Here is a 72,089-nt window from a genome sequence, read left to right as displayed (position 1 = left end):
ACTTTTCAATGACCTAGAATTTTACTTAATCTTGTAAGCATAACCATATTTACTAACTTTAGTAAACCATAACGAATAGTCTTATTGTTCTTTGTGGTGGACTTGAATAGTGCACAAGAATCTGTACTCGATCCCTTAGTCCTTCACTTGACTCACATTTACATGTGAACAAGGAATTAATCCTAATTTCCCAAAGATGAAGGTTCTCATACATCACACAATACAGGTTGCATGATTCCAAGTTTCTATCCAACTGAAACTTGGGTGATGAGAGTCTTTCCTTATACCCCCCTTATAGACCGGCTTCGTGAATGAGACCTAGTAACGGTAAGACTGACTTGTCTAACTTTTAATATTGTAAATTATAAGGGTTGAGTTTTAACTTTTAAAACTCTTGGATGTGGAATTAAAGTTTCATTGATGAGACTCTACAAATTCCAAAACTTGAGGGCAAGTTTTGAAACTTGTCAAAAAATTTCACATTCATAACGTATGAGTTTGATGTGTGTTTTATGAAAAGACTCTTGATAATCCATAACTTGAGGTCAAGTTATGGAGTTCATTAAAACATTTATGAAAAGACTTTTCATGTTCCATAACTTGAGGACAAATTATGGAACTCATTAAAGTATATTTAGATCAATTCTAGCAAGGAAAAATTATCATATAATATTCTATTGATCTATTCTAACTCATGTAGCAGGGCAATTCATATCAAATAATACAAATAATTAATCTTAATATTTGACAATTGTCCTTTCATTTTCATAACATATGAGTTTAATGCCATTTTAATGAAGAGATCTTTCATTTTCCATAACTTGAGGACAAGTTATGGAGGTCATTAAAATTCATTTAGATCATATTTCTAACAACTTAAATTATCACATAATTCATGATCTAACTAAACTTATAATCAAGACAATTCTAAATCAATAATTTTAAAAGCAACTTTGTTTATCATATAAAACAACAATTATTTTAAAAACTTGCACAATTATCTTGTGGTTGGATGAGTACAAGCACTACCATATCATAAAAAATATTTCCAATGATCTAAAAAGTTTGTGGTAGTGTTCCTAATCCAAACCAGGCCAAGAAACTTGAAATTCTGCAAACAGGTGCATCACCACGTCGTGGTAATAGCTGCCACGTCATGGTGGGCAGGCAGAAACGAAATTCGTAAATTTTCTCGCTTTGAAAAACAATAAAGCAACAAGTATAATAGGAAACAAGCATATGCTCTGATACCATTGTTGGGGTTTGAGCATTATACCACTTCCTAAGTGCAGATGCAACCCTAAATGCTTTGGATCTATGTTTTCTCTAATTATACATGCATTATCATTTTTCCAAAGCATTGTCCTGTCACACCCCAAAACCACGAACGGCGGAAACGTTCAGGGGTGGAGGACGTCATGTACAGTATCACAACAATGTAATATAATAAACAAGCAACAACATCATCCATTGCATTATAAGTAAAGTTTTAATACATGTGTGTTCTTTCATTGTAGTAAGACACGAAAAATATATAATCAAAATAAAAGACGAGACTTGTCTGCTCCGTCTTCTCAAAACCTGGTGATGCAGCGCAAAAAAACAACACAAAGATAACCAAGAATGAACCTGTTGATTCTAAAAGAATAGCCAGGACAATCTCTTCAAAACCACGTTGATTCTACGAATACCGTGGGATTGGCTTCAAAATCTGGGTTAACACACAGAATTTGGGAGAAAATCGAAAGTTCATAAAATTGATGATTGACCATCCAAATTACATCAAAAACAGTTAAATAAGAAGCAGAAATTAAAATGAAACCCTAAAAGTCCATGGGCCAAATACAAACCCAAAAACAAAACCCAAAAATTAAGGAAAAATAACAAAAATTGCTCATAACTCCATTTAGAAAGCGATTTATGGACTCAAAAATGGGTAAGTCCCCTTTGGGAACTTATCTAGACGTGCTCCTTGCTCCAAGCTTCGATTTGACTGGTCGTAGGCCCAAAACGGAGATTCGTAGCCAAAGTTATGGCCATTTTCGTGAAGCCCCTTTAGTCACACGATCGTGGGCCTCTAGGAACGCAAGGGCCCGATCCTCCACACTAGGGCCTGCATCACCTGGCCATCGTACCTGTCTACTGTTGACCTGAGAATACAAGTTATTTTGAAAGAGAGTATCAGCTTTAAAGCTGGTGAATTCATAAGTATTTAAGTGTCATTGTCTTGCTTACTAAAAGCTGTTTTAAAAGTCATGCAAACCTTTAAATGAAAATGTTGATGTAAGTATGAAAAGCCCTAGAAAATCCCTTATTTTCTATCAGTTTGAGATGTAGTCTTCTACTAAGACCCGAATGTTTTGTTATGACAATGTAGTCTTCTACCAAGACCTGAATGTTTTGTTATGATAATGTAGTCTTCTACCAAGACCCGAATGTTTTTTATGAAAATGTAGTCTTCTACCAAGACCCGAATGTTTTGTTATGATAATGTAGTCTTCTACCAAGACCCAAATGTTTTGTTAGTAAAATGATAGTTTTTCCTTCAATTGTTTAGTACTAAAGTACTTAGTCTAACTCATTGTTTATGTGAAAGTATCACAAAATAAAGTAAACAGGAAAATGTAATACTGTAAGTGTTGTCACTGGGTACTAGGACTAACACAACATCGCATTAAGCGAAATATGTAACCTAATGAACATCCGAAGATTGTCCAGAAAAGTATTAATGTAAGTGTCATCGCTGGGTACTAGGAGTAACACATCATCGCAATAAGCGAAAGGTATAACCTTATGAACAATCGAAGATTGTCCACTTGTCCTCTGCAACAGCAGCAAGTGGGTGGAGGGGTTAGCCCCGATTATCGATCTAACTAGTATAAGTAGTAACCTTAGACCTTCGTAGATGGTCATCGACCACTGGTGCTAATCAGTGGGGTTCGGAATGGTAAGTCCCGCCGAGATATCCCATTGAACCGGGATAGGAAAGATAATTTACACAGAAAGTACTAATAAATCATCCTCGTAGTTCTAAGTATAAGTATCCAGGTAAGTGAATACAGGATAATGCACCTATGTAAAAGTGTTTCTGTATGGTATTCATGTAAGTGTGTTCATGTAATAGGTATGTATATGTAAACATATTCATGTATTAGGTAAGCATATGTATATGTAGTCATGTATCAGGTAATGTACTAGTATAGACTCATGAATGAACTAACTCTTGTGTGATTCCTTGTAATAGGAGTAATGTTTGATATCTTCAAATTATCCCTATGATAATTTACTGAAATATAATTGGTTGATCATGTAGGTTTATACACTCTTACTACTCAAGGGTGTGGGAAACTAAATGAAAGGTGTAAACTATAACATCAATACATATATAAGAATATAAGTGTATATGCATAGTTTAGTTCAAGAATGAAAAATGGTTTTGTAAGACATCTTATGGGTTTTGAACAATAATTAACAATGACTTGATGTCATTTTAATAAACATTTCAAAAGTAAAACATTTGATAACAACGTATTTTTAAGATTTAGAACCATTTCATGCATCATATTTTGTAGTATGTGCAATCTGTTAAATGGCAAACATAGTTATAAAATACATATCAATGATTTAATAACATGTTTGTTTCTACTTGTATCCCCCCCCCCCTTTTAAAGCATTTTAAATCATTTAAAACATTGATTAGGGGTATGAACTCACCTGTAGTTGGTGATTGGGATGAACTGAACGGTATAGGATTGCTAGATGTCAAGCGAGGACTTGTACACACACTACGATCCTAATGAACATATAATCATACATATATGCACTCAATTAGTCTCAATTACTAATTGATAACGTTAAGACATCCTAGACATAATAAACACTTTATATAAGTGTTTTAAGCCCTAAGGATTGCATCTAAGTTATTGTGGGACAAGGCACTTGTGTTTAGGGTTCCAAAGGACCCCATATATGAGTTTACTCCTCATATACCAACACACATGGAGTTTACGGTTGTAAACTCTTGATTTTACGGCCGTAAACTCCCAACCATGGGTGTATTGTGTGTTTTGAAGTTCCAAATGATTCCTAGAATTATTCCAACTTGGTGGTTAAATTCTTGGAAGGGTTTAAGGCCTAGAAACACTCCCTAGAGGAGTTTACGGCCCCAAGGCCATTTCCCTTGGAGTTTACGGTTGTAAACTCCCTTGGAATGTTGTTTTTGTTGTTTTCAAGCCTCATGCACAAGTGGTATTTGTTCTAGACTTTTATTCCAAGCATATGAAGACCATTGACACACTTTGGTGCCCCTTAAATGAGTTTACGGCCCATGAACCATGTCATGGTCGTAAACTCACTTTGAAATGTGATTCTTATGTGTTTAAGGCTCTTGATTTATTGGGAACAAGTCTAGGTAAAAGTTCTAAGGCTTTAGGGAAATTTATAACTAAAGATGTTCCTTAGAGTTAGATTTGGGGGTTGGACATCAGGTCTTAAGGTAATAAGAGCTTAAATTTGAGTTTGAGCAGTAGTAGTGTATGTTGGGCATGCCCTCATGGTACGTTGCATGTTACGGGTTTCAGCCCGTTACCTTTTCTTAGAGAAAGCAGTACGTTGGGTGTAAGGATGTGGTACGTGGGGCGTACTCACCAGAAGTCTTTATGGGCCATTTTTGGGCCTTGATTAGTTGGTCAAGTATGGGAAGGGTAAAATAGTCTTGTACTCGTTAGCATGATAGAATATGGTTTATACCTTTGATTATGGATTATTAGACTAATTATTGATTAAGGATGATTTTTGGATATGTTTAGTGTTAGGAGCCCTGTAGCAGCAACGCGTGTATGATTCGGTTAACTCCAAATTGAGGCGAGTCTCCTCACTGTACTTGTGGGTCGAAGGCACTAATGTCGACCCATCAAATTATGTTTATAGGATGATAGATGTCTTTGTGACACTTGTTGATATACCTGTATGTGCTTGTTGTCTTTGTGAATCTTGGTGATATGACTGTATGCTCAGATGTAGGGGTGAAATAGACTCGTACCGGTTGAAAAATATCGAAGGGGACGGAAGGGACTCAACGAGTCGAAAGGGACTCAGCGAGTCGGAAGAGACTTAAATAGTCAAAAAGGACTCATGGGTGAAATAGGCTTGTTAAATGTTTTAGTATGATATGTATGTATAATATGTATGTTTGGTATGTGGTACTCTGGGGAATTCACTATGCTTTGTGCTTACAATTTATGTTTATGGTTTCAGATACTTCCGGTACGAAAGAGAAGGGCTCGTCATGATGGCACAACATCCCCTAGAGTTTTATTCCGTAGTAGTTGTTTATGACTTTTACTCCGATGTTTAAATATTATTTTTCACCATTAATGTTCTTTTGGAACAAATTGTTGTATGGATTAATGTTTTAAAAATGAAAATTTTTCCATAGATTTTTGGGACGTTACATCATCATGTCATCTCAGCACCACAGCACGGCATCATTAATGACTGATATGTCACCATACAACGTCAATTAACAACTATGTTAATCGGTTAAACGGTCAGCATTGAAACAAATTAGAAAATATAGCGTCAAAATTACTCTTTTGTAAAAACATATATATTGTATTAATTTGAAAATGAAAATAACATATTTTAAAATCGAAATTTTTAATAAATTTAGCGTTTTCTAAAAAATTCCTTAAGAACTCATGCTATATATCATTTACCATCGCATAGACAAAATTATTAACATCATGACATTTTCTTAAAAATTTATGTTATACACCGAGTCACACCCTGTGACTCACTGTTCACACTCGACACTACAAAAAGGGGACAAACTCGGAGACTCGCGAACAGACTCGCCGAGTCAGATAAACGACTCGCCGAGTTGTTGCCATGCAACCACTAAATACACAGATTTGCTCGGTTTCAGTCCATGCCATTCACAGATCTGGGTTCCTAGAGCATAAATATCACGTAAAGTTTCCAACTTTACGTGTAGATATTCACCAATAAGGGTTGTAGGGTTCAAAATGCACCCAAAAGGGTAGATCTAGGGACTTCATGCAATGAGGGTCCATAAAGGCTACAGATCTGAGCTCCTGGAGCTCAACCATGCCTAGATCTAAGGGCCAAACAGCTTATCATGAGATACTTTGCACATACAAGCTTGGGGATTGGATCAAGAATGTCTCAAATGAAGCAATAAGCATAGAAACAGGGAGAAAACGGGATATACCTTAATGGAACTGCTGGGAGAGCACAAGGATGCTTGGATTGCTTCCCTTCTTCTGGATCTACTTCCCTTCTTCTTCAAAACCTTCAAGAACACACAACAATTGCTTCAACTCTTCAAAGAACAAGCTTGAACGAGGGTTGGGAGCTCTGGGGGGGTGAATGGGGGATGGCCTGGGGCGGATGTGTTGCTTAAATAGGGTGCAAACCCCTAAAACTTAGGGACTCATCCAACAGCGGTGACTCGCCGAGTCCGGAATATGGACTCGCCGAGTCGCCAACTTAAACATGTCCCGGGTCCTGTCTCGACTCGGCGAGTCGGACCTATGACTCGCCGAGTCCAAGGCTAAAAATGGAAAATACTCAAATAAGATTTGCGTACCAGGAACCAGGTGCTACAAATCTCCCCCACTTATTTTAGACTCCGTCCTCAAAGTCTGCTGCTCGATCCTGAAACAGCTCGGGATAATGCTCCATCATCTCGTCCACCGGCTCCCAAGTCCATTCCGAACCCTTGCGGTGCTGCCATTGCACCTTCACTAGCTCCACCCTCTTATTCCTCAAATCCTTCGACTTCCTGTCGAGGATTGCGACTGGACGCTCAATGTAACTCAGGCTATCATCAACCTGAATATCCTCCATGGGTACTACTGCTGAATCGTCCACTTGGCACTTCCGCAGTTGAGAAACATGGAAAGTGTTGTGGATTTGGCTGAGCTCGACTGGCAGATCCAGCCTATACGCCACCTTGCCCACCCGGGCCACAACTCGGAATGGTCCGATGAACCTCGGACCTAACTTGCCTCACTTCCTGAATCGAATGACGCCCTTCCAAGGCGACACCTTCAGGAGAACCATATCCCCGACTTGGAATTCCAAGTCGGATCGACGCTTGTCGGCATAACTTTTTTGCCGACTCTGAGCAGTCTGAAGCCTGCTCCGAACCTGTTGGATCCTATCGGTCGTCTTGAGCACCACTTCGGTGCTCCCCATGACTCTCTGGCCAACCTCACCCCAGCATCTCGGGGTCCTGCACCTCCGACCGTACAACATCTCAAATGGGGAACGGTCAATACTCGTGTGGTAGCTGTTGTTGTATGAGAACTCGGCCAAGGGAAGATAGGTATCCCAGCTACCACCGAAATCCAACACGCATGCCCGCAGCATATCCTCCAGAGTCTGGATGGTCCGCTCGCTTTGACCATCCGTCTGCGGGTGGAAAGCGGTGCTAAAATGCAAACGAGTGCCCAACTCGTCATGAAATTTCTTCCAAAACCTGGAAGTAAAACGCACATCCCTATCCGAGACAACTGAAACTGGCACCCCGTGCCGCGCCACGATCTCCCTGATATAGATGTCGGCGAATTTCTCGGCCGATATACTCTCCTGAATCGGAATGAAGTGAGCACTCTTCATCAATCGATCCACGATGACCCAAATCGAATCCACTCCACGCGCGGTCTTGGGAAGTTTCGTGATAAAATCCATCGTGATATCTTCCCATTTCCACAACGGGATGTCCAACGGCTGCATCTTGCCATGCGGTCTCTGATGTTCGGCCTTGACCTTCCTGCAGGTCAAGAACTGCTCGACGTACCATGCCACATCCCGCTTCATGTAGGGCCACCAATAATCCGGACAAAGATCCCTATACATTTTTGGCGCCGCCTTGCGGCTAAGCGCATCGGCCACCACGTTGGCCTTCCCCGGGTGGTAAAGGATCTCGCAATCATAATCCTTCACCACATCCAACCACCGACGCTGCCTCATGTTCAGATTTGGCTGATCCATGAGGTACCTCAAACTCTACTGGTCCGTGTAGATGGTACATCGAACCCCGTAGAGGTAATGCCTCCAAATCTTGAGGGAAAAAACCACCGCCCCCAACTCCAAGTCATGCGTCGGGTAGTTCGCCTCGTAAGGCTTGAGCTGCCTCGAAGCGTAGGCAATGACATGCCCCCTCTGCATCAGCACCGCGCCCAAACCTGAAATGGACGCCTCACATAAGACCACAAAATCCTCTACGCCCTCTAGCAGGGCTAAGATTGGCGCCTCGCGCAATCTCTGTCTTAGCGTCTCAAACGCGACCTGTTGCTCAGGTCCCCACCGAAAGACTATGGCTTTCTTCGTCAGCTGCGTCAGGGGTACGGCTATCTTGGAGAAGTCCTGAATGAATCTCCGATAATAGCCTGCCAATCCTAGGAAACTCCGAATCTCAGATGGATACTTCGGAACCTCCCATCTCATCACCGCCTCGACCTTGGCATGGTCGACCAGAATCCCGTTCTGATTGACAAGGTGCCCGAGAAATTGAACCTCGTGCAACCAAAACTCACACTTGGAGAACTTGGCATACAAGCTCTCTCTCCTCAGGGTCTCCAATACCTCCCGCAGATGCTCCTCATGCTCTTCCTACGTCTTGGAGTAAACCAAGATGTCATCGATAAAGACTATCACAGACCGGTCCAGCATCGGTCTATATACGCGGTTTATGAGGTCCATGAACGCGGCTGGAGCATTGGTGAGCCCAAACGGCATCACCACGAACTCATAATGGCCATAGCGCGTCCGAAACGTGGTCTTCTGTGTATCCTCCTCCTTGACCCTCATCTGATGATAACCCGAACGCAAATCAATCTTTGAGAACCAAGATGCTCCCTGAAGCTGGTCAAAGAGGTCATCAATCCTCGGGAGTGGGTAACGGTTCTTCACCGTTAACTTGTTCAGCTCCCGGTAATCTATACACATCCGATGCGACCCATCCTTCTTTTTCACAAACAGGATCAGGGCTCCTCAGGGTGAACTGCTGGGACGAATAAATCCCATGTCTAGCAGCTCCTGTAGCTGCGTAGACAACTCCTGCATCTCGGGAGGAGCCAACCGATACGGTGCCTTGGCTATCGGAGCCGCACCAGGAACGAGGTCAATCCTGAACTCCACCTAACGTTCCGGAGGTATCCCAGGAAGCTCCTCCAGGAAAACATCTGCAAAATCTCGGACCACCGGAACCTCACTCACTGTCGCCTTACCCGCCTCCCGGGTATCCATCATATACACGACATATCCTGCGCATCCCTGCTGAAGATAGCGCCTAGCCCTCGCTGCTGAACATACAGTGGGTCCGCAAGGTGGCCTCTCGCCATGAATCACTAACTCTCCCCCACTTGGGGTCCTGACTCGCACTAGCTGCTGCACGCAATCTATCACTGCCCCATTAGGGCTCAGCCAATCCATGCCTATAATCACCTTGTTCCCACGCAGCGGAATGGGAACCAAATCTACCAAGTACAGCTCCTCAAACAAACGCAGCACGCAATCTCGAAATACCATCAATGCTCGCACCAATCGATCATCAGCAATCTCCACCTCCAAAGGGCAATCTAACTCGCCCGATGACTCATGAAACTTCTTGCTAAGCGCAAGGGAAACAAATGATCGGGATGCACCCGAGTCGAACAACACCTGAACTGGAATGTCGTTCACATGGAACGATCCTAATGCATACATATACATATAGAGCACATATCAATAACATAACATCATAAAAATAAAATAGAGGGAAAGAATCATACCCTTCACCACATCGGGTGCGGCGCGTGCCTCCTCGGTAGTCAGCTGAAATGCTCGGCTCCTCACCACTGGAGCCTCTGCCTTGCCCTGCCGGCCATCCGTGATCCGTAGGGTTGCTGGAGCTGGCGCCTTCATCGGCGCTGAAACTGTCAACTGGGGGCAATTGGCCTTCTTGTGGCCCCTCTGGTTGCAGTGGAAACACAGCAACTCAGATGTCTGAACAACTGCTGCTGGAGCAGTGCAATCCCTGCTGAAGTGCCCAGACTTGCCGCACTTGTAGCAGTCCGATGATCCCAACCTGCATGCCCCCTCGTGCGGCCTGCCGCATTTCCTGCAGCGGCTCGGTCCTGACTGGCCTTTCGGCCTCCCGTCTGATCCCTTAGGCTTCTTCCCCGAAGCCCCTCCTGTCTGACCCTCATCTGATTTCCGTTTCCGGATGTGCTCCAAATCTATCTCCCTCTCCCTCGCCCTGGCAATCATGGAGTCCAGGGTGGGGCAAGCTGAAAAACTGATGTGCTCCCGGATATCAGCCCGGAGCATGTCATGGTAGCGGGTCCTCGTCATGTCCTCATCGCCCGCATACTGGGGCACCAGCAATGCCCTCTCCCGGAACTTGGCGGTGATCTCCGCCACAGTCTCCGTCGTCTGCCTCATGTCTAGGAACTCCCTGGCCAGCTGCTGAAGCTCGACAGCTGGCACAAACTCTGCCCGGAATCTGGTTACAAAGTCCGACCAGGTCATAGCCTCGATAGTGGGGGCTCCCAATGAGTCACCCACTAACTCCCACCAATCACGAGCTCGGTCCCGCAAACACCCTGCTGCATACCTCACCTTCAACCCCTCGGGGCAGAAGCTCGTCAACTGTGCAGACTCAATGTCTGCAATCCATCGTCTGGCAGCAATGGGGTCTTTCGCCCCGTGAAAATCCGGCGCACCACTGCCCCTGAAGTCCTTGAAGGACAGTGTGCGAGGTCCTGACTGGCGGGATGCCATGTCACTCCTGAATGCCTGAAGGCGATCCTCCATCAACTCAATGATCCCCTCCTTGATCGACCCGAAGATGATGGGGGTCGACTCAAGGATGCCTCTGGTAATCTCTGACGCGATGAACTCGCGTAGTCCCTCATCCACTGGGCTCGGAACCTGATCCCGAACCCGACCCCTCTCCTGAACCACCATCTCTTGACCTTGAACGTAGTACCACCATTATGGAATACAGAAATAATAACCGTTAGTGATACTAATACCTCCTGAGGGATCACATATACCGCAAGTTCCCTGGTCTCATCTTGGCCTCCCTTGGTTCGGGTACGGATCCTCTGCTTTCAGTAGTACGAGCCCATACTACCTTCCACATCTATCCGTACCTTCCTCAAGGACTGCCTCGATTCCACCAGATCCCTTTCACTACCACTGATCACTGATATACTCATCCTAGGCTTGCCCTAGGGAATCTCTGATTCTACTCCATCCAGTCCTCAGCTGCTGCAGGCCTCCTTGTAATGCCAATTAGCCATTACCCGAATACCATCACATGTGATGAGGCTCAGATAATCCTTCGAGTAACAGACTCACCCCTATAACGGTTAGACTCAAACGAGAGCTGCGCTATAGAGTCAAATCCAACACTCTAAGATTATTCAACCCTGATCACATGTGATGTGACGTACTCGCCTAATGGCTAACTCCCATCACTTAGAGTCCCGCGAAGCACAGAGCAAGCAACATTCAGACAAAAGGAAACAACCTCAAGCAACTCCGCTCTCATAGCAAGAAACTGAACTAGCATACAGCGCTAAACTCGTACTATCAGTCATAACCTAAACAGGCTACCCTACTGTTGTCTATTCGGCACTAGCATGCAATTCTCATACAACTGAAGCACATAAAGCAGGCACATAAGGCATCACTCCTAGATCCTTAGTCCTATTCTAGCATGCTGTTTTACAGAAACTGATAAACATAACATAAACTTGTATGGGTACTTTGAGGAATACTTACTTGAGTTCGGCCGGTTGCGCACATCACACACTTCGTTCTTTTCTCAAACCCCTTTTTCTCGATTTTTGAAAACATTTTCTTTTAGAAAATCTTTTTATCCCTCGATTTGAGTTCAGACACCCCCGAAGGTGTGTCCGAATACCTCAAACCAGCGCTCTGATACCAACTTGAAACGACCCAATTTTCACGTCTAAAAATTTCGTTTTTAAAACATTACTTTAGAAATCATTAACAATTAAGACATTGATTAGTTAAACCATTTCACATTGACAACCAGGTTTAAAAATCCATAACAGATAACAATCAAAATATCAGAGTAGCAATCCCAGGTAAAACGCATAAATGCGGAAATTAAGGAGTGCGTGTGTGATGAGCCGCTACCGCGCCTGCTCCTTTCCCATAGCTGAGGAAGTACCTGAAACAACAACTGAAAAACGTAAGCACAAAGCTTAGTAAGTTTCCCCCAACCTACCACATACCATGCAAACACATAACACAAATACTGCCAGGCTATTCTGGGGTGCCTGACTACCCGGTACGGCCATTCTGGGGCGCCGACTACCCGTGCAGCCATTCTGGGGTGCCGTCCTACCCGTGTCAAGCCATTCTGGGGTGCTGACTACCCGTCGGTCCTGACAACCAATCCTTGGGGACTAGTCCCCTCCTACTACCTCTATCGCATATAACATATCAAGCCAGCATGCAAACATATCATCATATACTGTCAGACATTTCTGGGGTGTCTGCACTACCCTTCGGTCCTAACAACCGATCTCTATACTATCACACAAGACAGATCATGCTAGCACATAACATATCAGGTAGTAGCAAACCAAGATGATATCACAAAGACAATCATCTAACAACAACTCCTACTGGTGGGCCGGCATTGTGGTCGTAGACCCACCGCTACTGGAAGGTAACTCACCTCAAAGTAGCTGCTGATCTGATCGGGAACTGGCTGCCTACTGCTGCTGCTGCTGTTCCAGAAATCCTTCGGCTGCAATTTCCACAACATACTCAATCAATCACTGCTAACTGTCCTTTGGGTAAAATGACCATTTTACCCCTGCTCATGTCATAAAACAAGGTCAGAGTCAACTTTCAGTTGACTCGACTCGCCGAGTTGGCTTGCCAACTCGCCGAGTCCCTAGCAAATCGTCTTACCTGAATCCCGTCCCTACTCGTCGAGTTGGGCGCTAACTCGACGAGTTCTCCTTCTAAACTTGAGGTTCAAGTCCTTCATCCTACTCTCCGAGTTCATCTTCATCCGATGAACACTCATGCTTAGACTCGCCGAGTTGTATGAACAACTCGCCGAGTTCATCTTCATCTGATGAACACTCATGCTTAGACTCGCCGAGTTATATGAACAACTCGCCGAGTTCATCTTCATCTGATGAACAATCATGCTTAGACTCGCCGAGTTGTATGAACAACTCGCCGAGTCTGTTCTTGATCTATGAAGACTGCCTTAGACTCGCCGAGTCAGGCCATGACTCGCCGAGTCCTTCCATGGGTGAGTTCGGCTTCCAACTCACCGAGTCACACCCTATGACTCACTGTTCACACTCGACACTACAAAAAGGGGACAAACTCGGAGACGCGCGAACAGACTCGTCGAGTCAGATAAACGACTCGCCGAGTCGTTGCCATGCAACCACTAAATACACAGATTTGCTCGGTTCCAGTCCATGCCATTCACAGATCTGGGTTCCTAGAGCATAAATCACATGTAAAGTTTCCAACTTTACGTGTAGATATTCACCAATAAGGGTTTTAGGGTTCAAAATGCACCCAAAAGGGTAGATCTAGGGTCTTCATGCAATGAGGGTCCATAAAGGCTACAGATCTGAGCTCCTGGAGCTCAACCATGCCTAGATCTAAGGGCCAAACAGCTTATCACGAGATACTTTGCACATACAAGCTTGGGGATTGGCTCAATAATGTCTCAAATGAAGCAATAAGCATAGAAACAGGGGGAAAACAGGATATACCTCAATGGAACTGCTGAGAGAGCACAAGGATGCTTGGATTGCTTCCCTTCTTCTGGATCTACTTCCCTTCTTCTTCAAAACCTTCAAGAACACACAACAATTGCTTCAACTCTTCAAAGAACAAGCTTGAACGAGGGTTGGGAGCTCTGGGGGGTGATTGGGGGCTAGCCTGGGGCGGATGTGTTGCTTAAATAGGGTGCAAACCCCTGAAACTTAGGGTTTCATCCAACAGCAGTGACTCGCCGAGTTCGGAATATGGACTCGCCGAGTCGCCAACTTAAACATGTCCCGGGTCCCGTCTCGACTCGGCGAGTCGGACCTATGACTCGCCGAGTCCAAGGCTAAAAATGGAAAATACTCAAATAAGATTTACGTACCAGGAACCAGGTGCTACAACTCGGGCTTTGAGTCTTACTCAATCTGGCGTTACTCTAGATAGGTAACTCTCCTTTCTTGGAATCTTGCATGCTGAACCTCTTCAGCACCTTATCCAAGTAGGTACTCTGACTAAGTCCAATTAGTCTTTTACTCTGGTCTCTCAAGATCCTTATCCCTAGAATATAGGCAGCTTCTCCTAGGTCTTTCATAGCGAAACACTTCCCAAGCCAAGACTTCACTTCCTGCAAGATTGGGATGGCATTTCCTATGGGTAGTATGTTATCCACATACAGTACCAAAAAACTAACTATACTCCCACTAGCCTTGACATATACACAAGATTCATATTCACTCCTTGAAAAGCCAAACTCTTTGACTTTCTCATTGAAACAAAGATTCCATCTACGAGGTGCTTGTTTCAATCCATAGATTGATTTCTCAAGCTTACACACTCTACTAGGATATTTTGTACTGACAAAACCCTCTGGCTGACACATGTAAACATCTTCGGCCAAACTTCCATTAAGGAAGGCGGTTTTGACATCCATTTGCCATATTTCATAATCATGAAATGCAGCAATGGCTAACAGGACCCTAATAGACTTAATCTTTGCTACCTGTGAAAAGGTCTCATCATGATCAACTCTCGGAGTTTGAGAAAAGCCTTTTGCAGTCAGTCTAGCCTTATAAGTATGTACATTACCATCCATGCCCGTCTTCTTCTTGAAGATCCATTTGCACCCAACTATCTTACAACCTGGTACATTGTCAACCAAGTTCCAAACTTGATTGTCATACATGGACTGTATCTCATTGTCCATAGCCTCTTTCCATTTAGCAGACTCAGGGCCTGCCATGGCTTCTGCATAGTTGTTAGGTTCATCCGAACTTACCAATGTCTCATCACTGATAAGCGTCTCACCTTCCGCGGTAATATGGAAACCATAATAGTGATCAGGTGCATTCCTAACCCTTGTGGAACGCCTCGAAGGTACAGACTCGCCAATTGGATCAACAGGAGTTTCCTCCTCAGGTTGACTGCTAGGGTTTGAGGTTCCTTCACCACTTGACTCTTAAATTTCTTCAAGGTCAATTTGCCTCCCACTATTTCCTTGGCTTATGAAATCTCTTTCTTGAAAGACACCCCTTCTTACTACAATGACCACATTCTCACTGAGTCTATAGAAAAGGTAACCAAAGGATTTATGTGGGTAGCCGATGAAAATACACCTCTCACTTCGAGGTTTGATTTTATCGTGAGTTTCGCATCTCACGAATGCCTCGCAACCCTAAATCTTGATGTGGGCTAGATTAGGAACTTTTCCAGTCCACATCTCGTGAGGTGTTTTGGCAACCTTCTTTGTTGGGACTAGATTAAGGATATGGGCGGTAGTCTCTAAGGCATACCCCCAAAATGAGATTGGTAGCATAGCTCGACTCATCATGGAACGAACCATAACCAACAAGGTTGGATTACGGCTCTCAGCCACACCATTCAACTGTGGTGTCCTGGGAGGTGTCAATTGTGAGACAATCCCACAATCGTTAAGATAGTCGAGGAACTCTGTACTAAGATACTCACCACCACGATCGGATCGAAGCATCTTAATGTTCCTGCCCAATTGATTCTTGACTTCTTGTTTAAACACTTTAAACCTTTCAAAAGTCTCTGACTTATGCTTGATTAAGTAGACATATCCATATCTACTATAATCATCTGTAAAAGTCACATAATAATGATTAGCATCCCTTGTGGCAGTTTTGAAGGGTCCACACACATCAGTGTGCACTAGATCCAACAAACCTTCACCCCTTGCACAAGAACCAGTGAAGGGTGACTTTGTCATTTTTCCAAGTAAGCATGATTCACAACTATCATCTGACTTTAGGTCAAATGACTCCAAGACTCCATCCTTTTGGAGTTGGCCTATGCATTTCCTGCTTACATGTCCAAGACGACAATGTCATAATGATGCTTTGTCCAAGATATCATTAGAAGAATCAATACACAACACATTATTTCCCTAGGTTATCTACTACAGACACAACTTCATACACACCATCACAAGGTAATGCTTTAAAATAAAGAACATTATTAAATAAAGCATTTATTCCACTAATTTCATTATCAAAAGAAAGGGTAAAACCTTGTTTGTACAAAGCATGAAAGGAAATTATATTTCTTGCCATATCAGGCGAGTAACAACATTTATTCAAATCTAATGTAAACCCAATACTTAGCATCAAAGAATAAACTTCAACCTTGGTGACAGGTGAAGCTTTCCTATTCCCCATGATCAAGTTTATATTTCCATGCTCCACATTCTCACTTCTTCTTAGTCCCTGCAAATCAAAACATATGTGAATTCCAAAACCTATATCAAGGACCCAAGAGTTAGAATAGGGTGAGTTATTAGACAATATTTTGTAAATACCTGCATGGGTGGGTTTTGCTTTCCTATCCTTAATATATTGCTGGTACTTTGGGCAGTTCCGCTTCCAATGCGACTTTTCATGGCAATAGAAGCATTCAGTCTCTTTTGGGTCAGAAGAAGCAGTGACGAAACCTTTCTTGGTTCCACTTGACGAGGAGCCTTCAACGATCTTATCCTTGGTACCCTTCGAAGGGTTCTTCCTCTTTTTCCATCTTCCTTTCTTGATTGCCAAGACAGGGGCAGAGTTTGGAGTAGGAGTAGGAGTGGTAACAACCGACTTACCTTTAAGATCAGTTTTTGTGGTCTTAAGGAGTCCTTGAAGCTTGCTGAGGGTAACTTCCTCCTTGTTCACGTGGTATGTCATGCGGAATTGATCATAACACGAGGGTAAGGAGTGCAAAATGATATCTATTGCCAACTCCTCAGGGAAGTTCACATTAAGCTTCAGCAACCGGTCCACATACCTTTGCATTTCTGCAAGTGGGCGGTGATGGGTTCACCATCCTTCATTCGGGTTGTTATCATGGAGCAGATGATGTCATACCTCTCTTGTCAAGCACTCTGATGATAGCGGTCCATCAAGTCCTAGTGCATCTCAAAAGGGTAATAGTCCTCATAGGGCTTTTGGAGTCCAGCTGTCATGGTAACCATCATGATACATGCCACTTTGGTGGCATCTCTTTCATGAGTCCGAAAGTCAGCGATCTCCTGAGGGGTAGCAGTGGACTCATCAATCTCCTTCAGCTCCTTATCAAGGACATATTCCTTGTCCTCGTAGCGAGTGACCATCCTGATGTTCTGGATCCAATCCATAAAGTTTTAACCATCAAAGATGTCTCTCCCATAAAGGTTCATGAGAGAGAAGGACCCGGTAGGGTTTGAGCCAGAAACAGCATTGTTTGAAGAAATCTGAAAAGAAGAACAATTTTAGATTAGATATAAAGATAGTCCTTAATAAAAACACCCAAATGTAATATTAAGGCTAGGAACCAATCACAATATACTATAACTTAGAAGAGGGATGCTGTAATCTAAGCTATAACATATTTGAAAGGTAGGTGAATGACGATTCAACAATTTCCACCGTGAAAAAGAAAATATAAGTTATTAGGTTTTAATTGGTTTTAATAAACTCCTAGATTCTTTTGAGATTCATTGAACTTTTCAATGGCATGTTTCAATCTTGAGTGTGCCCTTCATGTTTTGTGACTGGGATACCGAGGATAACAAAACAAGGTGTGAAGTAACCATGCAAATCACTTGGTACCCTTAATGTTTTTCACTCAATCGATGTGCCGGTTAACCACACACGCTCCACCGACCTATGAAAAACCTTAAGTCACCCTTTGCCTACCTTCTTAAGTCTAAGTTAGTGTGTCGGTTAGCCACATACGCTCCACTAACGACTTAATCAAAGTGCAAAGTGTAATTTCATGGGTTAGCATTCACATTTTCCTAAAGTAACTAAGATTGGGAATTTATAAAAACATTAGTTACTTTATAATAATCATTATACTTTTAATGAGAACTTTTAAGTCATTGTCCTACCCGTTCGGCTAACGACCCTCCACCAATCAAGGAAGCGGTGGGTGAGAGTGGACACCCATTAAGCTGCCATTTCATAGGCAATAACCTTATACCCCCTTATAGACCGACTTCGTGAATGAGGCCTACTAACGGTAAAACGACTTAATCTTATACATACATATATATATATATATATATATATATATATATATATATATATATATATATATTAACTTATAATATTATAAAGTATAAGGGTTGAATTTTAACTTTTAAAATTCTAGGGGTTGGAACTAAAGTTTATTAGATGACTTTACATGTTCCAAAACTTGAGGACAAGTTTTGTAACTTTACAAAACCTTTCAATTCAAAACTTATGAGTTATTAAAATGAAGACTCTTCATTTTGTAACTTATGTGTTCCTTTAATGGATTTATACAAAGTGACTTTTGGTTATCCATAACTTGAGGACAAGCGATGGACTCCATTAAAATACATAAAGATCATGAATTAAGCAATAAACAAGTAATTCCTATGATCTATCAAGAACTCATAAGAGCATGAATATAGATATCAAAATTTCAAGAACATATCAACACATATAAACATGGAATTTTGATATTAGCCATTGTAAATGGATTAGAACAACCATTACACCATCTAAAACAAGTTTCAAAACACCAAAACAGTTTAGGGTAATGTTTCTAGTCCATTTCCAACAGCAAAAGTCGAAAATATGCACTCTGCGTGTTCAACTCGTCGAGTGCGTTAAACAACTCGCCGAGTTAGTTGAATATTGGCTTGGACTCGTCGAGTCCCCCCATGGACTCAGCGAGTCCCCTATGTAGATAGCAAGAAAATCGACTTTTTTCACTATTTTGCATCAATTATCAAACAAACAAACCAGACTCTGATACCACTGAAGGGTTTTGAGCATTCTAACACTCCTAAGGTGTACATGAAACCCTAGAAACCTTGGATTTATGTTTGTCTAAAATACATGCAAAATTGATTTCCAAGGTTCGTAATCCTATCTAGCATACATGGGGAACTTTTAAACATAAAAGTAAGCTAGGAAAACATACCTTGTAGTAGTTTGGATTCCTTGAAAACCTTGAGAGTCTAGCACCCCAAGTGTGATGCCTCAAATGTTTCACACAACACCAAGTACACTTAGAATAGACTTTGAGAAAAATGTCACACTACTCAAATCGGCTAGCCCTCTTCTTTTCTTACAAGTGCCGATTTTGGTGAATAACATGATGCTTATATAGTGTGTTACAATTAGTTACACCATGTAAACCCTTATTGTCATGACCTTTCATTTCCATGACCCATGGGTTATATAACCACCATGGAGCATCCTCTGGGTTTTAGCCCATTGATAATCCATGGAACATTAGCCCACTATACAAGTATGAGTGATTTACACAATCAACCCATGTATTCAATTAGTCTTCTTTTGATCACTTAATTCATTCCAAATTAACTCTTGATCAATACTAATTAAATAATACTATTAATGTATTAGAAATTATAATATATTAATAAACCTTAAGTGTTACTTCTCTCATTTTAGTCTATCCAAATGCATGATGCCATGCAACCCAAATGGACCATGCCAAACCGGGTCAAGTACATACCAGAAATAGTTGTGGACTTAAACACCTTATCAACACCTTCTTCATCGTGCTTATTCCCATCGGGGACTTCTTCCATCTCTTGTAAAGTACTTCACCATGCTTTTTCTCGGTTCATGAAATCGTTTTTTAAATTGATTCATGAAATCGATTTCTATCCATTCATCTCCTTCAATTGTTTTTTTATTTTGATTCATGCCTCTTTGCGATTAATGAAGTTGTTTTTCATTTAGATTCATGAAATTGTTTTTGAAATTGATTTCTTTCCTAGTTTGACTTTCCACCATGGATTTTAGAAATCGCAAGACTTGGATTTTGGTTTTGCAAAGTTAAAGATTCGAGCTCTTTTTATAGGTTTATGGAATAACTATCCCATTGATCAATTGTTCAGAATAACTATCCCCTGATCAATTGATCAATTTCTTTGCAATTTTACGACAATCATTCTAATAGTTCCTAAGGTTTAAATTTAATCTTTAAACCATTTGTTGTTATGCTTTTCCCTCTTGTTGATTCAAGAAGACAATTACAAAGATTTTTACAACTTATTTAGACAAGCAGGATTGGAAAGCTTGCTCTAGTTATTGAATGATTGGTAAATATCATTCTTTTTTAAAAGCTAACTATAATTTTCTTTAATTGTTGTTCTTGTTTTTGTTGTTGTTTTGTGTTGCTGTTCTTGTGATTTTCTTGTTGTTCCTGTGATTAGGCATGATCTTGAAATATAGTGTCCAACTATGACACTTGGTTCATTTTACATTGAGAAAAAGGTTGTAATTTTGGTTTGATTATAAAAATGGTGTTTGGATGTTGATTTTGTTTTTATATTTTCATGTGTTGTATAGAACTGGGTTCTTATCAAATGTCAAGAATTGGTGTATTTTCATTTTATTAGACTACAAGAAAAATGGAAGCATGATTCTTATGGTTGACAATGAAAATGGTTCTTATGAAAATGTTGGGTGAGGGTAATATTGTCATTTTGCATAGTCAGTCAGATGTTAATCAAACAACAAGTTTTAGTCAGAAGTTAATTCAGTCAGAACTTCTAACCTAGTCAGCTTCTAATCCAGTCGGTTCTAACCCAGATAGCAATTATCAAATGACCCCTAAGTATCGATTGTTTCATGCATGTTTGGTTGTATTATGTTTTGACTATTAAGTTCAAAAAAACAGGCACTATACTTACAAGATAAATGTGGTAATGATCAATGGCGATATCTCCATTATAACCATCAAATATATTACCTGCAAAAAAACGAATTCTACTAACATTAATAAAAAGGAGCAAAGAACCTAAGGCGGTGGGTTAGAAGTCATCGTTGCTAGAGACCAAGGGATAGGATGTCTTTAGTGTAGGTGGTGATTAGGTTCTGTGAAGAGTGATTAGGTTTTGTGAAGAAATAGGAGAAAGACATTGTGGAAGGGTAATATGGTTGTTGACTATGTCTTGGAAGATTTTATAGCCAGAAGAACAAGGGATTTTGTTGAGGCAGTGGATAAAAGAGAGCGAGTGGACCTTTTTGTAGGATTAAAAATCCATTGTTAAAAAGATTATATTTCCCTCCCCCAGGCTCAGACTTAATTTTACTTCGATTAAGTTCTGTATTATTTCACTCTACGGGGAAATAAAAGATTCTAAAATAATGGGAAGAAGTTTAGATTGTAGTGGGAATAAAAAGTAGACTTGTGAATATGACGAAGAGGGAAGAACCTAGAGTGAGTTTGATTAATTTGGATACAGAAACTCGCACGAGTTGGGTAATTCAAATTAGGGATTTTAAAATTAAAAAGGTGGATTACAATCATTTAAAACCACTTAGCCCCTATTAATCACCCATATAAACACACCCTTATTTATCCATCGCCGAGAAATCACCACCCATCATCACCTCAGAACCCCTTCACAACCTTCAAACCCCACCTCACAACCTCACCCACAATAACTAAATAAAAAAAATATAAGTCATAAGTAGGGAGAAGAATGGGTTTTGATCGAACTAGATAATGAAAAAAATATGTGTAGTTCTTGGAGGTGTGATGGATTGTAAGAAAGGAACAAGAAAAATTACAATTTAGGGTGACCGGGTTTGTCGATAGAAATGAGAAGATGAAGAATGACCTTCGATCGATTGAAGGGAGGAAATGAAAGATGGAAACCAAGGTAGAGGAGAAACAAGGCGTGATTTTCTAGTTTTTGAGATTTTCTTTTCCCGCTGTAGCTACCGAGGTGGTCGCGTGTTTCTTAAAAAAATAAAACAATGGCTAATTTTAGGACACACAAAAATGTGTGTCATTAACCCTTCAAATTTATAAGAGATGACATTTTTATGACACCCACTCTTGTGTGTCATGAATTCAGTGTGTGTCATTGTTCACCTTTCATTATAGGTTTGTTTTGTAGTAGTGAGTTTAGAAGAAGATCTTTGTGTAAGGAGCTACACAAGATACTAACTTCAAAACAAATCGACATAGTTATGAATTATAATTGGATTATAACTTCATTATGAATGAAGAATGAGTTTTGTTGGAATGAGGTCCAAGCAAAACATAATTGCACAGTCTACTGTAAAATAAGAATGTATATCTACTTCAGAAGATGCAATATAATATGATTAGATATGAATTTGTTCACTGAAAAACTAGGTTGAGTCCTTCCATTCATGATCAGCTAGAAATCTTTTGTAAATTTAAGAATTTACTTTATCAAGCTGAGAGACTCTAAATCACATCTGAACATCAATCATATTCTCCAAGATATTTAGCTATACTTAGAATAGATTTAAATATGAAGACGATCGTATTCACCAAATTCACACAAATTAAATTTACTCATATCCATTAATAAAATACTTCCTTTAACCTAAGCATGAAAGGTCAAGTTTGAGATATATGACTTTGTTATTCTAGAAATAGGATTTGATTTGAATTTAGTATTTGGATATTAGAACATTATGACACCAACTATTGTATTGCTTTTATATATTAGGATATGATTATCACATTAATACTTGTTGTGTATATTAACATGTTTTATCCATGAATAACCTATATATTCTAAAAGTTCATAACAGGTCATAATAATAGAACAATTATGAAGTAAGAATAATATGAATTGGATTGGTTGACTCTGATAAGATGAATAACATAAAACTAAAGAATAGATTATATTATATTAAAAATTATTGTTATTTGAAATAATAATAATAATAATAATAATATAGGAAATAATAAATATTCAAATAAATTATTTATAAATTAGTTAAAAATACATATAGTTAAAATAATTTTAAATCAAAAACTTAATTCAATTTGATTCAAACACTATTTTTTATATCTTTCTTATCGTATATTTAAAATTATTATAATATTAGTTACAACTTAGTATAAAAATTATTATTTCAATGATAAATACTTATAATATTGTTTTTATAACATATAATTGTTAATATTTATATTACATTATTGGGCACAAATCAAGAATTTGAAACTCTTAACCAACTGGTCTAGATCAGTTGGCCACTAGGGCTGCCTGGTTGATATATAAGTTAGTTTTGATTAAAAAATCATATGTTTGAAAAGATTTGTGTTTCAAAATAAAATAATTGAAAAAAAAAGTATTATCGCATCAATGGTTATTTCAACACAATTTTTTTATAACAATGTTTCTATATATCAAATGTATGTTGATTTCTAAATATTCATTTTGAATGATTTATAAGTATTTAATAAATTTTGTTTGAGTTAAATGTTATAATGTTGTAGTGTTTTTATTTTATTAAAAGCTATAGTGTTTTTCAAACTATTTGTTATTTGTTTTATATACAAATCGGCATATATTTTATATATAATATCTACAACTTAAAATGTTCTATAAAATTATCAAAAGTTGTAGTATTTATTTTTTCATACTACTTTGTTTTTTTATACATAGAAATCAATATATGTTTGATATATAATTTACACAATATAAAACGGTCTATAAAATCATGAATTAATAATAGAAATAATTAATGATATAAATTTATTACAATTAATAAAACTAATATGTTTACTATAAAGTTTGTTTTGTTATTGACATTAATTTTACATGTATAAATATTAAATCAAAATTTATTAAATATTATTATTTTAATTAAATAATTATATTCACAAACAACACTGCAAAATAAAAATAAAATACCAGACATATAATTTTGGCCGAGCTACAGACTCTTTCAGCAATTTACTCGTAATAGATGAGATTATGTCACTTCACTTAAAATATTATCAAATTAATAAATCAAAATCATATACGACTAAACGAGCATCAAAATTGATACCTGTTTGGGCCCATTCTTATCACCAATTCATATCCGGGATAATGACTTAGGAGGGTAATAACGTTTTTTGTTTGTCCATTTTAGGTCGCTAACGTATTTTTTGTGCGTATTACATCATTAAGGTTATTATAACCGTTTACAAATAGTCATTTTAACAAGAAGAAGCCGGTAAAAGGATTATTTATAAACGGTTATAACAACCTTAATGGTGTAATATACATAAAAAAAAATACGTTGGGGACCTAATATGGACAAACGGGAAACGTTATTACCCTCCTAAGTCATTATCCCATGAAACTATAAACCCATATAGTAAATTTTTACTTTTTAAATAAGAAACTTATAGGTCTTGGGGTTGGTAGTTTGGATGTTTTTAACCTCGGTCTTCTTTATAAATGGAAGTGGCGGTTTCTTAATGACAAGTGAGCTCTTCAGGTTAAAATTGTCAAATTTTGTCATGGGGAAGGTGGTGGTTTTTCGGAAGATTCGAGAATAGGAATTGGAGGGGGTGTTTGGGAAAAGATTATAGGATCCATTAATCACCTCCATGAGAATGGTTGTATTCCTTCTAATTACGTGTATAGAGTGGTGGGGGATGAGACTCAAACGAGGTTCTAGAAGGATGTTTGGTGTTTGGATATCCCTCTTAGGTAGCGGTTCGGGAGGCTCTTTGCTTTGGCCTTTAATCAAGATGCTTGAGTAAGTGAATAATGGGATCTGGGGGGGATGTAATTTTCATTGGCATCGCGGGATTAGAGGAAGGGCCAATGAAAATTACATCCCTTCGGATCCCATTATTTACTTACTCGAGCATCTTGATTAAAGGCTAAAGCAAAGAGCCTCCCGAACCATTCCCTAAGAGGAATATTTAAGCACCAAACATCCTTCTACAAGATAATCAAATTGGTTCGATTCAGCCCCTCCTCTAATCCCCCGACGCCAATGAAAATTAATCCCCCTGGATCCCCTTATTCACTTACTCGAGCATCTTGATTAAAGGCCAAAGCAAAGAGCCCCCTGAACCGCTCCCTAAGAGGAATATTCAAGCACCAAACATCCTTCTAGAACCTCGTTTGAGTCTCATGCCCCACCACACTATACATGTAATTAGAAGGAATACAACCATTTTCATGGAGGTGATTAATGGATCCTACAATATTTTGCCAAACACCCCTCCAATTCCTATTCTCGAATCGTCCGAAAAACCACCACCTTTCCCCATGACAAAATTTGATAATTTTAACCCGAAGAGCTCCATTGTCATTAAGAAACCGCCACTTCCATTTATAAAGAAGACCGAGGTTAAAACATCTAAACTACCAACCCCAAGACCTACAAGTTTTTTATTTGAAAAGTAAACATTTACTATAAGGGTTTATAGTTGTTGGATTAGTGTCTAAGTCCATAACTATTTTGGTATGTACTTGACCCAATGGTGCATGGTCCTTTTGGGTTGCCTTCACCAAAGCAACTTGATAGGATGAATTATGGAGAGAAAGGATTAAATATGATTTATTAATATATTATGAGAATGATATATTAAAGGAGAAATCATATTGTTTAATTAATATTAGTCAATAATTAATAAGAATTAAGTTTGTGACTAAAAGAGATTAATTAAACTTAAGGGACTGGAATTGTAATTATAAGATAATTGAAATTGGGCTATGGATTGCCTTATATTATAAGGTTAGACGAATTCTATGGGGAAACCCATTAGAAATCATCCAAGGCTTTTAAGGAAAGGAGTCCATGGGTTGCTTAGGGCTTAAGCATCCAAATTAGGGTTTCCTTGTTAGATAACCCTAATAGCCTCAATATATAAGAGCCCTTATGCCCCAAAAACGTGGCTAAGACTCCTCTAGGGTTTGTAGACGTTTTTAGGCAGCCTCCTTCTCTTATCCTCTTCATCCTCTTGCTCTTGGTGTTTGTGAACCATTAGAGGAGTGACATTTGTGACTCTAAGCTTTCTAAAGTCAATACAAGAAGGATTTGGGATTGTTATTGCTACATAACAATCAAGGTATGATCTAAACCCTAATTATATGTTATATTGATTATAATATGCTAGATCTAGGGTTTATAGTCTTGGATAACTTGCATGTACAATAGAGAAACCTAGATCCAAGCATTAGGGTTTGTATGAGCACATAGGATGCTCTTATGACCAAAACCCATCAATGGTATCAGAGCCTTGATTGGTTTCTATTGTATTGATGCTTTATGTTGCTGAAAAACATTTTCTGGCCATCTGTTCGACCTGACTCGGCGAGTCACTGCCTAGACTCGGCGAGTCAGCCCTACTCGGCGAGTTCCAAAGTGTGACTCGGCGAGTCGGTGCGTCAGACAGAGGAATTTTCGGGATTTCTTGCTGTTTTTCTCATGGATAATTGCCTTATCTGTTTTAGGTCATTAAAATCCGATTCTAATCATATTTATGAGTATATCCTTGACAAAACACAAGATAATTACCAATTGATTAGATAATTACTTCCTTATATGATAAAATTGAATTATTTGTATTAATTGGGTAACTTATTTTGCAAGAAATTGAAATTATGTCAAATATAGATAATGATGAAATTAATTGTTTAATTTATATTATTTGTTATTTAATCCGTGTGTTATGAAAAGTTTCAAATTTTCCCCTTTAGGTTTTATAGTTTAAATTTGAACTCAAAAGTTTAGTTTTGAAATTTTAATAGTTGAAACCCTAATGTTTTGAAAAGGTTTCAAAACTTGCCCTCAAGGTTTGGAATTTAAATTTTGATGTATATTTAAATTCTAAACCTAATGTTTTGAAATGTTTCAAAACTTGCCCTCAAGTTTTGGAATTTAAAAGTTGATTAAAGGTTTAATTTAGGAATGTTAAATTCAAAAACCCTAGTATTGTTTTGAAAAGTTCAAATCACACCCTTATGGTTTTATTAATTAATTAAGGTGTATAATTAAAAGAGGTTAATATATCCATAAAATTTTAGGTTTACAATTTAATTGAACTAAAAGTATAATTGTTAAATTTGACCACCTAGTATTTTAGAAGTGTAAAATACACCCTATACTATATATAACATTAAAAGTCTAACATTATATATATGTATGAGTAAAAGTCAGTCTTACCGTTAGTAGGCCTCATTCACGAAGCTGGTCTATAAGGGGTGTTTAAGGAAATTGCCTATAATATGGCGATTGAATGGGTATCCACTCTTACCCACCGTACTCTTGACTAGTGGAGGGTCGTTAGCCGAACGGGTAGGATATGACGAAACCTTCCATTATAAGTATAATGAAGTACAAAAGTAACTAAATGTTTTACAAATTCCCAATCTTAGTTACTTAGGCAAAGTGAATTGATGCAATTCCATGAAATTACGCTTTGTGCCCTTGCGAAGACGTTAGTGGAGCGTGTGTGGTTTACCGACACACTAAATGGTTCTAAGCAAAGGTAGCAAAGGGTGACTCAATGTTTGTCATAGTTCGGTGGAGCGTGTGTGGTTTACCGGCACATCGAATAGGTGACTGTAACATGTGAGGGCACTATGTAAGTTTGCATGGTTATTCACACCCGCTTTGTGATCCTCGGCATCCCAGTCACAAACTAGAGGGGCATATCGAGATTTAAACATGCCATTGAAATGTTCAATGAATCTCAAAGAATCTAGGAGTTTTCATAGATTTAAAACTTAAATTTCTTTTTCGTTTTTCATGGTGGAAATTAGTGAATGGTCATTCACTTACCTTCAAATATTCTGCAACTAGATTACGGCATCCCTTTTCTAGGTTGTAGCATATTGTGTTGGGTCCTAGCCTTAGTATCTCATTTGGGTGATTTACTAAGGACTCAATCAATCAACTAACTTGAATTCGTTTTCTCCCGTTTTGTAGATGTCAAAGTTCGACAACTATGGTCTTCCCAAATCCCGTGGAACAAGCATTCCACATGAAGATGATATTCCACGATTCGATCGAGGAACAAGAAATCATGCTTCACTTTCTCCACCTCCTCTAATTATTCTCCCTAACCCACAAGTTCGAAGGCTTGAAAATTTCAAGCTCACTCAAGCCCTTTTGGCAAGTAAACATAAAGAAGGAAAGTTGGTGTGTGCACACGTCCTAGGGATGAAGTCACACATTGATAGGTTAAGAATGTTGGGATCCGTTGTCTGTGAGGAGATGGATGTTGATTGGGTTCTTCAGTCACTTCCTAACTCGTATAGTGAGTTCGTAAGAGAGTACTATATGATGAACCGCGACGTGACCCTTATAGATCTCACCTATATGCTTATTGATGCTGAATCAACAATGGTTTGGCGCAATAGAAAAGCAAAGTTGATTGGTGAATCTGCCTTCAAGAACTCTATGGATATAGACAATGGCAACGAAAGACATGCTATGATCGAAAAGTTTGATCATAAGAGAAAGGCAATGTCTGAAGTAGTTCCATGTTCTATTCCAAAAGAGTCGATTTGCTTTTATTGCCAAGAGAAGGGGCATTGGAGACGAAACTGCCTTATTTACCTAAGAGATCTAAGAGATGGCAGAGTCAAAACGTATGGATCTGCTTTGGGTAAAATCCATTGACTAACTCTTTTAAGCTTCTATTCTAGATTCTTAATACATAATGTGATAAGATTACAATTAATGTTTTGTAGGATCGAAGAAAAGAGAGGAAGCTTAAGGGAAGAAGTGAGCAGAATCTAACCGTGAAGGAATTCATTTCGATCGCATTACTTGAAGATTAGATTCTTGAGCTACTACTTAGAGTTAGAATTAGATTTCTAAGAAAGATGTATTATCATAGTTTTTCAATGAATTGCAAGGACGAATTTTTCCGCAATAAAATAAATTTTGATTTTATATTATTTATTTATCCTTGCAATGACGTATATGAAAAATAGATGTTTGAATGTTTCTATTATTAGCAATAATGGATTTGGTTCTTATTATGTTATTTGTGGAAATGTAGAAGAATTTACCGAATAAGGAAAGTTTCTCATCGCCCAAGTTTCAATTGGACAGAAACTTGGAATCATGCAACTTGGTTGCACGATGAATGAGAAATTTCACATTTGGAAATTAGACTAATTCATTGACAAAGTGTCAAGTGAAGGACTAGGAGATCAAGTACACAAAGTTGTGTGTTGATCAAGTCCACCATAAGAGTAACAAAGATATTCGTCATGATTTACTAAAGGTTTAGTAAATATGATTATACTTATAAGATGAAATGTAATTTTGAATTGATTGAAAAGGTTTAAATCAATAGTAGAACGAATAAGAAGAATCAAGTAGGCAGAAAGATAAAAGTTTCTCCATTCTAAGAAGAAGGGAGAGTAGCTTTTATGCTTTATGATAGGTCTTAATGATTAAGAACCATATCTTAATTGATCCTCTAAGTAAGTCTTAGTACAATTGGATGTCTAAGAAAAGGAATCAAGAATTGAAGAAATGGTTAAATCAAGAAGTCAATCATACTTCGTTCCAAAACAAGTCTTAGAGTTAAGATTGTAACAATTGAGTGACAAGAATTAGGAAGGTTTATAACATTCATCAAATGTGGAAAGTTGTGATGTCTTGGATAAGACAAAGACCAACTAGGACCAATTTATGAAGTGTTTTGATAAAAACTACACTAACTATTAAATATTTGTTTGTCAAGAAATGTTTATTGACAAGAGAATCTAATATGTCAAGGAGTCAGTGGGAGTCTTAATGGTCTTGAAAAGTTTCGAGAACAAATCAAATAAACCTTATCGATCATCACTAGCACACGAGTTGAGGTTTACAACCTATCGTGTTGACATTATTTTGTTTCTGTGTTGTTCCAATTAAGTTAGTTATGCATGTGAGTTCTATGAGTTCTCATTTTGAACACATAAAAGGCAAGGCACCTTAATCAATGAAAGGTAGATTGATAGGAAAGGGTGAGTTGCTTAACTACTTGGAAGACATGGTTGGCAGTTGTGCTACCATAAGGCAAGAAATCAAGATTAAGAAAGTTCGGTCCATATGAGTTTGAATTTGTCGTAAACTTTGTTTTTTGACAAATTCACATGGATAGGAACACATACACCATTAAAATCTAAGTGTCATAAGATTCCCTCCTTCATGAAAATGACTGTAAGGAAATACTTTCACTAAGAAAGATTTTAAGAAGATAGTGATTCTGAAAATTGGATTCTCGAATTCGATTATGGTTACGGTATCCCTTTCCATGATTCGAATTGTGAGATTTGGCAATTAGTCTGAATTGTTTAGACACACATGTGAGCTATCTAAGGGAAAGGTGTATAAGCTTAGATAAAGGATTATCAAAGAATTAGGTATTAGAAACATGAACTTAAGAAATTCAATAGGTATTGTTTTTCTGGAAGTTAAGTTGTTTCCGAATACATGTAAAAGCTAGTGGGAGCATAAGTGTTATGTTTATAATAATCATCATGATAGTGGGAGCATAAAAGTTATGATTATATGATTATTATGGAAAGTATTGCAAGTTAGCAATATTAATTATAGAAAACAAGAGTCATACTTTGCAAAGTCGCAATAGTTGAAAAGTTGTTTTGCTATAATTAAGGGAGAGAATATTATGCTTCATTTCAAATCTAAAGGCTTAGGTTGTGGAATGTTAATAAATTTAGTCAAAGGTACATAGTGTGTTCTCAAAATTTCGATTATGATTACGGCATTCCTCCTCATAGTTCGAATTTTGAGAATGTAGCACATAAAATATTATGGCAGAAGATTGATAAAGTATCAAATCTTTATGTAAGACATTATGCATCGTGTCCCATACGATTCGGGTATAGGATCGATTGAAAATGCTATAATATTTGACCATTCTAAAAAAATTTCCAAATGTTTAGCGCATTTAGAGGGAAAAAGGACAAGAATCGGTTTTGACTAAGATAATTAAACAACTATCAAAGGACAATCCAAAGTTCGCCGAGGATTGGTCGCTTGTGAGTAGTTGGAAGTATAGTATTGGATGGACCATATCGACATTATTATGAATAGATAATATTCTATTAAGAATGAGTTGTCATGTGGAAAATATGGAAACGTGTCCATATTGGGAATTGAATATTGAAAATCTATGTCTAGATTAGAAACTTTTATGCAAAAGGATGTTCAAATGAATGTACTTTGAGTGAGAGACATCATATCTAAGGAATTGTCTTGTAACAATATCTGATAGAGGACTTTGTAATTTCATTGGCAATAGTCTTTGTGACTTTAGTGCAGTGACATTATAAAAAGGATCATTGCATAAAATGTTAGAATCTAACATATTCCATAAGTGGCAAGAATTTGATATTCTTTCACTTGTGAGAACCATAGGTAAACATTGTGTGAATGCTAAGAGCATGGGACAAGTGTTGTAATTCAAATAAAAGGTTGATTACCCGAAATAACAAATAATGAGTAATCGATATGGTGATAAATAAAAGGTGTTTTATTTATACTCAAAGGTTTGAGGCCATATGGGATTAGTATTATTCTTGTGTTTCACTTTGCATGTTTTGACTTCCTAAATAATTTAATTGGTTAAGAACAGTCAAATTATTCGAATGGGCCACAGTCGTTCATATGTTGGAAGTAGGTATGAATGAAGACTGTCGTGAATTGGTGTGTGGATTGTCTAAAAGGTATTAGACATAAGCAAATGTTTGCTGCAATGTTCATGAGTGCTTATAAGTATGATTTGAGCATTGGATTAAACCCACACTCACTTGGATCACTCCATGAATTGTATCACGAGTGATTGGTGAGACGATAACATCTTATATTCTTGAAACCGAGATGTGTAAGTTGTATCTTGCAAATTGGTTGCACATTGATAATATGTAAACGCACCAGTAACTTGGTATTATAAAACATATTGTTGTGTGTGATTCGGTGAGTAAGTGCAAGTGAGCATTGAATCAAAGTTTATCCGTTCCTTTTATCCAAAGAAGGATAAAAGCGATATCTTTGGGCCCCTCGATGATTTAGTGATGACAAACGTAAATGCTCGGCCGGGCTAGGGCTAATTTGATTTGTTCAATTAGTCATTCGTCATAAATCGGAAGTCGAGAAATAGTACAAAGAGAATGATTAGAAATCATGTCTTATACGATATCTAGAATGGAGGAATATATGATCCCTTATCTAAAGGACACGCGTATCTGATAGGATCAGAGTTGACAGTGGCTTTGGAAAGCTACAATTGCAGATCAGGATCTGAAGTCATACGCATAAAGTTATTAGACTTATCCAAGTGGGAGAATGTTGGATTAGTGTCTAAGTCCATAACTATTTTGGTATGTACTTGACCCGATGGTGCATGGTCCTTTTGGGTTACCTTCACCAAAGCAACTTGATAGGATGAATTATGGAGAGAAAGGATTAAATATGATTTATTAATATATTATGAGAATGATATATTAAAGGAGAAATCATATTGTTTAATTAATATTAGTCAATAATTAATAAGAATTAAGTTTGTGACTAAAATAGATTAATTAAACTTAAGGGACTGGAATTGTAATTATAAGATAATTGCAATTGGGCTATGGATTGCCTTATATTATAAGGTTGGACGAATTCTATGGGGAAACCCATTAGAAATCGTCCAAGGCTTTTAAGGAAAGGAGTCCATGGGTTGCTTAGGGCTTAAGCATCCAAATTAGGGTTTCCTTGTTAGATAACCCTAGTAGCCTCACTATATAAAGAGCCCTTATGCCCCAAAAACGTGGCTAAGACTCCTCTAGGGTTTGTAGACGTTTTTGGGCAGCCTCCTTCTCTTCTCCTCTTCATCCTCTTGCTCTTGGTGTTTGTGAACCATTAGAGGAGTGACATTTGTGACTCTAAGCTTTCTAAAGTCAATACAAGAAGGATTTGGGATTGTTATTGCTATATAACAATCAAGGTATGATCTAAACCCTAATTATATGTTATATTGATTATAATATGCTAGATTTAGGGTTTGTAGTCTTGGATAACTTGCATGTACAATAGAGAAACCTAGATCCAAGCATTAGGGTTTGTATGAGCACATAGGATGTTCTTATGACCAAAACCCATCAATAGTTTCATGGGATAATGACTTAGGAGGGTAATAACGTTTCCCGTTTGTCCATATTAGGTCCCCAATGTATTTTTTGTTTATATTACACCATTAAGGTTGTTATAACCGTTTATAAATAATCCTTTTACCGGCTTCTTCCTATTAAAATGACTATTTGTAAACGGTTATAATAACCTTAATAGTGTAATATGCACAAAAAATACGTTAGGGACCTAAAATGGACAAACAGGAAATGTTATTACCCTCCTAAAAAAATAAAACAATGGCTAATTTTAGGACACACAAAAATGTGTGTCATTAACCCTTCAAATTTAGAAGAGATGACATTTTTATGACACCCACTCTTGTGTGTCATGAATTCAAAGTGTGTCATTGTTCGCCTCTCATTATAGGTTTGTTTTGTAGTAGTGAGTTTAGAAGAAGATCTTTGTGTAAGGAGCTACACAAGATACTAACTTCAAAACAAATCGATATAGTTATGAATTATAATTGGATTATAACTTCATTATGAATGAAGAATGAGTTTTGTTGGAATGAGGTCCAAGCAAAACATAATTGCACAATCTACTGTAAAATAAGAATGTATATCTACTTCAGAAGATGCAATATAATATGATTAGATATGAATTTGTTCACTGAAAAACTAGGTTGAGTCCTTCCATTCATGATCAGCTAGAAATCTTTTGTAAATTTAAGAATTTACTTTATCAAGCTGAGAGACTCTAAATCACATCTGAACATCAATCATATTCTCCAAGATATTTAGCTATACTTAGAATAGATTTAAATATGAAGATGATCGTATTCACAAAATTCACACAAATTAAATTTACTCATATCCATTAATAAAATACTTCCTTTAACCTAAGCATGAAAGGTCAAGTTTGAGATATATGACTTTGTTATTCTAGAAATAGGATTTGATTTGAATTTAGTATTTGGATATTAGAACATTATGACACCAACTATTGTATTGCTTTTATATATTAGGATATGATCATCACATTAATACTTGTTGTGTATATTAACATGTTTTATCCATGAATAACCTATATATTCTAAAAGTTCATAGCAGGTCATAATTATAGAGCAATTATGAAGTAAGAATAATATGAATTGGATTGGTTGACTCTGATAAGATGAATAACATAAAACTAAAGAATGGATTATATTATATTAAAAATTATTGTTATTTGAAATAATAATAATAATAATAATAATAATAATAATAATATAGGAAATAATAAATATTCAAATAAATTAGTTAAAAATACATATAGTTAAAATAATTTTAAATCAAAAACTTAATTCAATTTGATTCAAACACTATTTTTTATATCTTTCTTATCGTATATTTAAAATTATTATAATATTAGTTACAACTTAGTATAAAAATTATTATTTCAATGATAAATACTTATAATATTGTTTTTATAACATATAATTGTTAATATTTATATTACATTATTGGGCACAAATCAAGAATTTGAAACTCTTAACCAACTGGTCTAGATCAGTTGGCCACTAGGGCTGCCTGGTTGATATATAAGTTAGTTTTGATTAAAAAATCATATGTTTGAAAAGATTTGTGTTTCAAAATAAAATAATTGAAAAAAAAAAGTATTATCGCATCAATGGTTATTTCAACACAATTTTTTTATAACAATGTTTCTATATATCAAATGTATGTTGATTTCTAAATATTCATTTTGAATGATTTATAAGTATTTAATAAATTTTGTTTGAGTTAAATGTTATAATGTTGTAGTGTTTTTATTTTATTAAAAGCTATAGTATTTTTCAAACTATTTGTTATTTGTTTTATATACAAATCGGCATATATTTTATATATAATATCTACAACTTAAAATGTTCTATAAAATAATCAAAAGTTGTAGTATTTATTTTTTCATACTACTTTGTTTTTTTATACATAGAAATCAATATATGTTTAATATATAATTTACACAATATAAAATGGTCTATAAAATCATGAATTAATAATAGAAATAACTAATGATATAAATTTATTACAATTATTAAAACTAATATGTTTACTATAAAGTTTGTTTTGTTATTGACATTGATTTTACATGTATAAATATTAAATCAAAATTTATTAAATATTATTATTTTAATTAAATAATTATATTCTCAAACAACACCTGCAAAATAGAAATAAAACACCAGACATATAATTTTGGCCGAGCCACGGACTCTTTCAACAATTTACTCGTAATAAGTGAGATTTACTCAAAATATTATCAAATTAATAAATCAAAATCATATACGACTAAACGAGCATCAAAATTGATACCTGTTTGGGCCCATTCTTATCACCGATTCATATCCATGACACCATGACTTTATAGAAAGGCTATCGAATTGCTTTAGGGCTATTTATCTCCACCTTATGGTCTAACTCACATCAAACTTGTCTCCAGTTCTCAACAGTAAAAATGGCTGAAGCGGCCGCCACATGTATTCTAACAGAGGTGGTGTTAGTAGCTGCCAACGATATCGCCCTTGCTTCCGGTTACAAAAAAAAGCTGGACACACTTCACCAAACTGTAGATCTAATTTGTGCCAAGTTGCGCGATGCTGAGAGACAAAAGGGAACAGAGGCTGTGATTGTATGGCTGAAACACCTAAAACAAGTAGTTGGTGAAGCTGATGATGTGTTGGATGAGGTTCATTTCGAAATGTTGAGAAGTGAGGTAAAGAAACCAGATCGGATCGCAAGAAAGGTACCTTCTCTCCCAAGTTTGAAAAACTTTTCATTTCGTAGAGAAATTGGGCGTAAAATTGAAAACATCACCAAGAAGTTGTTACCATTCAACAAGCAAGAAAACTTTTTAGGGCTACAAAACGAACAATTTGCTCGTTTTCCAGATTGTGTTTATCGGGAAACTAATCCATATATAGATGAATTCGAAGTTGTTGGGAGGGATGATGATGAACTATATATCATACAACTATTAACCCAACCAACTACAGAAGAAAAACTCACGATTGTTCCTATTGTTGGCATGGGTGGAATTGGAAAAATAAGTTTGGCTAAGTCAATCTATAATAATTCAAAAATCGAGCAATATTTTGATGTTAGAGCTTGGTTGTGTGTGTCAGTTAAGGTTGTTTTCTGCACACTTTTTGCAAAGATGCTTGAATCTTTACAAGGTCTATAGGATGATCATTGTCTCTTCATCTTTAAAGAAAGAGATTTTGTGGTAGGATAAACACCATTGCATGAATTAGAGGAGACAGGACGTGAGATTGTGTTAAAATGTTGTGGTTTCCCATTGCTATTAAATGAAATTACAATGTTAAAAAGAAATGGTTGTCCATAAAAAATAGCAAAGTTTGGGATCTAGAAGAAGCATGCTATAGTTCAAAATAAAGTGAAACTAAGCTTTGATAATTTGCCTAATTATACTGTGAAGCAATGTTTTGTATATTGTTCCATCTTTCAAAAGGACAAGGTCATAAAAAGGGAAGAACTGATCCAACTTTGGGTGACTTTAGGGTTGGTTCAAGCAGATGAAGCAAAAAAACATGGAGATGGAGAATGTGGGAAATGATATTTTCCAGATTTTGGTAAGTAATTCATTGTTCCAAGATGTTAAAAGGGATGAGTATGGTTACATCGCTAGGTGTAGTATGCATGATCTGATGCATGATCTTGCTTTATCACTATCCAAACATGAAAACTTATGTCTGGTCACAGTGGACCACTATAGCAAAGATAATCTTCGAATCAACATCTCTTTTAAAAAATTGATTTCCATGGTCAAAAAAGAGAATAAGACAGCTAGAACTTTGCATACATTATTCTTCAAGGGTGAAGTTGAAAGCATCATTTCGTTTCAATATTTGAAGTGCCTACGAATCCTAAAATTCAATGGATGTAAATTAACGAAGATAGACAATTCAATTGGAGAGTTGGTGCATCTCTGATATCTTGATTTGTCAAATACCTAAATCAACGTTCTCCTAAAATCTCTCTATAAACTTTACCATTTGCAAACTCTAAAGTTGTGTGGTTGCTATTGTCTCAAGGAGTTGCCATATGACATGAGAAATTTGATAAGCCTATGAGATTTCAAATTTCAAGAAAACATTCCCATTCATAATGTGGGACATTTGACTTCTCTTCGAACATTGTCTTCCTTTGATGTGCGTAAAAAGAATGGGCATCAAATTTAAGAGCTCGGGCGTTTGAAACACCTTAGTGGAAAGTTTGTATTTTCAATTTAGAAGAAATTAGCAACAAAAAAGATGCTCTCAAGTAGTTATACATTTCTGAATGCCCAAAGATAGTTCTCTTAGATGAATATCATCATCACCCTCTTATTTCCTTAGAGATGTGATAATTTCATGTCCGTTAACAACATACACGGCCTTACATCACTCGTGTGTTTAGTAATCAACCGATGCCATAATCTTTTAAAAGTACCCGATTTGCACAACCAAAGTCAGTCTTTAAGGAGGCTTGAAATTACGGATTGCTAGAAGTTGACTTCCTTGCCTCATGAATTTGACACTCTGTCCTTGTTAAGGTTGGAAAGAGGTTCGTTCTCTTTGGAGCTCCATTCTTTTCCGAGTATTGAAAGGGCTTCATACTTTAGAATTGAGAGTTTGGTCTTATTGGGATTCAATACTCAAAGAAGTAAAGCATTTCACTTCGCTGACTTTCTTTATCATATCTGGATTTGGAATCGGGGAATTACCTTTGTGGTTAAGAAATATGTCATTTATCCGAGTTATGATGTTCGATGAGTGCTCGTGGCTAGATGATGAAACAGTCAAAAGAGGAGCGCCTTGTGAAGCTGATGATGTCATATTAAATGGAGAAATAGTCTAAAAAGAGATGCTAGTTTGTTAGTTAGTTAGAGTCTGTTAATGTATAAAAATGTTGTATCATCTCTCATTTTGTTCAATAATAAACTCCCATTATGATTTGACCGGTTTTATTTATAAAAATGGCAAATAAGGGAATGGCTTATTTATGAAAGATCCAACTCATATCCTTATTCATTGCACTTGAATTTGCGTAATAAAGTATGTCTCTTATTTCTATTCATTCACATTTTGTGATTCTGCAGTCTGGAAACCACAAGGCATGTTTCTGTGATCAATATTACTCTTTCCTCCCTTTCTATCTATCTCTAAGGAGCTGATACATTATACATCATCTATCGTTTGAGTTTGTTATCTTCTTTTTCTACTGTTTTAGTTTTAGTTAGTATAAAATGAAAGAAATAGTTATATACTCCAAAAAAAAACTTCTACTGAAGAACTGTATTGTGAAAATTATGCACAGTTATAGCAGTGGCCAGTTTGTAACTGTTACCCCATTGTTATCAAGGATAGATTTTTTCAAAATACAAATGCCCTAATAAGAAATAATTTCAAAGTATGATGCTATAATGGGTAGATTCATCCATCCACCAACATTCATCTAGTTTGTTTCCTACTTTCCTCATATCCATTTTTGTTCCTTTATGCTTACCTAGAAATCGAGACCACCCATGGGTGTTATTACTATAGACTCATTTTGTTCATTAAGATCTCAAAAAACTTGCTAATTCAACTAAAGATCCACTTTTACTGATTATGGAACTCATAATCATGGGTTCAAATACCCATGTCCAAGAATTTTTGTAATTAAATTAAAGATTATACTAGATTTGTCGTTTAAAAAAAATTAAAGATTTAACTTTGTTGAGCATTGGATTTATTATGATGCGGTTTTACTCTAACGATCGCTCTCGAAATAAAATTGCTAATTTTGATTAAGGATTCGATTTTTGTGAATATGGAACTCATCAACCTACCATATAATAATATAATGTTGAACGGTCCAAACAAGTTCAATGATATTATGGTAATATATGGACAAAATATAACTTAAAGAACTAAATTAACAAAACCCAAACTATTTAACCCTTATAAGTCATTATCCCTTGTTTTTTCCACAAGAAACATTAGTTGTTTTAATATGCAATATCGATTATCGAACACCCCTATATGAATCAATGAGAAACTAATTACTCTACTTCAAGTCTTGTTAAACAAGTATTTTATAAACCTACAAATTATACAAATAAAAAATATTAGCTCAAGCTCACTATAAAAATGGCTGGCATGAAGGTTTAAAAAGCTACTAAAAATTAGTCTAAAACTATTACAAACTGATTTTGTCCTCCTGTCCTAATTAGCTTTAACAAAATCAACAAACAATACAAAACATCATCATCATCATCATCATAAGATAATAAACCACACCAAAGAAACCAAGCCTTTCATGTTTATGTTTATGCACCTCCAGCTGTCACTGTTGCTGCTGACTGGATCGGCCCATTTGTTCTAAACCCACGTCCCCTGCCACGTGGTCCCCTCCCACGTCCACGTCCTTCAATATTTATTATCAAAATGTATAAAACTTGATTTAAAAAAAAAAAAAAAAAAGCTAAAAAAATCTTATATTGTTTTTGTAAATAAATCCTAAGATGTGAGAAATTAGTAATACCTCTGCCTTGCATGGGTGGTGGCTCTTGATTAAATCCTCCATCATAATGATCATCCACATAACTAGCAGGGGCATTATTGTAATTTCCCCTTCCACGTCCTCTGAAACTTCGTCCTCTTCCTCTCCCCCCTCTGCCCCTTGGGAAATCATGGGGCCCATCCCACCCCCCATCATCATACTCCCCCCCTTGTGCATACCCATTCCCTATAATTAATTATATAACAATCTTTATTAATTAAAAAAAATTATAAATTTTAAAAAAAGTTAAGAAAAATTTAATCTCAATAAAAAGTAGTTAAGTGGCTAAATAGTTGAAAGTATGTTGTGTTTTTCTGTATTCAAACACTTGTTGTAAAACAATTATAAACCAAAAATAGCTTTTGAATTGATTTTTTTTTTGGAAATTAGATAATACCAGAAATGCCCCTGGACCTTCCCCTACCCCTTCCCCTTCCACTACGACCCCTCCCCCTTGTAGTTGGTGACCCCTCTGCATAACAAAAAAACTGTCAACATTTTGTTCAAATGATAAATGCAAGAAATACCAATATTGCCCTACTTTTATTTATTTGTGCATTATGTACTTTTAAATAAAATTTAACCTAATTATAACAATAAAAATTATTTTCTATTTGGATGATTTTTTTCATACCTCCTTCATACTCAAATTCGGGTCCCACTTTCACCTGATCAGCTGGCAATGGAGGCTGATACCTGACAATTGAATCCACCAATTATAGATAATTGTACATTTTCAAATAAGGAAATTATATTTTTCAAAGTAAAATGCCTTTATAAAAAAACAATTTTAAAAGATAAAACTCACCCGATAGATGATGTATTGAGCTCCTTCATAGAGAGAGTTACAGTTATCATTGAAACATGTCTTGTGGTTTCTAGACTGTATGAACACAAATTTTGTATAAAAATATAAATTAAAAAACATATTTTTAATTCATAAAATTTTCAAATATTGATTTTTTAAAAAAGATTAACTTACGGGAGTAAGCCTTCCTCTAAAGGTTCCCATGTATCGACTATATCTGTGGATCCAATGGATGTAATTTGATGAAGACCTACAATTCTTCTCTGAAACACAAACAAGACTTCAGTTTTTTGTATAGCAAAAAGACGATAATGCCCTTGTCAATATAATGTACCTTTATCAACTCCACAATTGTAACAGTTTTATTTATTGCTCTGCCCATTGCTTTAAACACAATTTCTGATGACCCTTTTTCCTACCAAAGAGTAAAAAGACTCAAAAATTATTTATGAAAAATGAATATTCATAGAAATAGTATAAAATATATAATATACCTGAAGCAAACCCATGGCATATGTGATATAGTTACGCATTCTTCCTTGGCTTGTAATTCGGATCTCATTCTCATCAATTGGTTGCTCTGCTCTTGGCTTTTCCACTTTATGATATCGATCCATCTTCAAAAATATATAATTTAAAAATAAAATTAAAGCAAATAAAGAAAAGATAGTTGATTATTGGGAGAATGTCACAAAAAAAAAAAAAAAAAAAAAAAAAAAAAAAAAAAAAAAAACTTGATAACTCAAACCAAAAAGGAGCAAAATGGTTCATTGTTTTTTGTATCATTAGAAACTCTTTATGCATGTAAGATTACATAATGTGTAATAAAAAATAGTCAAGACTCCAATTTTATCAAATTTATAAAACAATCACTCTAAAACAATTCAAAGTAAATAATCAGCAACTAAAGACATGAACCAATCAAAACCAACAATTCAACTATAAAAAATGGCATTTGGCGCAAAATACATTTGAATTGGAGTCAAATAACTTAGACATAAACGAAAAGGGGCTACCTTTATTGGAAATTAGGATAAGATCATAAGAAAGTGAGATAACAGATATAAATTCAAACCACAGAAACAGCAAGTAACTATTGGATATGGGGAAATGTCACCCAAAAGGGAGCCTGATGACTAAAACCAAAAAGAAGAAAAAATGGGGATTATGATTTCTTTCTTACAATCGATGGAAAACTTGTACAATTAAGAAACTTTTATGTATGTAAGATTGCATGCATGATGCATCCTCGATAAATAGTAAAAACTTCATCACTCAAGTTTATAAGAGTATCACTGAAACAATCACACGGAAACACATTAATGCAAAACAACAAACAGCAATATACATATGAATTGGAGTAAAATAACTTACGTAGAAACATAAAAGACCCTACCTTTATTGGAAGATTAGGATTAGTCAGTGTAATAACAAAAAGTACAAATTCGAACAACAAACACGAATGTCGCCGAAAAGGGAGTATAAGACTCGAACCAAAAAGGAAAACATAACCACTTATCATTCCTTCAAATCGATAGTAAATTAGTCTGATTATGAACTTTTTATGCATGTAGGATTACAGAGTACATCTTAGACAAAATGGTAAAAACGTCGTAAAATGGGCAAATTAACGCAAAATACTTACGAATTCGAGTGAATAACTTGCAAATAGACATAAAAAAATTTCAAAGGTTGTACCTTTATTGGATTGAATAAGATAAGACAGTGAAGGAATAGCCCTCTTCTATGGCTTCAATTTTGTCTGTTTAAGCCCTAAACCGTCTTTGTGTGCAGTTTGGAGTATTTATAGCAGCTGTTTCCAACGCTTGCCCTAAACTCTATCGAAACCGTTGAACCGGTTGCTTGTTTATTTGTAATTTTTTGTCTTTTTCAATAATGGGCCGGGCTATTCCGTATTAATGGGCCGGTTTGATCAAATCATTGACATGACTTTTTTTTATTAAGACAATTAATAGAAGACCAAATTAGTCCTGAACCGGAAATAACAAGCCGGAACAATTTTCTAATTCCACCGGACCGGAAGTAGTCTTTCATCTCACGGGTTGGTCCCTCAACGGTCAGATTTCAGTTAGAAAAAAGGTTATTCTTTTTCTTAAAACTCATCATATAAATACAGAATCGTGTATTTGACCTATAACATTAGACTATTTTTTGGTTTTATTTTTCTTTATTAATTCATTAATAATTAGTTTTATACTTTTATATTTGATATTTATTTTGAATAATTGGAGTCAGATATTTTTATTGAAATCTCCTTTCAGCTAGCGTGCATTTTTTATTCCAACATTTAAATTTTTAGAAAAATTTAGTTTTACACCCTTTTATATAAAGGGTAACATTTATATAAATAAAATGGGTTAAAATAAAAAATTTAAATTATAATTGATATTGAATCATATTTTGGATGATTGATATGCCCCTTACTCTCAAAAATTTGATATACTCATGTTAAAAAAGTTAAAATTTATTTATATTAATCGTCAGATAGTTGATTGCGTATTGACATTACTATACGGTACATTCGGTGGAATGTATGCATTCAGTCTAGCATTATACATGATTTGCAATCCAATAGAATGTTTTGATCATAGGGGCATTAAGGAATGGGCAAAGTGGACAGTTGGACAGGACCTAAATTTTTTTATTATATTATATTATATTATATTATATTATATTATATTATATATATATATATATATATATGTGTGTGTGTGTGTGTGTGTGTGTGTATTTAAAAATAAAAAACTTATATTTTTTTCTGGCTCGTCCATGGCATTTGAGGAACCCTCAGGACCCCTGGGTCTGGTATATGACTACACCAAAGCGAAAAAATGATAGACATTAGATACTCTCTATAGCACCTGGTTCTTGGTACGTATTCTTTCTATTAAATGATTGGCCTTGGACTCGGCGAGTTGAAGGAACAACTCGCCGAGTAGAAGCGGGATGGGACGCGGGACTTAAGTTGTGGACTCGACGAGTCGGGTACCGGACTCGACGAGTAGACACTGTCTAGACAAAAACCCTAATCTGAGGGTTTGCACCCTATTTAAGCAACCTTATACAGCCTCCATCGTCCCTTATGCTCCCAGAAACCCTCTATAGAAAACCCTGGCTGTTGTTGAATTAATCTAAGTCATTTTTGTGGATTTTGGTGTTGGTGATCTTAAGAAGGAAAGAGAAGAACTTGAGGAAACAAGAAGAGACCAGAGGGGTTCGAGTTGTGCTTCATCTTCAGTTCATTGAAGGTAAAAAGTTGCTAACTTGCTTGTTTAATTGCTAGATCCCATTTTGTGGAGATTTAAGGCTTTTATAAGCCATTTTAGGTAGCCAACCATGAATGCAAGCATGGTTGGGGACAAGGCTTCGGATCTAGGTCCTTTGAGGGGTCACAAGGCAGAAAGTGGGTGCTTTTCCACCCAAGGAAGACTCCATGCAACCCAAGAGCTTGTTTTAGGACCTTTTGAGCTCAAAGTCCCGTGCAAACATGTAAAGTTTGTAACTTTACGTGCTAGATCGATTGTAGAGGCTTGGATCTATCTTTTGATCAAGGGTTGTACATCAGAAATCGAAGATTTAGTGAATGGACGTGACCGACTCGACGGGTCCATTCTTGGGACTCGACGAGTCCAAGGCTTTGAGTCCCATATATGTTGAGGGTCAAAAGGACCCAGTTGAGTGTTGGAAGGGTTGCAACCGGTTAGAAAGAGGGACCCAACGCATCAGACGTAATTTTAGAACTGGAGTTCATGGGACTTGACGAGTACTAGAAAAGACTCGGCGAGTCCAAGGCAATCTTCTTAAGATTGAAGATGAATTCGACGAGTTTTTCATACAACTCGGCGAGTCGAGGACATGACGTGTTCATCAGATGAAGGTGGACGGGTTGGTCCCTCAACGGTCATATTTCAGTTAGAAAAAGGTTATTTTTTTCTTAAAACTCATCATATAAATACCTTATAATACAGAGAATTGTGTATTTGACCTATGACATTAGTCTATTTTTTGGTTTTATTTTTCTTTATTAATTCATTAATAATTAGTTTTATACTTTTATATTTGATATTTAGTTTGACTAATTGGAGTAAGATATTTTTATTGAAATCTCCTTTCAGCTAGCGTGCATTTTTTATTCCAACATTTAAATTTTTAGAAAAATTTAGTTTTACACCCTTTTATATAAAGGGTAACATTTATATAAATAAAATAGGTTAAAATGAAAATTTTAAATAATAATTGATATTGAATCATATTTTGGAGGATTGATATGCCCCTTACTCTCAAAAAATTGATATACTCATGTTAAAAAAGTTAAAATTTATTTATATTAATCGTCAGATAGTTGATTGCGTATTGACATTACTATACGGTGCATTCGGTGGAATGTATGCATTCAGTCTAGCATTATACATGATTTGCAATCCAATAGAATGTTTTGATCATGGGGGCGTTGAGGGAGGGGCAAAGTGGACAGTTGGACAGGACCTAAATTTTTATTATATATATATATATATATATATATATATATATATATATATATATATATATATGTGTGTGTGTGTGTGTGTGTGCGTGTGTGTGTGTGTGTATTTAAAAATAAAAAACTTATAATAGCGATAAAGACTCTTTTTTCTGGTTCGTCCATGGCATTTGAGGAACCCTCGGGACCCCTGGGTCTGGTATATGACTACACCAAAGTGGAAAAATGATAGACATTAGATACTCTCTGTAGCACCTGGTTCTTGGTACGTATTCTTTCTATTAATCATTTAAATATTTTACATTTTGGCCTTGGACTTGACGAGTTGAAGGACTAACTCGCTGAGTTGTCACACCCTGAAACCGTAGGCGGAAATGTTTCGGGGCGGAGGTGACTTCATGTTGAGTATAACAACCAATGTACATAGTAAGCAAATTCAACAACCATTACATTACATGTGAAGATTTACAATTGTTTGAAAACAAAATGTTACAAGTGTTATACATATGTATATATGAACAAAAGTAAAGACACGTCTTCCAAGAGCTCCGTCTTCTGCAAAAGAGATCGCGGGTACCTGTATAATGTGGACCTGAGAATACAAGCAGTTTGAAAATCAACATAAAGCTGGTGAGTTCATAAGTGGTTTTGTTTTCTGAAAAATGATCAAGTTTCCTTTCGGTTTCTAAAAAAGTTACGAATCCAAGAAAATCCCATATTTTCTTATATGTAAAGTTTAGTTATCCGTTCGATACACAAGATTAGTTGTCCATTCGTTATACAAGTTTGGTTATCCGTTCGTTACACAAGTTTAGTTATGAAGAGTTCGGTTATCCCAGGAAAAACCCTTATTTTCCTGAAAGTTTAGTTACTGCAAAAGTTACGTTCTGAAAACCTGATTATCCTTGTAAAGTGCATTAGTTTTAACACGTATATAAAACCAATAAGAAAGTAACAAAGTATTCATAAATCTAGATTGCGAGTTCTATAATCATACTAAAGACTAGATAGGGCTAGGAAAATGGGATAGTCAATCCCGTATAGATCTATACACTCAAGTCACGTTCTCCCTCCAGGAGATTCTGGTTACAGGGGTAATCCTACACTCTCGTATATCGTGGGGGAATGTTACCAAGGACGTGTCTCCAATCATAAGATTAATGAATTATAAAAGTAGTCCTTCACTCTCGTATCTAGGGGAGTGTTATCAAGGACGTGTCCTTCACTCTCGAAGCTAAAGGGGAGTGGTATCAAGGACATATCATGCTCTAAGGTTTATGCTTTTAACAGTATTAATGTGGAAAATCATTTGTGGAATATAAAACATAACATTTTATAAAGAGTTTCACAAATAATATGATAACAAGTTCTGCAAGTTAAACGGTTTGTTAGTACGATTTCCGGTGTTAAAAGCATACAAATTATGAAACATAACACATGAAATAATAAGTTTTGAGTACAAGAATTTCCTTTTATTTTTGCTTGTATTCCCCCCCGAAAACATTGAAAATATGGAAAAAGGTGTAGGGGTATGTGTTGGATAAGGTGTCTAAGTCCATAACTATTTCTGGTATGTACTTGACCCGACCCGGCATGGTCCATTTGGGTTGCATGGCACCATGCAATTGGATAGACTAAATGAGAGAAATAACATTTGGAGATTATTAATATATTATAAGTTCTAATATATTAATAATAATATTTGATTAGTTTGATCAATAATTAATTTAGAATTAATTAAGTGGTCAAAAGAGAACTAATTAAATATATGGGTTGATTATGTAAATCATCCATATCTTGTATAGTGGGCTAAGAGGCTCCATGGATTATCAAGTTGGGTTCTACCCATAGGATGCTCCATGGATGCTCCATGGGAGTTACAAACCCATGGGTCATGGAAATGAAGAGTCATGACACATTAGGGTTTACATGGTGAAACCCTAGATGTGTCAACACTATATAAGAATCATATTCTCCACCAAAATCGGCTTGACAAAGAAACTAGAGGGCTTGGCCGATTTTAAGAAGTGTGTATTCTCTCATAAGTTTTTCCAAGAGCATTTGGTGTTGTGTGAAGCATTTGAGGCATCACACTTGGGGTGCTAGGCTCACAAGGTTTCAAGGAACACAAGCAACAACAAGGTAAGTTATTCTATCTATTACTCAAGTTAAAATTGTTCCCCATGTATGCTAGATAGGAATAGTGATGCTAGCTTCCAGACTGATAGGGATAATTTCCGCTCTCAGTCGGGCTGGGTCTTTACCCTAAATGGAGGAGCAATTTCTTGGAAGAGTTCCAAGCAAGAGACAGTGGCAGATTCTACTTGTGAATCAGAGTATATTGCAGCTAGCGAGGCAGCAAAGGAGGCGATGTGGCTGAAGAACTTCATTGGAGATCTTGGAGTTGTACCAGCTATTAAAGAGCCAATGGAAATTTTCTGTGATAGTGAAAGTGCTGTTGCCTTAGCCAAGGAACCAAGGGATCACGGGAGATCCAGACACATCGACAGAAAATACCATTTCATTAGACATCGGATCGAAGAAGGACTCCTCGTGGCAAAGAGGGTATCATCAGATGAGAATCCGGCAGATCCCCTCACAAAGGGACTGACTCGGGTTAAGCATCTTCAGCATGCTCGGAGCATAGGGCTGAAGGATGATATTAGATTTAGTAGTTAGATAACCTCGAAATTTGTAAAGTGTAATTGACATTTGATGATGAATAAAAATTGTTTTATTTATGAGTAAGGTGTTGCTATCTCTTGTCGATCGTTTACTATATTTCTTTTGCATGTTTTGACTTCCAGAATAATTTTTGTTTGGTATAACATATTATTCAAACCTCTACAGTCAGTCATATGTCGGAAGTAGGTATGAATCAAGACTGTCATGTTTGGTTGTAGAGGTCTTGGACAAGGCTACAACAATCATGAGTGCTCATAAGTTCTGAGCATTGGACACAACCCACGCTCACTGGAATCACTTCATGGAATTCTATCTCGAGTGATCGTGAGACGGTAATATCGTATAAGTCTTCAAACCTAGAGATATGATTTGTTACTTACAAGTTGGTTATGCATTGATTGTACGAAAAAACGCATTGGTAACTCGATGTTATAAATCGTGCTCTTGTGTGTAATTCAATGAGTGGTAGAACAAACATATGAGTCGAAGTTTATCTGTTCCTTCTTGGATTAGAAGCTGATATCTGGGCCCCTCGATGATTTTGTTTTGACCCATGTACCGGGCCCGGTCAGAACTAAGTTGATGTGTTCAATTAAGTTCTATGTCAAACAAATCGGAAATCGGGAAACAAATGCTGGACAATAAGCAAGACAATGTTCCATGTATTTGTCCGGCTGATATCTAGAACAGAGGATTATATGATCACTTATCTTAAATGGCGTACCATCATCTTCTCAGTTCCGAGAAACCTTGAAAAGAGCTACGATTGCCGATCGGTTCCTGAAGTCATACTTGCAGTAATAGTTATTAGACTTATCCAAGTGGGAGACTGTTGGATAAGGTGTCTAAGTCCATAACTATTTCTGGTATGTACTTGACCCGACCCGGCATGGTCCATTTGGGTTGCATGGCACCATGCAATTGGATAGACTAAATGAGAGAAATAACATTTGGAGATTATTAATATATTATAAGTTCTAATATATTAATAATAATATTTGATTAGTTTGATCAATAATTAATTTAGAATTAATTAAGTGGTCAAAAGAGAACTAATTAAATATATGGGTTGATTATGTAAATCATCCATATCTTGTATAGTGGGCTAAGAGGCTCCATGGATTATCAAGTTGGGTTCTACCCATAGGATGCTCCATGGATGCTCCATGGGAGTTACAAACCCATGGGTCATGGAAATGAAGAGTCATGACACATTAGGGTTTACATGGTGAAACCCTATATGTGTCAACACTATATAAGAATCATATTCTCCACCAAAATCGGCTTGACAAAGAAACTAGAGGGCTTGGCCGATTTTAAGAAGTGTGTATTCTCTCATAAGTTTTTCCAAGAGCATTTGGTGTTGTGTGAAGCATTTGAGGCATCACACTTGGGGTGCTAGGCTCACAAGGTTTCAAGGAACACAAGCAACAACAAGGTAAGTTATTCTATCTATTACTCAAGTTAAAATTGTTCCCCATGTATGCTAGATAGGAATAGTGATGCTAGCTTCCAGACTGATAGGGATAATTTCCGCTCTCAGTCGGGCTGGGTCTTTACCCTAAATGGAGGAGCAATTTCTTGGAAGAGTTCCAAGCAAGAGACAGTGGCAGATTCTACTTGTGAATCAGAGTATATTGCAGCTAGCGAGGCAGCAAAGGAGGCGATGTGGCTGAAGAACTTCATTGGAGATCTTGGAGTTGTACCAGCTATTAAAGAGCCAATGGAAATTTTCTGTGATAGTGAAAGTGCTGTTGCCTTAGCCAAGGAACCAAGGGATCACGGGAGATCCAGACACATCGACAGAAAATACCATTTCATTAGACATCGGATCGAAGAAGGACTCCTCGTGGCAAAGAGGGTATCATCAGATGAGAATCCGGCAGATCCCCTCACAAAGGGACTGACTCGGGTTAAGCATCTTCAGCATGCTCGGAGCATAGGGCTGAAGGATGATATTAGATTTAGTAGTTAGATAACCTCGAAATTTGTAAAGTGTAATTGACATTTGATGATGAATAAAAATTGTTTTATTTATGAGTAAGGTGTTGCTATCTCTTGTCGATCGTTTACTATATTTCTTTTGCATGTTTTGACTTCCAGAATAATTTTTGTTTGGTATAACATATTATTCAAACCTCTACAGTCAGTCATATGTCGGAAGTAGGTATGAATCAAGACTGTCATGTTTGGTTGTAGAGGTCTTGGACAAGGCTACAACAATCATGAGTGCTCATAAGTTCTGAGCATTGGACACAACCCACGCTCACTGGAATCACTTCATGGAATTCTATCTCGAGTGATCGTGAGACGGTAATATCGTATAAGTCTTCAAACCTAGAGATATGATTTGTTACTTACAAGTTGGTTATGCATTGATTGTACGAAAAAACGCATTGGTAACTCGATGTTATAAATCGTGCTCTTGTGTGTAATTCAATGAGTGGTAGAACAAACATATGAGTCGAAGTTTATCTGTTCCTTCTTGGATTAGAAGCTGATATCTGGGCCCCTCGATGATTTTGTTTTGACCCATGTACCGGGCCCGGTCAGAACTAAGTTGATGTGTTCAATTAAGTTCTATGTCAAACAAATCGGAAATCGGGAAACAAATGCTGGACAATAAGCAAGACAATGTTCCATGTATTTGTCCGGCTGATATCTAGAACAGAGGATTATATGATCACTTATCTTAAATGGCGTACCATCATCTTCTCAGTTCCGAGAAACCTTGAAAAGAGCTACGATTGCCGATCGGTTCCTGAAGTCATACTTGCAGTAATAGTTATTAGACTTATCCAAGTGGGAGACTGTTGGATAAGGTGTCTAAGTCCATAACTATTTCTGGTATGTACTTGACCCGACCCGGCATGGTCCATTTGGGTTGCATGGCACCATGCAATTGGATAGACTAAATGAGAGAAATAACATTTGGAGATTATTAATATATTATAAGTTCTAATATATTAATAATAATATTTGATTAGTTTGATCAATAATTAATTTAGAATTAATTAAGTGGTCAAAAGAGAACTAATTAAATATATGGGTTGATTATGTAAATCATCCATATCTTGTATAGTGGGCTAAGAGGCTCCATGGATTATCAAGTTGGGTTCTACCCATAGGATGCTCCATGGATGCTCCATGGGAGTTACAAACCCATGGGTCATGGAAATGAAGAGTCATGACACATTAGGGTTTACATGGTGAAACCCTAGATGTGTCAACACTATATAAGAATCATATTCTCCACCAAAATCGGCTTGACAAAGAAACTAGAGGGCTTGGCCGATTTTAAGAAGTGTGTATTCTCTCATAAGTTTTTCCAAGAGCATTTGGTGTTGTGTGAAGCATTTGAGGCATCACACTTGGGGTGCTAGGCTCACAAGGTTTCAAGGAACACAAGCAACAACAAGGTAAGTTATTCTATCTATTACTCAAGTTAAAATTGTTCCCCATGTATGCTAGATAGGAATAGTGATGCTAGCTTCCAGACTGATAGGGATAATTTCCGCTCTCAGTCGGGCTGGGTCTTTACCCTAAATGGAGGAGCAATTTCTTGGAAGAGTTCCAAGCAAGAGACAGTGGCAGATTCTACTTGTGAATCAGAGTATATTGCAGCTAGCGAGGCAGCAAAGGAGGCGATGTGGCTGAAGAACTTCATTGGAGATCTTGGAGTTGTACCAGCTATTAAAGAGCCAATGGAAATTTTCTGTGATAGTGAAAGTGCTGTTGCCTTAGCCAAGGAACCAAGGGATCACGGGAGATCCAGACACATCGACAGAAAATACCATTTCATTAGACATCGGATCGAAGAAGGACTCCTCGTGGCAAAGAGGGTATCATCAGATGAGAATCCGGCAGATCCCCTCACAAAGGGACTGACTCGGGTTAAGCATCTTCAGCATGCTCGGAGCATAGGGCTGAAGGATGATATTAGATTTAGTAGTTAGATAACCTCGAAATTTGTAAAGTGTAATTGACATTTGATGATGAATAAAAATTGTTTTATTTATGAGTAAGGTGTTGCTATCTCTTGTCGATCGTTTACTATATTTCTTTTGCATGTTTTGACTTCCAGTATAATTTTTGTTTGGTATAACATATTATTCAAACCTCCATAGTCAGTCATATGTCGGAAGTAGGTATGAATCAAGACTGTCATGTTTGGTTGTAGAGGTCTTGGACAAGGCTACAACAATCATGAGTGCTCATAAGTTCTGAGCATTGGACACAACCCACGCTCACTGGAATCACTTCATGGAATTCTATCTCGAGTGATCGTGAGACGGTAATATCGTATAAGTCTTCAAACCTAGAGATATGATTTGTTACTTACAAGTTGGTTATGCATTGATTGTACGAAAAAACGCATTGGTAACTCGATGTTATAAATCGTGCTCTTGTGTGTAATTCAATGAGTGGTAGAACAAACATATGAGTCGAAGTTTATCTGTTCCTTCTTGGATTAGAAGCTGATATCTGGGCCCCTCGATGATTTTGTTTTGACCCATGTACCGGGCCCGGTCAGAACTAAGTTGATGTGTTCAATTAAGTTCTATGTCAAACAAATCGGAAATCGGGAAACAAATGCTGGACAATAAGCAAGACAATGTTCCATGTATTTGTCCGGCTGATATCTAGAACAGAGGATTATATGATCACTTATCTTAAATGGCGTACCATCATCTTCTCAGTTCCGAGAAACCTTGAAAAGAGCTACGATTGCCGATCGGTTCCTGAAGTCATACTTGCAGTAATAGTTATTAGACTTATCCAAGTGGGAGACTGTTGGATAAGGTGTCTAAGTCCATAACTATTTCTGGTATGTACTTGACCCGACCCGGCATGGTCCATTTGGGTTGCATGGCACCATGCAATTGGATAGACTAAATGAGAGAAATAACATTTGGAGATTATTAATATATTATAAGTTCTAATATATTAATAATAATATTTGATTAGTTTGATCAATAATTAATTTAGAATTAATTAAGTGGTCAAAAGAGAACTAATTAAATATATGGGTTGATTATGTAAATCATCCATATCTTGTATAGTGGGCTAAGAGGCTCCATGGATTATCAAGTTGGGTTCTACCCATAGGATGCTCCATGGATGCTCCATGGGAGTTACAAACCCATGGGTCATGGAAATGAAGAGTCATGACACATTAGGGTTTACATGGTGAAACCCTAGATGTGTCAACACTATATAAGAATCATATTCTCCACCAAAATCGGCTTGACAAAGAAACTAGAGGGCTTGGCCGATTTTAAGAAGTGTGTATTCTCTCATAAGTTTTTCCAAGAGCATTTGGTGTTGTGTGAAGCATTTGAGGCATCACACTTGGGGTGCTAGGCTCACAAGGTTTCAAGGAACACAAGCAACAACAAGGTAAGTTATTCTATCTATTACTCAAGTTAAAATTGTTCCCCATGTATGCTAGATAGGAATAGTGATGCTAGCTTCCAGACTGATAGGGATAATTTCCGCTCTCAGTCGGGCTGGGTCTTTACCCTAAATGGAGGAGCAATTTCTTGGAAGAGTTCCAAGCAAGAGACAGTGGCAGATTCTACTTGTGAATCAGAGTATATTGCAGCTAGCGAGGCAGCAAAGGAGGCGATGTGGCTGAAGAACTTCATTGGAGATCTTGGAGTTGTACCAGCTATTAAAGAGCCAATGGAAATTTTCTGTGATAGTGAAAGTGCTGTTGCCTTAGCCAAGGAACCAAGGGATCACGGGAGATCCAGACACATCGACAGAAAATACCATTTCATTAGACATCGGATCGAAGAAGGACTCCTCGTGGCAAAGAGGGTATCATCAGATGAGAATCCGGCAGATCCCCTCACAAAGGGACTGACTCGGGTTAAGCATCTTCAGCATGCTCGGAGCATAGGGCTGAAGGATGATATTAGATTTAGTAGTTAGATAACCTCGAAATTTGTAAAGTGTAATTGACATTTGATGATGAATAAAAATTGTTTTATTTATGAGTAAGGTGTTGCTATCTCTTGTCGATCGTTTACTATATTTCTTTTGCATGTTTTGACTTCCAGAATAATTTTTGTTTGGTATAACATATTATTCAAACCTCTACAGTCAGTCATATGTCGGAAGTAGGTATGAATCAAGACTGTCATGTTTGGTTGTAGAGGTCTTGGACAAGGCTACAACAATCATGAGTGCTCATAAGTTCTGAGCATTGGACACAACCCACGCTCACTGGAATCACTTCATGGAATTCTATCTCGAGTGATCGTGAGACGGTAATATCGTATAAGTCTTCAAACCTAGAGATATGATTTGTTACTTACAAGTTGGTTATGCATTGATTGTACGAAAAAACGCATTGGTAACTCGATGTTATAAATCGTGCTCTTGTGTGTAATTCAATGAGTGGTAGAACAAACATATGAGTCGAAGTTTATCTGTTCCTTCTTGGATTAGAAGCTGATATCTGGGCCCCTCGATGATTTTGTTTTGACCCATGTACCGGGCCCGGTCAGAACTAAGTTGATGTGTTCAATTAAGTTCTATGTCAAACAAATCGGAAATCGGGAAACAAATGCTGGACAATAAGCAAGACAATGTTCCATGTATTTGTCCGGCTGATATCTAGAACAGAGGATTATATGATCACTTATCTTAAATGGCGTACCATCATCTTCTCAGTTCCGAGAAACCTTGAAAAGAGCTACGATTGCCGATCGGTTCCTGAAGTCATACTTGCAGTAATAGTTATTAGACTTATCCAAGTGGGAGACTGTTGGATAAGGTGTCTAAGTCCATAACTATTTCTGGTATGTACTTGACCCGACCCGGCATGGTCCATTTGGGTTGCATGGCACCATGCAATTGGATAGACTAAATGAGAGAAATAACATTTGGAGATTATTAATATATTATAAGTTCTAATATATTAATAATAATATTTGATTAGTTTGATCAATAATTAATTTAGAATTAATTAAGTGGTCAAAAGAGAACTAATTAAATATATGGGTTGATTATGTAAATCATCCATATCTTGTATAGTGGGCTAAGAGGCTCCATGGATTATCAAGTTGGGTTCTACCCATAGGATGCTCCATGGATGCTCCATGGAAGTTACAAACCCATGGGTCATGGAAATGAAGAGTCATGACACATTAGGGTTTACATGGTGAAACCCTAGATGTGTCAACACTATATAAGAATCATATTCTCCACCAAAATCGGCTTGACAAAGAAACTAGAGGGCTTGGCCGATTTTAAGAAGTGTGTATTCTCTCATAAGTTTTTCCAAGAGCATTTGGTGTTGTGTGAAGCATTTGAGGCATCACACTTGGGGTGCTAGGCTCACAAGGTTTCAAGGAACACAAGCAACAACAAGGTAAGTTATTCTATCTATTACTCAAGTTAAAATTGTTCCCCATGTATGCTAGATAGGAATAGTGATGCTAGCTTCCAGACTGATAGGGATAATTTCCGCTCTCAGTCGGGCTGGGTCTTTACCCTAAATGGAGGAGCAATTTCTTGGAAGAGTTCCAAGCAAGAGACAGTGGCAGATTCTACTTGTGAATCAGAGTATATTGCAGCTAGCGAGGCAGCAAAGGAGGCGATGTGGCTGAAGAACTTCATTGGAGATCTTGGAGTTGTACCAGCTATTAAAGAGCCAATGGAAATTTTCTGTGATAGTGAAAGTGTTGTTGCCTTAGCCAAGGAACCAAGGGATCACGGGAGATCCAGACACATCGACAGAAAATACCATTTCATTAGACATCGGATCGAAGAAGGACTCCTCGTGGCAAAGAGGGTATCATCAGATGAGAATCCGGCAGATCCCCTCACAAAGGGACTGACTCGGGTTAAGCATCTTCAGCATGCTCGGAGCATAGGGCTGAAGGATGATATTAGATTTAGTAGTTAGATAACCTCGAAATTTGTAAAGTGTAATTGACATTTGATGATGAATAAAAATTGTTTTATTTATGAGTAAGGTGTTGCTATCTCTTGTCGATCGTTTACTATATTTCTTTTGCATGTTTTGACTTCCAGTATAATTTTTGTTTGGTATAACATATTATTCAAACCTCCACAGTCAGTCATATGTCGGAAGTAGGTATGAATCAAGACTGTCATGTTTGGTTGTAGAGGTCTTGGACAAGGCTACAACAATCATGAGTGCTCATAAGTTCTGAGCATTGGACACAACCCACGCTCACTGGAATCACTTCATGGAATTCTATCTCGAGTGATCGTGAGACGGTAATATCGTATAAGTCTTCAAACCTAGAGATATGATTTGTTACTTACAAGTTGGTTATGCATTGATTGTACGAAAAAACGCATTGGTAACTCGATGTTATAAATCGTGCTCTTGTGTGTAATTCAATGAGTGGTAGAACAAACATATGAGTCGAAGTTTATCTGTTCCTTCTTGGATTAGAAGCTGATATCTGGGCCCCTCGATGATTTTGTTTTGACCCATGTACCGGGCCCGGTCAGAACTAAGTTGATGTGTTCAATTAAGTTCTATGTCAAACAAATCGGAAATCGGGAAACAAATGCTGGACAATAAGCAAGACAATGTTCCATGTATTTGTCCGGCTGATATCTAGAACAGAGGATTATATGATCACTTATCTTAAATGGCGTACCATCATCTTCTCAGTTCCGAGAAACCTTGAAAAGAGCTACGATTGCCGATCGGTTCCTGAAGTCATACTTGCAGTAATAGTTATTAGACTTATCCAAGTGGGAGACTGTTGGATAAGGTGTCTAAGTCCATAACTATTTCTGGTATGTACTTGACCCGACCCGGCATGGTCCATTTGGGTTGCATGGCACCATGCAATTGGATAGACTAAATGAGAGAAATAACATTTGGAGATTATTAATATATTATAAGTTCTAATATATTAATAATAATATTTGATTAGTTTGATCAATAATTAATTTAGAATTAATTAAGTGGTCAAAAGAGAACTAATTAAATATATGGGTTGATTATGTAAATCATCCATATCTTGTATAGTGGGCTAAGAGGCTCCATGGATTATCAAGTTGGGTTCTACCCATAGGATGCTCCATGGATGCTCCATGGGAGTTACAAACCCATGGGTCATGGAAATGAAGAGTCATGACACATTAGGGTTTACATGGTGAAACCCTATATGTGTCAACACTATATAAGAATCATATTCTCCACCAAAATCGGCTTGACAAAGAAACTAGAGGGCTTGGCCGATTTTAAGAAGTGTGTATTCTCTCATAAGTTTTTCCAAGAGCATTTGGTGTTGTGTGAAGCATTTGAGGCATCACACTTGGGGTGCTAGGCTCACAAGGTTTCAAGGAACACAAGCAACAACAAGGTAAGTTATTCTATCTATTACTCAAGTTAAAATTGTTCCCCATGTATGCTAGATAGGAATATAACCTTGGAAATTCAACTTTGCATGATAATTAGACAAACATAGATCCAAGGTTATTAGGGTTGCATGTACACTTAGGAAGTGTTAGAATGCTCAAAACCCATCAGTGGTATCAGAGCCTAGGCTTGTTTGTTTGTTATTTGTGCTTAAAAGTTGAAAAAAGTCGAAATCTTACTGTCTGACTGATGGACTCGCCGAGTCCATGGGGAGGACTCGTCGAGTTCACTTGTATCTTCAACCTACTCGGCGAGTAGGTTTATGAAACTCGGCGAGTAGGGTCGACAGAGTGCAGAATTTCGACTTCAGTTGCTGGAAATGGATTAGAAACATTACCCTAAATTGTTTTGGTACTTGAAAACTTGTTTTAGAAGGTGTAATTTCTTTTCTAACTCATTTACAACAGCTAGTTATCAAAATTACAAAGATTAAATGTGATTTTGATTCTTGAAGGTGTTCATGTTCATATTCATATTCTTGTTCTTATGATGTTTAGATGATCATAGGAATTATTTGTAACCTATGTGGTAGTTTAATTCTTGATCATAATGTGTTTTAATGGAGTCCATAACTTGTCCTCAAGTTATGGAAAACCAAAAGTCTCTTGGATGAAAATACCATTAAAAGAACACAAGAGTTAGAAAAGTGAAGAGTCTTCATTTTATTACTCTATTAAACTCATAAGTTACAAGATATGAAAAGTTTTGAAAGTTTACAAAACTTGCCCTCAAGTTTTGGAACAAGCAAAGTTAAGTTAAAACTTTAGTTCCAACCCTTAGAATTTTAAAAGTTAAAATTCAACCCTTATACTTATATTATTATGATTTAATAATATATATATATATATATATATATATATATATATATATATATATATATATATATATATATATATATATATATGTATAAGAACAAAGTCGTCTTACCGCTAGTACGCCTCATTCACGAAGCCGGTCTATAAGGTGGGTATAAGGTTGTTGCCTATAAAATGGTGACTTAATGGGTGTCTACTCTCACCCACCGCTTGCTTGACTGGTGGAGGGTCGTTAGCCAAACGGGTAAGACAAGGACTTATTAATTCTCATTCAGAGTATGATGAATATTATAAAGTAACTAAATGTTTTATTAAATTCCCAATCTTAGTTACTTTAGGAAAAATGTGAATAAGGTGCTATTCCATGAAATTACACTTTACACTTTGATTAAGTCGTTGGTGGAGCGTGTGTGGTTAACCGGCACACTAACTTGGACTTAACAAGGTAGGTAAAGGGTGACTTAGGGTTTATTATAGTATCGATGGAGCGTGTGTGGTTTACCGGCACATCGATTGAGTGATAAACCTTAAGGGTACCAAGTGATTTGCATGGTTACTTCACACCTCGTTTTGTGATCCTCGGTATCCCAGTCACAAAACTTGGAGGGCACACTCGAGATTGAAACATGCCTTTGAAAAGTTCATTGAATCTCAAAGAATCTAGGAATTTCTAAGAACCATTCAAAAACCTAATACTAAAATATTGCGGTTTTCGTGGTGGAAATTGGTGAATCGTCATTCACCTACCTTTCAAATATGATATAGCTTAGATTACGGCATACCTCTTCTAAGTTATATTATATTGTGATTGGATCCTAGCCTTAATATTACATTTGGGTGTCTTATTAAGGACTCTCTTATATCTAAACTAATCTTGTTCTTTTTCTTCAGATGTCTTTCAACAATGCTTCTGGCTCTAATCCTAATGGCTCCTTTACCCTTATGAACTTGTGTGAGAAAATCACCTTTGATGGATCCAACTTCAATGAGTGGATCAGAAACATCAGAATGATTACTCGCTACGAGGACAAAGAATATGTCCTTGACAAGGAGCTTAAGGATATTGATGAGACCACTGCAACTCCTCAGGAGATCGCTGACTTTCGGGCACATGAAAGGGATGCTACGAAAGTGGCTTGCATCATGATGGCCACGATGACAACGGAACTCCAAAAGTCTTATAAGGATTTCTACCCTTATGAAATGCACCAAGACTTGATGGAAAGATACCATCAAAGTGCAAGACAAGAGAGGTATGAAATCATCTGCTCCATGATAACAACCATGATGAAGGACGGGGAATCCGTCACGAGCCACATGCAGAAAATGCAAAGGTATGTGGATCGTTTGCTGAAGCTTAATGTGAACTTCCCGGAGGATCTTGCAATAGATATCATTTTGCACTCCTTACCATCGTGCTATGATCAATTCCGCATGACATATCACATGAACAAGGAAGAAGTCACCCTCAGCAAACTTCAGGGACTTCTCAAGACCGCAGAAACAGGTCTTAAGGGGAAGTCGGTTGCTATCACTCCTACTCCAAACTCAACTCCGGTTTTGGCAATCGGGAAAAGTCGAGGGAGGAAGAGAAAGGGATCTTCGAAGGGTACCAAGGCTCGGACCCTTGATGGCTCTTCTTCAAGTGGAACCAAGAAAGGTTTCATTACTCCTTCTTCTGACCCAAAAGAGGCTGAATGCTTCTATTGCCATGAAAAGGCTCATTGGAAGCGGAACTGCCCAAAGTACCAGCAGGATGTGAAGGATGGGAAAGTTAAACCCAACCATGCAGGTATTTACACTATCATTTCTAATAACTCACCCCATTTTAATTCTTGGGTCCTTGATACCGGTTGTGGTATTCATATTTGTTGTGACTTGCAGGGACTAAGAAGAAGTGAGGATGTGGAGCAAGGAAGAATAAACTTGATCATGGGGAATAGGAAAGCTTCACCTGTCACCAAGATTGGAGTTTATACTTTATCGCTAAGTAGTGGGTTTAGTTTAGATTTGAATAAATGTTGTTACTCGCCAGGAATGGCAAGAAATATTATTTCCTTTCATGCTTTGTACAAACAAGGGTTTACCTTTTCATTTAATAATGAAGTTGGTTCTATTGATTCTTTCTTTAATAATGTTCTTTATTTTAAAGCATTACCTTGTAATGGTGTGTATGAAGCTGTGTCTGTTGTAGATAATTTAGGAAATAATGTTTTGTGTATTGATTCTACTACTAATAATAACTTGGATAAAGCATCATTATGGCATTGTCGCCTTGGACATATAAGCAAGAAACGCATAGGCCAACTCCAAAAGATGGAGTCTTGGAGTCGTTTGACCTAAAGTCAGATGATAGTTGCGAATCATGCTTACTTGGAAAAATGACAAAGTCACCCTTCACAGGCTCGTGTGAAAGGGGTGAAGGTTTGTTGGACCGTATACACACGGATGTGTGTGGACCATTCAAACATGCCACAAGGGATGCTAATCGTTATTATTTGACTTTTACTGATGATTACAGTAAATATGGATATGTCTACTTAATCAAGCATAAGTCAGAGACTTTCGAAAGGTTTAAGGAATTTAAACAGGAAGTCGAGAATCAATTGGGCAGGAACATTAAGATGCTTCGATCCGATCGAGGAGGTGAGTATCTTAGTTCAGAGTTCCTCGACTATCTTAGGGAATGTGGGATTGTCTCACAATTGACACCTCCCAGGACACCACAGTTAAATGGTGTGGCTGAGAGGCGTAATCGAACCTTGTTAGATATGGTTCGTTCCATGATGAGTCGAGCTACGCTACCAATCTCATTCTGGGGGTATGCCTTAGAGACTGCCGCCCATATTCTTAATCTAGTCCCTACAAAGAAAGTTGCCAAAACTCCTCACGAGATGTGGACTGGTAAAGTACCTAAACTAGACCACATCAAGATTTGGGGTTGCGAGGCTTTCGTGAGACGCGAGACTCATGATAAGCTCGAACCTCGAAGCGAGAGGTGTATTTTCATCGGTTACCCACAACAATCCTTTGGTTACCTCTTCTACAGACCCAGTGACAATGTGGTCTTTGTAGCAAGAAGAGGAGTCTTTCGAGAAAGAGAGTTTATAAGCCAAGGAGACAGTGGGAGGCAAATTGATCTTGAAGAAATTCAAGAATCAAGCGGTGAAGGAACTTCAAACTCTAGCTCTCAACTTGAGGAGGAAACTCCTGTTGAGCCAATTGACAAACCTGTACCTCTAAGGCGTTCCACGAGAGTTAGGAGTGCACCTGAGCATTACTATGGATTCCATATTACTGCAGAAGGTGAGACACTTATTAGTGATGGGACACTAGTAAGTCAAGATGACCCTAACAGCTACGAGGAAGCCATGGCAGGCCCCGAGTCTGCTAAATGGAAAGAGGCTATGGATAGCGAGATACAATCCATGTATGACAATCAAGTTTGGAACTTGGTTGAAAATGTACCAGGTCGTAAGACAGTAGGGTGCAAATGGGTCTTCAAGAAGAAGACCGACATGGATGGTAAAGTACACACTTATAAGGCTAGACTGGTTGCAAAGGGCTTCTCTCAAATTCCTGGAGTGGATTATGATGAGACCTTTTCTTCGGTAGCCAAGATTAAGTCTATTCGGGTTCTGTTAGCCATAGCTGCATTTCATGACTATGAGATATGGCAGATGGATGTCAAAACCGCTTTCCTTAATGGAAAATTGGCTGAAGATGTTTACATGAGTCAGCCAGAAGGTTTTGTCAGCAGCAAGTACCCTAATAGAGTGTGTAAGCTTGAGAAATCCATCTATGGATTAAAGCAAGCACCTCGCAGATGGAATCTTTGCTTTGATGAGAAGGTCAAGGAATTTGGCTTTACTAGGAGTGAAGATGAATCTTGTGTGTATGTCAAGGCTAGTGGGAGTATAGTTAGCTTTTTGGTATTGTATGTGGATGACATACTACTCATAGGAAACGACATTCCAACCCTGCAGGAAGTAAAGTCCTGGCTTGGGAAGTGTTTCGCTATGAAGGACCTTGGTGAAGCTGCCTATATTTTAGGGATAAGGATCTTGAGAGATCGGAGTAAAAGACTAATTGGACTTAGTCAGAGTACCTACTTGGATAAAGTGCTGAAGAGATTCCGCATGCAGGATTCCAAGAAAGGAGAGTTACCCATCCAGAGTAACACCAGATTGAGTAAGACACAAAGCCCTAGCACTGAGGCTGAGATAGCAGAAATGAGTCGAACACCTTATGCTTTGGCTGTAGGATCGATCATGTATGCTATGACGTGTACTCGACCCGATGTAGCCTTTGCCCTGAGTATGGTTAGCAGGTATCAGGCGAACCCTGGCAAGGCACACTGGACTGCGGTAAAGAATATCCTCAAGTACCTACAGAGGACTAAGGACTGGGTCCTTACCCTCGGTGGGAGTGATGACTTGAGAGTAGTAGGGTATAGTGATGCTAGCTTCCAGACTGATAGGGATAATTTCCGCTCTCAGTCGGGCTGGGTCTTTACCCTAAATGGAGGAGCAATTTCTTGGAAGAGTTCCAAGCAAGAGACAGTGGCAGATTCTACTTGTGAATCAGAGTATATTGCAGCTAGCGAGGCAGCAAAGGAGGCGATGTGGCTGAAGAACTTCATTGGAGATCTTGGAGTTGTACCAGCTATTAAAGAGCCAATGGAAATTTTCTGTGATAGTGAAAGTGCTGTTGCCTTAGCCAAGGAACCAAGGGATCACGGGAGATCCAGACACATCGACAGAAAATACCATTTCATTAGACATCGGATCGAAGAAGGACTCCTCGTGGCAAAGAGGGTATCATCAGATGAGAATCTGGCAGATCCCCTCACAAAGGGACTGACTCGGGTTAAGCATCTTCAGCATGCTCGGAGCATAGGGCTGAAGGATGATATTAGATTTAGTAGTTAGATAACCTCGAAATTTGTAAAGTGTAATTGACATTTGATGATGAATAAAAATTGTTTTATTTATGAGTAAGGTGTTGCTATCTCTTGTCGATCGTTTACTATATTTCTTTTGCATGTTTTGACTTCCAGAATAATTTTTGTTTGGTATAACATATTATTCAAACCTCCACAGTCAGTCATATGTCGGAAGTAGGTATGAATCAAGACTGTCATGTTTGGTTGTAGAGGTCTTGTACAAGGCTACAACAATCATGAGTGCTCATAAGTTCTGAGCATTGGACACAACCCACGCTCATTGGAATCACTTCATGGAATTCTATCTCGAGTGATCGTGAGACGGTAATATCGTATAAGTCTTCAAACCTAGAGATATGATTTGTTACTTACAAGTTGGTTATGCATTGATTGTACGAAAAAACGCATTGGTAACTCGATGTTATAAATCGTGCTCTTGTGTGTAATTCAATGAGTGGTAGAACAAACATATGAGTCGAAGTTTATCTGTTCCTTCTTGGATTAGAAGCTGATATCTGGGCCCCTCGATGATTTTGTTTTGACCCATGTACCGGGCCCGGTCAGAACTAAGTTGATGTGTTCAATTAAGTTCTATGTCAAACAAATCGGAAATCGGGAAACAAATGCTGGACAATAAGCAAGACAATGTTCCATGTATTTGTCCGGCTGATATCTAAAACAGAGGATTATATGATCACTTATCTTAAATGGCGTACCATCATCTTCTCAGTTCCGAGAAACCTTGAAAAGAGCTACGATTGCCGATCGGTTCCTGAAGTCATACTTGCAGTAATAGTTATTAGACTTATCCAAGTGGGAGACTGTTGGATAAGGTGTCTAAGTCCATAACTATTTCTGGTATGTACTTGACCCGACCCGGCATGGTCCATTTGGGTTGCATGGCACCATGCAATTGGATAGACTAAATGAGAGAAATAACATTTGGAGATTATTAATATATTATAAGTTCTAATATATTAATAATAATATTTGATTAGTTTGATCAATAATTAATTTAGAATTAATTAAGTGGTCAAAAGAGAACTAATTAAATATATGGGTTGATTATGTAAATCATCCATATCTTGTATAGTGGGCTAAGAGGCTCCATGGATTATCAAGTTGGGTTCTACCCATAGGATGCTCCATGGATGCTCCATGGGAGTTACAAACCCATGGGTCATGGAAATGAAGAGTCATGACACATTAGGGTTTACATGGTGAAACCCTAGATGTGTCAACACTATATAAGAATCATATTCTCCATCAAAATCGGCTTGACAAAGAAACTAGAGGGCTTGGCCGATTTTAAGAAGTGTGTATTCTCTCATAAGTTTTTCCAAGAGCATTTGGTGTTGTGTGAAGCATTTGAGGCATCACACTTGGGGTGCTAGGCTCACAAGGTTTCAAGGAACACAAGCAACAACAAGGTAAGTTATTCTATCTATTACTCAAGTTAAAATTGTTCCCCATGTATGCTAGATAGGAATATAACCTTGGAAATTCAACTTTGCATGATAATTAGACAAACATAGATCCAAGGTTATTAGGGTTGCATGTACACTTAGGAAGTGTTAGAATGCTCAAAACCCATCAGTATGAACTCACCAGACGGATAATGTGTTGGTTTGGATGCTAAGTGTCAGTTCGGGGCTTGATTATACGCGAGGTTCCTATGTAATATGAAGAGATACAAAAATGTATCTAATTAGACTATGAACCACTAATTAGATATGAATATACACTTCGAGACGCGAAAACACTTCAATTAAAGTGTTCGGAGTGACCCGGGTGGCATCTATGAATGTGTAGGACCTAGATATGGAGTTTACTCTTCAAGAGTAAACTCCTTGAGGAGTTGACAGTCCATTGACCATATCCCCATGAGTTTACGGCCATAAACTCATGGGTGGTGTGTTCTTGGATGCTAAATGGTCAAACAATGCACAAGGGAAGGTTCTAGGGTTGATTCAATGGCTTAGGAAGTGATCGGGACTTGAAATGGCCTTGGATAAAGAGTTTACGGTCTATGAAGATGTTCTTGGGGAGTTTACTACCTTAAACACATGAATTTACAACCGTAAACTCATGTTTGTCCATGAATCATGGGTTTTGGTGGTTGTGGGTTAAACATTCAAAGTTCTAGGTCCAATTCCAAGCCATTCAAGGTGTTAAAGGCACTTTAACACCCTTTGGGGGTGTTTATGGTCCAAGAAGATGTGTTTACGGTCCAAGCATGTTCTTGGACCGTAAACTCACGTTTTGGTCCCTTCTTGTATGATTTGGTGCTTCAAATGATGGAATACAAGGTTCTACACTCACATGGAAGCATTTGGAGGTGTTTAGGGGCATTTTGACACTTTAAAAGGGGTTTATGGTCCATGAATGTGGGTTTACGGTCCAAGCATGTTCTTGGACCGTAAACTCATGTCCAATACTCAAATGGCACGATTTTGGGGTCCTAAGTCCATGCATGCAAGTTTCTAAGCCAAATCTAAGCACTAGAAGTGGTTTGGAGGGGGTTTGGGGCTTCAAAACCCTCTTAAGGGTGTTTTTAGGAGTTTCAAACATGAATTTGCATGCCAGTCAAGTTAAACAACAAGTTAGGATGGAGTACTTACCAAATTGAGGCTTGAAATGGGGTTTTTGGATCAATTTCGAGTTCTAGAGAGAGAGTAGTGAGATAAAGTGTTTAGAGAGAGAGAGAGAAAAAGCTTCAAAATGATGACATTGAATCCCTTATATAGGGGTTGAGTTTATGGCCCGGTGGAATTCTACCCGATACTGCCGCTAGACGGTGCTTTTGGTCGTACCCGATAAATTTGCCGTAATCACGACTTAGATGAAACTAATAATTTTCTAAACGAATATGGAAAATATTTTAATGTTTATTACGTATCCCGATTCTTATGAATCCGAATTAAAAGTCGCGATTAAATTAATTTTAACTCAAAGGTTAACGGGACAATTTGAATACGAACGGTTTTATTTAACGGAAACGGTTTATAGTGACGGAATAAATTACAGGTTGTCACATTATCCCCTCGTTAGAGGGAATTTCGTCCCGAAATTTAGAATTAAGATACAAATCATGGATTCGGAAAGAGATGCGGATACTTCTGTTTCATCGAGTCTTCGCGCTCCCAGGTGAATTCTGGTCCCCGCTTGGCATTCCAGCGAACCTTCACTATCTGGATGCGACTTTGTTTCGTACGTTTGATCTCTCGATCCATGATTTCGATCGGTTCTTCCACAAAGTTCAGGTTGTCTTTGATCACGATCTCATCAAGAGGAATCATGAGGGTTTCATCGGATAAACACTTTTTAAGATTAGAGACGTGGAATACAGGATGGATGTTACTAAGCTCATGGGGTAATCGAAGTTTATAGGCTACAGGACCGATCCTGGCGAGGATCTCAAAAGGTCCAATGTACCTTGGGTTAAGTTTCCCATGCTTTCCAAAACGTATTGTGCCTTTCCAGGGCAAGACCTTTAACAGGACACAGTCTCTAACCTGGAACTCCAGAGGTTTCCGTCGTATATCGGCATAACTCTTTTGTCGATATCGCGAAGCTTTTAGTCATTCTCGGATCTGGATGATTTCCTCTGTGGTTTCGCGGATGATTTCAGGACCAGTGAGAGCACTGTCGGGGACTTGACTCTTGACTAGTTGCGTGTCTCCTACCTCGGCCCAACACAGAGGTGATCTGCACTTGCGACCGTAGAGGGCTTCAAACGGAGCAGTCTTGATACTGGTGTGGTAACTGTTGTTATATGAGAACTCGATTAAAGGCAGATGTGTGTCCCACGACTTTCCGAAGTCAATGACACATGCTCTAAGCATGTCTTCCAGGGTTTGGATAGTTCTCTCACTCTGTCCATCATTCTGAGGATGATAAGCCGTGCTCATGTCTAGTTTAGTTCCAAGAGCCTTCTGGAGAGACTGCCAAAATCTGGAGGTAAACCTGCTATCTCGATCGGAGATAATGGACACAGGTACACCATACAGTCGGACCACCTCTTGGATGTAGATTCGCGTGAGTCTTTCCATCTTAAATGATTCTTTGATTGGAATGAAGTGAGCGGATTTTGTCAAACGATCGACAATTACCCAAATGGTATCGTACCCACTCGGGCACTTGGGTAACTTGGTGATGAAATCCATGGTAATCATCTCCCATTTCCACTCGGGTATCTCGGGCTGCTGGAGCAAACCCGAGGGTTTCTGATACTCGACTTTCACTTTGGCGCAAGTCAATCACTTGCCCACGAATGTAGCGATTTCGGCCTTCATGTTTGGCCACCAGTATTGTTTCTTGAGATCCAGGTACATCTTGTCCGAACCCGGGTGAACAGAGTATCTGGTCCTATGAGCTTCCTCGATGACAATCTCTCTGAATCCTCCGAACTTTGGGATCCAGATTCGGTCCATGAAACAGTAGACTCCATCACCTCTGATCTCAAGTTTCTTATCCATTCCCCTCAAGGCTTCACTTGACACGCTCTCTGGTTTGAGGGCTTCTAACTGGGCGTCTCAGATTTGCATAGATAAATGGGAATGAATAGTCATCGTCAGTGTCTTCACTTTCTGGCTTGAACTTTCCTTTCGGCTAAGGGCATCTGCTACCACATTGGCCTTGCCGGGATGGTAGCGAATTTCGCACTCGTAGTCACTGAGTAGCGTCGTTGCCTCATGTTTAAGTCTTTCTGATCGAAGATGTGTTGCAGGCTCTTATGGTCAGTGAAGATCGTACACTTGGTTCCATAGAGATAATGTCTCCAAATCTTCAGTGAAAAAACTACGGCACTTAACTCCAGGTCGTGGGTGGTATAGTTAACTTCGTGTGCCTTCAACTGTCTCGAGGCATAAGCGATAAATTTTCCTCTCTGCATAAGCACATAACCTAAACCCTGATTAGACGCATCACAATAGACAACGAAGTCCTCCATCTCTTCGGGTAGGGACATAACAGGGGCACTGCACAAGGCTTGCTTTAATGTTTGGAATGCAGTTTCTTGCTTTTCGCTCAACAAAAGGGTACACCTTTCTGTGTTAGAGTGGTTAGAGGTTTGGCGATTCTCGAAAAATTCTGGATGAATCTCCGATAATAGCCGACGAGACCCAAGAATTGACGGATTTTTGTGGGTGTCTTCGGTGCCGACCAATTCTCTATCGCTTTGATCTTGGAAGGATCCACATGAATACCCTCCTCGCTTACCACGTGCCCGAGGAAAGTTACCTTTCGAATCCAGAATTCACACTTGGAAAATTTCGCGTACAACTTTTCGGATCCCGAGGGTTTCCAACATTGACCTCAAGTGTTGTTTGTGATCTTCTTCACTTCTGGAGTAGACAAGTACGTCATCAATGAAAACAATGACGAACTTGTCTAGAAAAGGGCGACACACCCGGTTCATCAGGTCCATGAACACTGCCGGTGCGTTGGTCAGACCGAAGGGCATTACTACAAACTCATAGTGTCCATACCGAGTCCTGAAAGCTGTTTTGGAAACATCACTCTCATGAACTCGTAGCTGATGGTACCCTGACTGAAGGTCTATCTTTGAGAAGTAGATGGCTCCCTGAAGTTGATCAAATATGTCATCTATTCGCGGAAGAGGATATCGGTTTTTGACGGTCAACTTGTTCAGCTCACGGTAGTCGATACACATCCGGAAGGATCCATCTTTCTTCTTTACAAACAACACCGGAGCTCCCCAGGGTGAGGAACTCGGTCTGATGAACCCTTTGTTGAGAAGGTCATTGAGCTGGCTGGATAACTCCTGCATTTCTGCTGGAACTAAGCGATACGGAGATTTGGCTACGGGGGTAGCTCCAGGGATTAGGTCAATGCGAATTTCGACCTGTCGTTTGGGAGGAATTCCTGGAAGCTCTTTGGGAAAGACATCAGGAAAGTTACAGACTTCGGGGATGCTCTCGAGGTTTTTAACTTCCTGTTTCTCGTTGATTACATGAGCTAGGAATGCTTGGCACTCCTTTCGCAGAAGTTTTTGAGCTTTGATGCAGGAAATGATGCAAAGATTGGAGCTAAGCTTATCGCCATAGATCATGAGAGTTTGACCTGCACGAAGATTGAGACGGATGGCGTTTTCGTAGCAAAGGATATCAGCGTGATTGGGACTCAACCAATCCATGCCAATGATAACATCAAAGCTCTTTATGGAGACTGGCATAAGATCTATGGGAAATGAATGATCGTTCAGGGTAAGGGTACAACCTATGAATACATCGCAAGCGCTTTCTTTCTCACCATTAGCCATCTCGACGGTAAACGTTCCGGTTAGTGGTTGGGGATTATGTTTAAGGTTATGTTTGAACAAATGACTAACAAAGCTTCTTTCAGCACCCGAATTGAAAAGGATACTAGCATAAGAGTTGTCGAGAAGGAACGTACCCGAGACAACGATGGGATCGGCGACTGCCTCCTCTCGTCCCATGGCTAAGACTCTCCCAGTGTTACCAACTGTTTCTGACTTAGGGAAGTTTCTCTTGAAATGCCCAACTTCCCCACAACCGTAGCAGGCCTGACCGATACCTGCTCCGGAAGCTTGATTAGTTGATTGGGCTGGCGACATGCAGTTTCGAGTAAGGTGGCCCTTCTTGCCACAATTGTTGCAATGCACCTCCCGACATGGACTGGAAGTGAGGTGATGATAGTTGCACTTGTTGCACAGGGGAAAGGTACCAACATATCTACTGGTAGGTGTTTGAGCTGTGGATCCCACGGCAAAAGCAGCAGCAACAGGGATAGTAGCAGCGTGGACTGCTACAGTTTGTTGTTTCTTTGAAGATCCTTGGGAAGGCTGACTCTTCTTTTTCTTCCAAAACTTTCTTTTCTCACCACTCCTCTTAGTCGGTTCAGGAGTGGTGGTTGTTTCCTCAACATCATCACTGTGATCAATAAGGGTTTGGGCTAGGTTTTTGGCGCTGTCATATGTATCCGGTTTCGTAGCTAAGACATTCCCTTTTGTTGGCTGGGTCAGCCCCCAGATAAATCTCTCTATCTTCTTACTCCCCGGGGTAACCAATCCCGAACAGAGTAGTGCCAGATCATGGAATCTGGAAGTGTATGCAACAATATTGGAACCCTTCATCTTCAGGTTCTAGAGTTCGTGCTCTAATTTCTATATCTCACCCCGAGGGCAGTACTCCGCAAGCAGAAGTTCTTTCATGGCTTCGCAACCCATAGCCTTGGCTATAGGTAGGGTTAGGGATTTGACTCGACCATTCCACCAAGTCAGGGCTTTATCGGTGAAGGTGCAGGCGGTGAACTTCACCTTGTCAGATTCCGAACAGGCACAAATTTCAAAGATAGATTCAATTTTCTCGAACCATCGGGTGAGGGAAATGACACCTCCAGTGCCATCGCAGGATGTGGGTTTCACGTTCATGAAATCTTTATAGGAACACTCTTTTCGTTGTCCCTGGCTACCTTCTTGGTTTTGAGTTTGGGTACCACCTCCCGAACCACCGGAATCACCGGAGTTCATTTGAGACATAGCAGCTGCCACTGCGGCAGTAACAGCTGCCTGGAACATCGAAGGGTCAAATTCAGGAGGAGGTGGCGGCGAGGGTTGTTGGTCTTTGAACTGGGTCTCTTTCTTGGAGGCATCTTGATCTAAAAAGATCAGGAAAGAGAGGATGGTAAGTCCTCTGAATTGAATCAAGAGATATGACAGATATATAATTCTATTAAGCGATAATACAGGAAAGAGTTATCAAAGCAAATAAATTATCGCTAAAGGAGTGATCAATGAGAAACGCTTGAATGAGGATTTCTACAATGGAGTGGCTCGAGAAATACCCCCATAGTATTTCATTATTCACTATGACAATGGCTCGATGTTTGGGGTATTAGGTAAGTTTTAGGCATGCTGAACACCACAGTCACTCCCAAGCACATGTTGGCCGTGTCTCAAATGAATATAGTTGATCAGGCTATATTGATCCTAGACATGACTACATAACTACCCAGGTTTAACCGCAGCGTACAACACCCATTTACTTATGTTTTGTTCTACTTGTAGTTACGGATCTCGACGGTTAGGTATACTTGTATAATTTTTTTTTGAAAATACTTATATTTTAAAGTATACTTTTAGTTCAGAGCACTTAGGCCCCCTTAGTGTTTATAGTCTTATACCATGTAAGGTTTGGTATACTTAGTTCACTATAAACAAGGGCTCTGATACCAATCTGTCACACCCCGAAATCGCAGGCAGAAATTTTCCGGGATGTTTTGATCATAGGGGAGTTAAGGGATGGGCAAAGTGGACAGTTGGACAGGACCTAAATTTTTTTATTATATATATATATATATATATGTGTGTGTGTGTGTGTGTGTGTATTTAAAAATAAAAAACTTATATTTTTTTCTGGCTCGTCCATGGCATTTGAGGAACCCTCAGGACCCCTGGGTCTGGTATATGACTACACCAAAGTGGAAAAATGATAGACATTAGATACTCTCTATATCACCTGGTTCTTGGTACGTATTCTTTCTATTAAATGATTGGCCTTGGACTCGGCAAGTTGAAGGAACAACCCGCCGAGTAGAAGCGGGATGGGACGCGGGACTTAAGTTGTGGACTCGACGAGTAGACACTGTCTAGACAAAAACCCTAATCTGAGGGTTTGCACCCTATTTAAGCAACCTTATACAGCCTCCATCGTCCCTTATGCTCCCAGAAACCCTCTATAGAAAACCCGGGCCATTGTTGAATTAATCTAAGTCATTTTTGTGGATTTTGGTGTTGGTGATCTTAAGAAGGAAAGAGAAGAACTTGAGGAAACAAGAGGAGACCAGAGGGGTTCGAGTTGTGCTTCATCTTCAGTTCATTGAAGGTAAAAAGTTGCTAACTTGCTTGTTTAATTGCTAGATCCCATTTTGTAAAGATTTAGGGCTTTTATAAGCCATTTTAGGTAGCCAACCATGAATGCAAGCATGGTTGGGGACAAGGCTTCGGATCTAGGTCCTTTGAGGGGTCACAAGGCAGAAAGTGGGTGCTTTTCCACCCAAGGAAGACTCCATGCAACCCAAGAGCTTGTTTTAGGACCTTTTGAGCTCAAAGTCCCATGCAAACACGTAAAGTTTGTAACTTTACGTGCTAGATCGATTGTAGAGGCTTGGATCTATCTTTTGATCAAGGGTTGTACATCAGAAATCGAAGATTTAGTGA

The 72,089-nt window shown here is 38.1% G+C and overlaps 2 protein-coding genes across 2 annotated transcripts; one reads left to right on the top strand and one right to left on the bottom strand.

Annotated features, from left to right (window-relative positions):
- Positions 1–35,547: 35,547 nt before the first annotated feature.
- Positions 35,548–38,179, top strand: LOC145086054 (disease resistance protein RPP13-like). The gene is made up of 2 exons (XM_079023776.1): positions 35,548–35,915; positions 36,691–38,179. The coding sequence occupies exons 1-2, from the start codon at positions 35,628–35,630 to the stop codon at positions 37,120–37,122; spliced, it is 720 nt and encodes a 239-aa protein (XP_078879902.1). The 5' UTR covers positions 35,548–35,627; the 3' UTR covers positions 37,123–38,179.
- A 1,053-nt stretch (positions 38,180–39,232) lies between these two features.
- LOC145086053 (uncharacterized) lies at positions 39,233–42,354 on the bottom strand. Its single transcript, XM_079023775.1, has 9 exons — positions 42,222–42,354; positions 41,018–41,140; positions 40,858–40,938; positions 40,698–40,786; positions 40,524–40,598; positions 40,350–40,411; positions 40,113–40,187; positions 39,698–39,901; positions 39,233–39,580 (listed from the first exon to the last, which is right to left on the bottom strand). Exons 2-9 carry the CDS (start codon positions 41,138–41,140, stop codon positions 39,483–39,485), a joined length of 807 nt encoding a protein of 268 aa, XP_078879901.1. The 5' UTR covers positions 42,222–42,354; the 3' UTR covers positions 39,233–39,482.
- Positions 42,355–72,089: the final 29,735 nt, after the last annotated feature.

Source organism: Lactuca serriola, chromosome 2 (assembly GCF_051521515.1).
Source record: "Lactuca serriola cultivar US96UC23 chromosome 2, Lser_US96UC23_V15, whole genome shotgun sequence".
NCBI lineage: Eukaryota > Viridiplantae > Streptophyta > Magnoliopsida > Asterales > Asteraceae > Lactuca > Lactuca serriola.
The sequence above is the reverse complement of the archived record's forward strand: the minus strand, read 5'-3'. Positions and strand labels throughout refer to the sequence as shown.

Bases quoted from the DNA above. Each gene is read 5' to 3' on its own strand.
- LOC145086054 (XM_079023776.1), top strand. From the start codon at position 35,628: ATGGCTGAAGCGGCCGCCACATGTATTCTAACAGAGGTGGTGTTAGTA. The intron at 35,916-36,690 runs GTACCTTCTCTC...GGGTGACTTTAG, and splicing joins CAGATCGGATCGCAAGAAAG to GGTTGGTTCAAGCAGATGAA.
- LOC145086053 (XM_079023775.1), bottom strand. From the start codon at position 41,140: ATGGATCGATATCATAAAGTGGAAAAGCCAAGAGCAGAGCAACCAATT. The intron at 40,939-41,017 runs GTATATTATATA...ACTCTTTGGTAG, and splicing joins ATGCCATGGGTTTGCTTCAG to GAAAAAGGGTCATCAGAAAT. The intron at 40,412-40,523 runs GTGAGTTTTATC...TTCAATTGTCAG, and splicing joins CTCAATACATCATCTATCGG to GTATCAGCCTCCATTGCCAG.